This window comes from Cornus florida, unplaced genomic scaffold (assembly GCF_030987335.1).
Source record: "Cornus florida cultivar Cherokee Brave unplaced genomic scaffold, ASM3098733v1 CherokeeBrave_3.0.0_Hap2_Chr05, whole genome shotgun sequence".
Lineage (NCBI taxonomy): Eukaryota > Viridiplantae > Streptophyta > Magnoliopsida > Cornales > Cornaceae > Cornus > Cornus florida.
In genome coordinates this window covers 113537184-113609272 of record NW_026775575.1, presented here as the reverse complement: position 1 = coordinate 113609272, position 72089 = coordinate 113537184, and the positions used below count along the sequence as shown (strand labels likewise).

The 72089-nt window shown below is 35.4% G+C and overlaps 6 protein-coding genes across 12 annotated transcripts; 3 read left to right on the top strand and 3 right to left on the bottom strand.

Annotated features, from left to right (window-relative positions):
- Nucleotides 1-2372: 2372 nt before the first annotated feature.
- Nucleotides 2373-17709, top strand: LOC132308715 (histidine kinase 2). 4 transcript variants are annotated; one of them, XM_059806899.1, is made up of 15 exons: nt 2373-3114; nt 3199-3537; nt 5493-5765; nt 6775-7263; nt 7439-7714; nt 9025-9194; nt 9322-9534; nt 9649-9835; nt 10043-10094; nt 10185-10414; nt 10544-10642; nt 13576-14240; nt 15070-15576; nt 16082-16516; nt 17319-17709. In XM_059806899.1, exons 2-14 carry the CDS (start codon nt 3256-3258, stop codon nt 16329-16331), a joined length of 3693 nt encoding a protein of 1230 aa, XP_059662882.1. In that variant the 5' UTR covers nt 2373-3114; nt 3199-3255; the 3' UTR covers nt 16332-16516; nt 17319-17709. The 4 variants fall into 4 exon arrangements, with proteins under 4 accessions (XP_059662882.1, XP_059662883.1, XP_059662884.1 ...); XM_059806900.1 differs by having other exon boundaries at nt 17271-17709; XM_059806901.1 differs by having other exon boundaries at nt 2374-3114; nt 5568-5765.
- Nucleotides 17710-19573: 1864 nt separating this feature from the next.
- On the bottom strand, nt 19574-23295 carry LOC132310492 (desmethyl-deoxy-podophyllotoxin synthase-like). Its single transcript, XM_059808663.1, has 2 exons — nt 22157-23295; nt 19574-20228 (listed from the first exon to the last, which is right to left on the bottom strand). The coding sequence occupies exons 1-2, from the start codon at nt 23048-23050 to the stop codon at nt 19578-19580; spliced, it is 1545 nt and encodes a 514-aa protein (XP_059664646.1). The 5' UTR covers nt 23051-23295; the 3' UTR covers nt 19574-19577.
- A 14462-nt stretch (nt 23296-37757) lies between these two features.
- Nucleotides 37758-46497, top strand: LOC132308714 (pentatricopeptide repeat-containing protein At4g26680, mitochondrial). Of its 4 annotated transcripts, none has more exons than XM_059806897.1 (6): nt 37758-39984; nt 40640-40728; nt 41904-42510; nt 43306-43792; nt 44234-44698; nt 45841-46497. In XM_059806897.1, the coding sequence occupies exons 1-2, from the start codon at nt 38366-38368 to the stop codon at nt 40641-40643; spliced, it is 1623 nt and encodes a 540-aa protein (XP_059662880.1). In that variant the 5' UTR covers nt 37758-38365; the 3' UTR covers nt 40644-40728; nt 41904-42510; nt 43306-43792; nt 44234-44698; nt 45841-46497. The 4 variants fall into 4 exon arrangements, with proteins under 4 accessions (XP_059662880.1, XP_059662878.1, XP_059662879.1 ...); XM_059806895.1 differs by having other exon boundaries at nt 37760-39989; XM_059806896.1 differs by having other exon boundaries at nt 37760-39989; nt 45826-46497.
- A 1081-nt stretch (nt 46498-47578) lies between these two features.
- On the top strand, nt 47579-49279 carry LOC132308712 (F-box protein At3g07870). The gene has a single exon (XM_059806892.1). The coding sequence runs from the start codon at nt 47799-47801 to the stop codon at nt 49053-49055; it is 1257 nt and encodes a 418-aa protein (XP_059662875.1). The 5' UTR covers nt 47579-47798; the 3' UTR covers nt 49056-49279.
- Nucleotides 49280-49675: 396 nt separating this feature from the next.
- On the bottom strand, nt 49676-53264 carry LOC132308713 (uncharacterized). Its single transcript, XM_059806893.1, has 5 exons — nt 53041-53264; nt 52827-52897; nt 52578-52658; nt 52247-52290; nt 49676-50114 (listed from the first exon to the last, which is right to left on the bottom strand). The coding sequence occupies exons 1-5, from the start codon at nt 53078-53080 to the stop codon at nt 50015-50017; spliced, it is 336 nt and encodes a 111-aa protein (XP_059662876.1). The 5' UTR covers nt 53081-53264; the 3' UTR covers nt 49676-50014.
- Nucleotides 53265-54094: 830 nt separating this feature from the next.
- Nucleotides 54095-57826, bottom strand: LOC132308711 (uncharacterized). The gene is made up of 2 exons (XM_059806891.1): nt 57435-57826; nt 54095-56756 (listed from the first exon to the last, which is right to left on the bottom strand). Exon 2 carries the CDS (start codon nt 56650-56652, stop codon nt 54466-54468), a length of 2187 nt encoding a protein of 728 aa, XP_059662874.1. The 5' UTR covers nt 56653-56756; nt 57435-57826; the 3' UTR covers nt 54095-54465.
- Between the last annotated feature and the right edge of the window lie 14263 nt (nt 57827-72089).

Genomic DNA, 72089 nt, shown 5'->3' with positions numbered 1-72089 from the left:
TGTCTCTATCTATCTCAAGGAATAGTTTATATATAAAGATTTAAAACCATAGCGTGAGAATCTAAATCTCTTACCATTGCTGCGTGATAATTAATGAAGTAGTACTTTTGTTTGATTATAAGCTGACATGGTTATATTTGTTTTTCATTCTTGAAATTTAGAATGAAGTTAAAGCTAACATCATGAAACAAACATAGATCATTTGCATATCCATAGTCATAGGTTTTTATATTATTTCCCATCGATTTCCAAAATTAAATAATGATTTAATATTAGATTTTTGCCCTTTCTCGACATCCAAAAACTATGATTATAAATATATTTAACGTGCATGTTGATCCACCATAAGAAATCTTCTTTGGGAGAAGATCGAATAACACTATAGTGGTGGGTCTAAGTCCATTAAGATCTTATAATTAATTAAGCCTAAGAATTGTTACCCAAGAAGCTCCATACAATGAGACACTTGTTACACTTACACTAAATACTAGTTAGTTCCTTATGGCTTAAAATGACAAAAATGGCTCTCGAAATATATATATATATATATATAATGGCTTGGAAAGGTGATGGCCCCACAATCTCAACTATGGGAACAAAACATGATAGATAATGTCACATTAATTAGTTTGACTTATGATGTAGTTAAGGTGGAGGATACTTAGGTGAACATAATAAAGCAACCACCATAATCCTAGTGTGTCATGTAGGTTGTTATTAGTTGTTAGAAAATGGGGGTGGATGATGTTACCCACATTTTATAGTAGTGATACAAATAGCATATCGAACTGAACCTTTATTGTTTGTTTGCTTTTTTGTTTTTTTTTTTTTTGGCTAGTAATTTTACTTTCCCCGTTATGACTAACTAAATTCAATCTTTAAATAAAGATGAGAATAAAAATCAGTCCATTTAAATGGCAAATGTTTATGTGATAATAAACAAATAAATAGAGAATCAAAGGGAAACTTTATATGATTGTGGTTAAACATTTGTGTTGTATGGAGTAACATGTTACGTCCTAAAAAATGAATAATAGTACGGTCTTAAATTGTTTGGATATCTAATAGTATCAGTCAAATGAAGATAACTAAAGAAATAACATGGAATGAAAAATAACATTATTAACATAAAAGGTAAGAGAACCACAAAAAATAACACGGGATGAAAAACTGATTTAAAAAAATTGCAGTAGGCAAAACGACAAGTAATGGGAAGAATTCACTAAAGAGAATTCACGCGGTTGAATTTATTCATTGGATTAAGGCAATAGTGATGAAGATGATGAAAATATTTAGAGCATAGTCATTGCGAATGAATATTATTTAGAGTCATAATTTATAAATTGAAAAGGTTAAAAATTTAAATTTTCACAAGAATAAAGTGGGTGTGTTGTGTGAGTTATTCTTTGTCCGAAAAAATATATATATATTTAAAAAAATAATAACTAACTTGTTAAATTGAATTGGATCAACTTGAATTGCCACCTTCATCATCATTGTTGCTTAAATACATTTCACTTTTGGCATATAGTAATTTTTAAGTAACACAAATATAATGTGGGGTTTTACTTTGATCATACTCGATTAAACTACTTTTACCCCAAAAAAAAAAACATATACTCGATTAAACTAAACTAAAAATTGAATTGTTGGTTTTACTTTACCTTTATTTATTATCTAGACAAGTAGTCATGATTACAAAATATTACAACCTACCAATTGATGTTTCATCTTCATGAAAAACTCCTGATCTATACATGCTACCATATTGGTTTAATGTGTGTTTGTTAAACACTTAAGGATGCCTCAATGAATAAATTACCTTAAAAATCATGGTCAAACTAATGATAACTTTGATTTTGGTGGTTAGTTTAATGCCCACTTTAATTTTAAATTGGTAAATAATTAGACCATCCCGTTTAGCTTTTTTTAATTCTTTTATACAATGGTGGGTATGGTATATAGCCGACATACATGGCCAGAAATTACCTGAATCATCAATATCTTTCAAGAATAATAATGTGTAGATTAAGAACATCAAACGCAGGGCGCATGTTAGCAACCAGCCCTCTTTTCGATTAATATTTTTTTAACCTATTTCTCTCTCTCTCTAATTTAACACACACACTCACTCACTCTCTCTCTCTCTCTCTAAAGTCTAAACACACACATCCGTATTTCTGCACAGTGGCAGAAAACAAATACCCCCAACCTTTAAACAGAACGGTGCAGTCTCTTTCAACGGTCTCAAAACCAAAGAAGCAAAGAAATGAAGAAGTAAAGAAAAAGGGAGATAATTATATGGAACAAACAAAATTATATGGATTTATTTTAATACGGGTGATTTTGGTTTTTTTTGTTTGTTCGTTTTTTCTTAACATTTCCCACTAGATGATGAGATAATGATGTACCCAACCAAAGTTGAGAGAGAGAGAGAGAGAGAGAGAGAGAGAGAAGGTTAAAGAAGAAAAGAAAAGCACCTCTTTTTATCCCACATTCTGATCATTGATTCCAGTTGGGTTTCCAGTGAAACCAACTGGGTTTCATCCGATTTATCTTGATGATAAGTGCTCTTCGAAAAGTTCTTATCTTTATGATTCTTTAGGCACACAGAGTTGTGTGAGATGAAAAACTAGATACAGGGAAAAAAAAAAAAAAGAGAGACCATTTTTATTTTTTCTTCATTGATGATTCCATCGCAGCTTTCCAAAATTGCAACTGGGTATCAACCAGCTTGTTATTATTTGGCATGATATCTTTCCTTTGTGTTACCCGAAAGAGGTATGGTTTTGATGGGTATTATTGCTTATGGAGTAAGAAGACGCAACACAGTATTGAGCCGTAATATAGAGAACAGAGAAGAAACTACGAAGTGGGTGTGCTATACTTGCGTTTTGTGGGGGAATATGGAGCTCGGTTGCTGAAGAATCAACTTGATTTCATGCAATTTCATCTTTTGGTTCTCTTGAAGGTCTGATTTTGACGAGTTTCTGAGTTGGGTCTGTTAAATTTTCAAGCTAGTTTCACCGTCTAGGTGAATCTTTCTAGCGTATCTATGCTAAAGGTTTGATTTTGACGAGTATTGAGAGCTGGGCTTGCTGAAAGAATCAACTGGTACGTTTTAATTCCAGTTATATGTTTTGAGTCTTCATAGTAGGTTTAGGTCTATTTTTGATGTGTTTTTTCTGCTCTGTTTAGGGTTTCTTTCAACCTTCCAGGTTCTTTTTGAAGATATATAGGTGGGTTTTGGTTAAAATGTCGTTTAATGGTAAATTATCAGCTAATTTCAAGCTGAAGAAGGCAAAGGAACCATTGCATGGATCTAATTGTGTCTGGAAATGGAGGAGACATCTTTTGTTTCTGGGGCTCTTAGGTATTGTCATTTGGTTCTTCTCTGGCTTGAATGATGGGGTTTTCAGGAGGAAGGAGGAGATACCAAGCTTGTTTAAAGACAAAGCTAGAATTTTGCTTGAACATTTCAATGTCAGCAAGGACCAACTTCGTGCCTTGGCTTCTTTATTCTCTGAATCAGATCAGGTTCTGTGTTTATATCTCTTAGATTTGTATATTTAATATTCTAGAATTTTGCTAGACTTTTCAGTTTTTTAATTAAATTGTTCCATTTTCAGCCTGAAGTATTTTCTGTTGGTACAACTGTTTATATTAACAAATGCTTGTTTTGGTTAAGAATTTGAGTGAACATGAAGAATGGCACAAACTACAGAATATGATATAGTTTGTCTTACTATACCTGTTACTAACAAACGTTCTTTGTTGTTATTTTATTGTGGATTGGAATTTATGTTACATAATGCTTAGAATTGAAATGTGGACTGTAATGAAGTACAGCAGGATTCATGTTCATATTGGTCATAACAAAAGTTTTATGCTACCTGTCAAGCTACCTAATGCAACCCTCCTCCTTTATCTGGGCTTCAGACCGGCTGTGTAAAGATGACACAGGCGAAGTTACTATAATGAAGTAACAAACTTTTTAAAATTTGAAAAATATAGAGTAGAAACTCTGGTGTTCTGCCCATTTTTGGGTCAGAGCATAGTGAAAAAAGTTGGAAATGAAATTTGCATGATAATGCAGATGAACTCAATAAGTTAAGCTGCAAATGGTTTTGAATGAAGTAACTAGGTTCTCTCAAGTTAAAGCTCTTGAGATGGAATTAGGTAATTACATACTCTGTTTCCTATCCTCCTCCAAGTCAGATTTGTTCCACCCTGTATTTGTGTATCTGAAGTAATAATATATCAGATGTTTGATAGACTAATTGCAACTGGACGAGTACTGTTGATTTTTAACCCCTTGTTTTTGATGTTCTGGTTTCAGTAATATTCAACATCAGGGGTTGACAGTGTTGAATCTTTTTCATCTTCAGAAATAAAATTCAAAATTGCAAGGTCATGATGGGAGAAGGACCAAAAGTCAATACAGGCATATGTGTCATTGATTATCCAAGTTGTTAAATAAATAGCAATGTCTGCTTCTTGTCACCATATGGAGCAAAACATTAAGCTGGTATCAAACACATTTATTTCTCCTTGTTTCATTTTATTTATTTATTTATTTTCCCTAGTTGGTACTCACACACACTTGTCTCTTCCGAGACTTGAACCCCTGACCTCCCTTTGGAAAGTAGGAGGCTGATACCGTTAGGCCACTGGCCCGTTGGTTCTCCTTGTTTCTTTTCCAAATATGTTTATCACAACTTTTTATGTTTGGATGTTGACCCAACATTACCAGGCACTACCATTTCTGATATTGGAAAAAAAATCAAACCTGGTAGGTGAAGTCGAAATATAATCTGTTCCACAAGAGTAAATATTGTTTTAACACATTAGCCACTAAGTGTAATTCTAAAATAATTGTTGATGGCAGTTGTTTCTCTCTCTCCTTTTCAGAACTGAGCATCTGGATATTCTACTCTGAATATTATTAAAGCATAGGATTCTTAATGTAGAATGCATTGTACTGGCAAGTGGGTGGTGATTTAGGTCATGGCAGACATTTTTGCATTCAATCTGGAACCACAATTCTACACACTTCAGAGTCCATCTTGTCAAGTACTTTACAACAAATGTCTGCCCAGACTGGAACTTCTTATATTTCCACATAAATCCTATGGGACTTTCATAAACAGATCTCTTGGTGACAAATCGGGAGTTTCTTATACTTGAGCACAATCTGAAGTGGACCTTGTTTAGCCCACTGTTTCTCTCATTTGTTGGTCGCAGTTTATGTTATTATACAAATTTTTTCTTGACTAAACATTGGGATATACTTTTCCTTCTGATTGAAATTTACCACATAATTTCTCCTGGATTTGATGCAATGGCTTTTGCCAAAAGTGCCTGAGCATTACTGTCCTAAAGTAAGGATATCAAGAAGAAAGAATTGCAACTGTTACAAGAATATAAATGATGCACTGGATTATTTTACATGTTATTCTTTTATGCCCACTCACCTAGAATATGTCTTGCAGATAACATCCTTGAAATGTACCAAAAAAGTAGGCTATAAAATGCCACCTAGTAACGGTATTGCCTGTGCTCTGAAGGTGCTAGGCCCAGAGAAGCAAGAATTCAGAAAGCAGCACGGAATGGGTGTAGATGTAGTACCTGATGACCAATGTCCTGTTCAAGATGAGAATAATCCCAGGAAGCTTGGCCTGTGGTTGTTGGAGGATAAATCCCTATCATTTGTTTCGCAATCAACGTCTCCATCTTCTTCACCAAATCATCAGAATGATGAAGAGGTAAGAGTGGTTTTGCTAATTCTAGATAAGGCTTTTTTTGTGTTTTCTTTTACTTAGAGCAGTTGATTTTCGATATGTCATGCTTGGAATTCTATGAATGCAAATTGTTTCTTCACAATGTTCATAGGATGACTATGAAATGAAATATTTAGATTATAACACCAGAAAAAAGGAAAAAATGTCTTAGGGTACAACATGCAGAAACAAACGGACGTCGCATATACTTTCGGGCAAATTGTCTGTGGAGTATCACTTACACTGTAGAAACCATTGTACATGGAGTACCATTCTATCACTTACACTCTAGAAGCTTCTCGTGACAGAAAATGCATTTCCTTCATTACGGGTTTTGTGGGATACAGAGTCAGAATTCTTATGGAACTGGGATAACTGCCTTGCTAAGAAAGCATTTTTTTTTTTATAAGAAAAAGGCCACAATCTAGTGTAGTACCTATTAATTGAGGGTGCTGAGAGGGGTAGCCTAAAATATAGATCTAACATTTGGCATTATATTCACAAAGCGACTGCTGTCACACTCGAATCTTCAATCTCATGGTTGGCAGCCTGAGCTTTTAGCATTGCACGAAGCAATGGTCCCAAAATACCAACTTTTGATGCTCAAGTTTTATTTCGAAAATGGTGAGGGAAGAATGGAAAGGAGAAGAGGGCACAAATCCTCATGTAAGTTTTCATTAGTGGTATCAATGTAACTGCATCCTTGTCTGTTGGCAGCTTAAAGAGTTTCAAATAGGAAGTTGGTGACTCAATGGAATAAATTTTTTTTTTCTCGGTTGTATTTCCAACTTTGTGATCAGGAACTTGAATCTATTAGTACTTATAATATCTGGAATCATGAGTTATATGTGATGATATGAAGAGTGGCTTCCTCATGCTCTTTGGAACTCTTATGAAAATTCTATATTTTTCAATCACAGTACAAACATTTCTTTGTTTCATGGTTCTGAAAATTGCTAATTGTTTTGTTTTTTGGTATATGGACTTTGATCAGAATGCACTGCAAAGAAGGGCTCCTGGGTCCGGTGAAGAGTGCTGTGGGAGTTGTTCCTTTTGTTTTGTGAATGTATGCTGGTGGATCATTCTTGGAGTGGTAGTGAGCTGCAAAATGCCTAGTTTACATGAAAAATTGCAAAGTCAAAATCAGAAGCCAGTTCAGCTGCAGCCACTAGCTCAGCAGCAGCAGCAACTGCTGCTGCAGAAGCAGCAAAACATTGCTCAGAATTCTTCTAAAAGTGCTGGGAAGTGGAGGAAGAAGCTGCTAATTATGTTCGTCTTAGCTGGGGTGACTGGATCCATTTGGTTATTTTGGCACTTGAAACAGGATATTGTTGTAAGGAGGAGAGAAACACTTGCAAACATGTGTGATGAACGAGCCCGAATGTTGCAGGATCAGTTTAATGTGAGCATGAACCATGTTCATGCATTGGCTATTCTAATCTCCATGTTTCACCATGGAAAACAACCTTCTGCTATTGACCAGGTAACCCCATCACTGTACCTTTTCAGTTTTCAATTATACTTGGGAGCTAGGAGTTTGTTATCTATTTATAAATTTATATTATGATAAATCTTGGTAGCGCTATATATGCTTACGGTACATTGCTTTGCTGTCACAATGATTTTGAACTTGGCAATTTTTTTATTGTAATCCACAGAAAACATTTGGAGAATATACCCAGAGAACAGCTTTTGAGAGGCCACTTACTAGTGGTGTTGCCTATGCTTTGAAAGTTCCTCATTCAGAGAGAAGGGAATTTGAGAAGCAGCACGGATGGAAAATAAAGAAAATGGAAACTGAGGATCAAACACTAGTCCAAGATTGTCTCCCAGAAAATTTGGATCCTTCACCCATTCAAGATGAATATGCACCCGTTATACTTACACAAGAAACTGTCTCCCATATTGTATCTATCGATATGATGTCTGGAAAGGTGCGCTTTTTTACTTTTCAAGGCTTAGGGAACTTTCTTATTCTTTTTATTCCTATTGAACAAATATCACTTCCATTAAGCTAATGGTTTCGGTTTTACTACTAGTTTTACCTGTATATAATCATATATAGTCAATTTTCTGTCTACTTGTTCATGAAATATGGTTCCTTCATCTCCCTTTGCCAAAAACCCAAAAACATAAAAATGAAAATAAATGAAAGAAAGAAAGAAACAAGGAAGAGGAAAGAACAGACACAATTTATGGAGTCGTCATGATTCGTGCTCGATATGGAGTTCTGTTGACAGGTAAAATTGGGGTGGGGGTGGGGATTTGTGGACAGTTTGACAAGTTCACTTTGTCAATAGGATACAGAACAACTGATAATTTCCACGTATAAGAACAATCAGTAAAGGATTTGACCAAACCAAACATATATTATTTATTAATCATCTTGTAAGATGATGAAGTTTGAACCTTTTACTAGATTCCTAGTGGAGTGGTAAAAGGAAACTTTTCTTATTTCATGAATTTATATATATGTATGTATATAATGATTCTACAAAAACAATTTTAACTATAGATGTGAATTTAAGTTCAAATAATAATAATATTATAAAGAAAAACCATAATTTTGGAGTAAGTGTAAAAATTCCTTTCAGTTCTTGGTTTGGGGGAACTGGGCATGGTGATTGGGATGCAGGGTTAGTGTATTTGACTATTTTCTGTGGAATCTAATATTTTATATGCTCAATGAACTAAAATCGGCCTCACATTTTACTGGTTAAATTTGAAATTTTATATCGTATTCAACTTAGTAAAATCTGTTGATCATAAAACTGAAAGAACTGCTTATTGATTTTGCATTCATTTTAATGTGGAGAAAAGAACTGTTTATTGGGGATTGTTATATAAAAATACAATGGCCCAGGAATTTGGCTGGTTGACCACATTGGGTTGTAATTCCAACTTCTAAGCTGTGTGTACTTGTGTTGAAACAGTCACATCTGGGCACCCCTATAACATGCATAATCAAGATTAATTCATTTTATGGTTATTGGAGGATATTTAGCCATAAACAATAATAACCTACACTACAACTCCATCTCCAGTCTTTCACATGTATCACTCTAAAAGACTCCCTTCTCGCTGTCGGTGGTCTACCAACCCATAAACCACATTTCTACAGGTCGTGTGAGGTAATGTAGTCGAGACCTCACACATCCAATTATTCTGTCATGAGGTTACTTTTCAGAAGGCTTAATGTTCATAATACCAAAATTGCTCTTTATTATTTTTCATTTTTGTATAGGAAGATCGTGAGAACATCTTGAGAGCAAGGGCATCTGGCAAAGGAGTCCTAACATCTCCTTTTAAGTTATTGAAATCCAACCACCTGGGCGTTGTACTTACTTTCGCTGTTTATAATTCTCATCTCCCTCCAAACGCTACGCCAGAGCAACGTATTAATGCTACCGTGGGGTAAATTTATTTCCTTGAATTTTGATTTCTAGTACAAAGACTTAGACTTCATAGCCATGTGATCTATATTATATTCTCTGACGTGGATTACTGACTTCTTTAATACTGGGTCTTGCTTCTTAAAAAGGTACCTTGGTGCATCTTATGATGTCCCATCACTAGTGGAGAAGCTTCTGCACCAGCTTGCTAGCAAACAGACGATTGTTGTGAATGTTTATGATACAACCAACAAATCTGCAACCATTAAAATGTATGGTACTGATGCCCCTGATACGGGTCTACTGCACAATAGCAGCCTTGACTTTGGTGATCCAGCTCGGAAGCACGAGATGCATTGCAGGTTGGTTGTAAGTGTACATACTAGCAAGAAATATGGGAGAAAAGATACTCAGAGTTCGGGTTGTTCATTTTCTATTTCCTTATTGGTGAGATAAGTTGTTTACCCCATTTACAGCTTCAAGCAGAAACCACCTCCACCTTGGACAGCAATAACAGCATCAGTAGGAGTTCTTGTTATCACTTTGCTTCTGGGTCATATCTTCCATGCAGCCATAAACCGAATTGCAAAAGTGGAGCGTGACTGTCAGACAATGTTGGAGCTTAAACAACTTGCTGAAGCTGCAGATGTAGCAAAATCTCAGGTGCATTTCGTTTATGGTCAAAATGAATTGATAAATCTGCAATGTCATCCTTGCAACTGGGTTACATTTCTCTTTTTCCCCATAAAACATGATTTATGAGAGTTGCATTTCAATTCTCTCTTTAGTATTTTTCATCTTATACTCCTCTTCTTGAATATGTGTGATTCCTGCAAATGCCTTTAACAAATGTGTTCTTCTCTTTTGTAGTTTCTTGCAACGGTTTCCCATGAAATCAGGACTCCGATGAATGGTGTTTTAGGTGAATTAGAAAGTATTCTAGATTCACAGTTTCTATTATGCATATCCGGGAACAGTAATTAACAGAATACAACTTCAAATTTAAATTTAGGTATGCTGCAAATGCTGATGGACACTGATCTTGATGCAAACCAACTAGATTATGTCCAGACTGCTCATGCTAGTGGGAAAGATCTAATATCATTGATTAATGAGGTTCTTGATCAAGCTAAGATAGAATCGGGCAGGCTTGAGCTTGAGGCTGTACCTTTTGATCTGCGTGCTGTTCTTGATAATGTTTTATCACTTTTCTCAGTCAAATTTCATGAAAAAGGAATTGAGGTAATAATCGGGTCTCTGCCTTCGTTGCTTCATCTGTTTATTTGTAGGTACTAAGTCATTGTTGTTGCTAGTACTTGGTATCGTTTCTTACAAAAACTCTGTGGTTTGTGTTCTTCTGGGTGAGAGAAGCTGGCTATTTACATCTCTGATCAGGTTCCTGAAGTTGTCATTGGAGACCCTGGACGGTTCCGGCAGATAATTACAAATCTTGTTGGAAATTCAATCAAGGTTGGTTATGTTTCTTGGATCTAATTTGGTCTTTATGAGACATGGAAGGGCTAGAAGAATCCCTTTTGTGTTGTGTGCGTATGTGGATTCTGAAAAAAAGGTGGTGCTGCTATGCATAATACTAACACGTAGATGGGCGGGGGAGGAGTGTAAACCTATTATTTGATAGAGTACAACGTTTGGTCTTATAGGCTCCTTTTCGTGTCTAAGAAAAGTCAATCCTGAAAAGGTGATCGTCCTTGATTTAGTATTTTAGTTTTCTGCTTGAAGCATGAGAAGATATTATTATTTTAATAATTATTATACATTTGTTAATGATAATGGAAGGTAGCTTTCTCTTTATTTTCAATGTCACCTTCCAAAAAATAGGCTGTATGCTGCCGCTGGACACCTCATTGCATCTAGGGGTGCAAGTTGAGCGGGTTAGCCTAGCCCAACCCGAGATTTTTTGGATTGGGCTTGCCCATCCAACCCAAATTTGATTTTTTAACTTTTTCTTTATATATATTTTTTATTTTAATTTTTTCCCCATAAAACCATAACTACCTGCACCAAAAAAAAATCCTTCTGCTCAAAGAAGAAGCCACCACTACGTGCCGCTGCCTACCTCCTCTGCCGCCGCTGTCTTCCTCCTCCACCTCTGCCTCCACTGCCATTGTTTCATCTTCAATTTGGGTTGTTTGGCTGATGGTGTGGTTGGGAATGGTGGAAAAAAAAAAGATGTAGACAATGGGTGTTGTTTGGCTGTGATTTTATTTATTTATTTATTTTTTAACACTGTCTCTAAATTGATTGATGGCGAAAGAGTATTGAATGATGCAGATAAGCGGTTGTGTTGTTTGGCTTTGATTGTGTGTTTGGGGGTGGGTGGTTAAAAATATATATATATATATATTTGGTCAACTATTTTTGAAACTCAAATTGAAGATTTCAAATCTTTTTATTTTTCTTGTTTGGAAGAGAAGAAAGGGGGGCTGAATGTTTTTAGGGTTTGATGAGATCCTTTAGGTGCAAGAATGGACGGTTAAGATTAAGCTATAATTTTTTTTTTTTTAAAGGATCAATTGTGATTTTTTTTTCTTATTATGTTTTTATAAGATTTCAATGGTAAGTAATACACTGCCTCTTCAATACCAAAAAATATCAGTAAATCAGTAATACATACATATTCTGCCTTTGCAATGAAATTTTTTTTTTATAAATTTAAAATTAAATTCAAATAGTGAAAAAGAGGGGGAAAAAAAAAATAGGACTACTCATGGTTGTTTTGCGGGAAAAAGAAGAGAAGAAGGGGGGGGGGGGGGGGGACCCGTATACCCGCCCGACCCGTTAATATTCGGATTGGGTCTTGCGGGTTGAAGCCCAGGTTTGGATTACATCGGGTTGGCCCAACCCGAAGTCAGGTTGAGTTTGGGTTGGGCCAGGCTGGGCAGGCCCAAGTTGCACCCCTAATTTGCATCAAAGAAATTTCTTGCATAACATCACTTACTAAGTTACTAGTAAAGTAATCTTGATTGCTGATTAAATTGAGCAACATAATGCATTCTTCCTTTGTTTTCCATTAAGGCAATATAGAGCCCAGCTGAAAGCTGGAACATCAAAATTAGGAACTCTGTTGACTAGACCAATATTACTGAAATTCACAAGCAACATTGCTTAGAATTTGGGACATGTTAAGGGAATTACATTCTGTCATGTTGAGGTCATTATAGCGCAACTTCTCTATTACGTGAGTAAAGAGAGCTTATTTTCTTCTAATGACATTGAGCCCTTCTTGTGGTATGGCATCTGCCTTTGTTACTAAAACTGTTGCTTTAATAAAATCTCTTTGTTATATTACTTCTTCTCTTGTAAAGAAAAAAAAAAAAAAAAATCAATATTCAAATAAATTAGATCCCATGTGTAATATCCTGGAATGAAATCTACTACATTCAGACATACAAATTGGTATGATTATATATATCTTTTCTTATAATGCAGTGCATGGCCTTGTAAAGGTAGTGTTCCCAGTGTACTAAAGGGGAAAAAAAAGGTCTGTCAGTTTTTAGATGGTGTAATTGCTATGCTCATGATAAACTAAAGGCATAATCTACCACCACACCCAAGTTACTTGAACTTAGGTACATGCACCGGGCGCAAGAGCATGTCTTAAGTGTTGGATTGCTTTGAATCCAAAATTTTAGGATACAGGATGGACTCGACTTGAAATGTGGCTAGAAGATGTATATTATATTGCTTCAATATATGGTGTTATTGTTCTTTAACGATAATTTAAATTATATAGCATGTGGTGGAGAAAGGAGTTTCCATCAATCTTTGAAGTAGAAAACCTTGCTTGGTATCTAATTTATGCATAACCTGATTGCTATGCTCATATAAACTAAATGCATAATCTACTGCCACATCCATGTTACATGGATTTGGGTACATGTACTTGGTGCCACTGTGCCAGTATGTCGAGTGTTGGATTCTCTGAATCCGAAAGCTAAAGAAACATGAAAGACTTGACTTCAAAAGTTGGGTATGGGTACATAGACACGTCACACATCCTAAATGTTTACTTACATTACTATGCATATAATACTGCAATCTATGATATTATTGTTCTTTAAGGATATACAATTAAAAGGAACCTGGTGAGGAGTTTCCATCTATCTTAGAAGTAGAAAGCCTCTCTTTGCTATCAAATTTATACTTAAGCATTACGGTTCGTGTCTCAAAAGCATATTATACACACATTTATGTCATGACATGTCAAGATTAATACATTGAGGGGAATACGAGAGATTGTGAAACATAGCTGCGTACAGCACAGTAATTGGGATGTGATTGTGCAACCATACCAGAATCAATTTGATCATTGATAGTGCGAAAGTCAGTTATTATTTGCATTTGTTTCTAAGTAACTGCTTTGTTGCTTGTTTAAATTGCAGTTCACACATGACAAGGGGCATATATTTGTCTCAGTGCATCTGGCAGAAGAAGTGAGGACCCCACTTTATGTTAGGGACGAAGTGCTAAAACAAAGCTTAACCTTAGTTCAAGACCGGTCAAACAATTCTTATAATACATTGAGTGGTTTTCCTGTGGTTGATAGATGGAAAAGCTGGGAGAATTTTAAAATGTTAAGTGGCACAGATTTGACAGAGGAAACGAAAATGATTAAATTATTAGTGACAGTAGAAGATACAGGAGTGGGAATTCCTCTTGAAGCACAAGGGCGCATTTTCACGCCTTTTATGCAGGCTGACAGTTCCACTTCACGAACATATGGTGGGACTGGAATTGGATTGAGCATTAGCAAGCGTTTGGTGGACCTAATGAATGGAGAGATTGGATTTGTCAGCAAACCTGGCACTGGCAGTACTTTTTCATTTACTGCAACTCTTGCTAAAGGAGAAACAAGTTCTCTGGAAACAAATAGGCAGCAGTACAATCCAACTGTTTCAGAGTTTCAGGGATTGAAAGCATTGGTGGTTGATAGTAGAAGCATCCGAGCTGAGGTCACAAGATATCATCTCCAAAGATTGGGGATGTCCACAGACATAGTCAGTCGCGATTTTGCATGCTCTTACCTGTCTAGTTACTCCAACACAAGGTAGATCCCTCATATTGAGCATATCTGTTCAAAAGACTGGCTGTGGTTTGATCTGGACACATTTATAGAAGTTTCAATGCCTTAATACGCTTCAGTTAATTAAGCTACTCAAATATATATGATGGGAAGACTGCCATTATTTAAGTTACCATTCTTCATACAATATGAAAGAGAGCTATAATAAAATTCAACCACAAACTAAAGATACTATTAGACTTATTAGTCAAGAAAAGTAAAAGGAGGATGGTTTTTTTTCTGTATCACAGATAACAATATTATACATCTAGTTAACAAAAGTAAAAAGATGATGGTTTATCTATATCAAAGGCCACACTCTAATACATCTGATTTAATTTCTAGGCAAATAAATTGAGCTTAGAATTACTGACATTCGACTAGTCGTTGTGAATGATTAAAGTTGTCCAGTGATTTCCAAAGAGAGTCGGTCTGAACCTCCCTCCCCTCTCCTTCCTTTTTTTGGTATTTGCTTTTATTTTATCAAGAGAGCGGGAGATTATGCTGCTCATGTTAAAGTTTCGTGGAGCTTTAAAGTTGGTATTCTATTTTATTTTTTTTTGGTTTTAACCTGGTCTCATATTTCCTTTTTTTCTGATTGAAAGAGCTGATCAACTGGGCTTGAGTGTCAACATATGGTCGTTATTTTCAAAGTATATCTACTTGACTGTTAGAAGAAAATATCTTAGTCTTATCTGAAATTAATGACAATAGAAGTTAATTATTAGTGTATAATATAACAAATAATGTTTACAATGGCATCACATACTTCATTTTGATTTTGCAAATGATTTGATAATCATCTTGTCAACAGTGCATCATCACATTTAAACATGATTCTTGTTGAAAAAGATGATTGGGACAAGGAGATTGGTCTACCATTACATCAACTGCTTAGGGAGCTCAGGCCAAATGGCTGCTCAGAAGTCCCAGAAATTCTGCCAAAGCTATTTCTTTTGGCAACTTCTATAAGCTCTACTGAGCGGAATGAGCTTAAATCAGCTGGTTTTGTGGATGACGTGCTAACAAAACCTCTCCGATTAAGCGTGTTGATTTCCTGCTTCCGTGAAGCCCTTGGAATTGGCAAGAAGAGGCAATTAAACAGAGGGAAACTATTAAATCTTGGAAGTCTACTCAGGGATAAGCGAATATTGGTGGTGGATGACAATGCTGTTAACAGAAGGGTGGCCGAAGGTGCTCTAAAAAAGTATGGAGCAACTGTTACTTGTGTAGAGAGTGGAAAGGCTGCTGTAGCAATGCTGAAGCCTCCACACAGCTTTGATGCTTGCTTCATGGATCTCCAGATGCCAGAAATGGATGGGTAATTAACTTGCTCATGTCTTTAATTGCTGATTTTCCATTGTTATGAATTAGCTATGTATGTGATGCAACCAATGTATGGGCAACTATTTTAAATTTTTTGCATGATCAACAGATAGAAAACCTTAAAGGGCTCCACTCAAGATTTCTTCCAATGATCCCAGCTATTAGTTTCAAACTGTGATTGGATTTTTACTGGCCGCTTGGTTGTGTAATTTTGCGCATTACATCTAGATGATATTTTTAATAAAGTGCTGCAACTAAATCGTCAATGAACAACTCTGGTTGGCTGGACTGGCCTGATAAGCAATCAGACTACTGTAGAGATAAAATTGAAGAAAAAAACAGTGACGTATGGTTAACACTTTAAAGTTATGGTGGCTTTTGTATCTCCCCCCACCACCACCAACAAAAGATTGCCTTAGCATCTCCTAGTACAAGTTTCTTACCTGATTATCCCTCTTAAGATGGGATACAAATTTGATATTTTGTCATTTATTTTGCAGGTTTGAAGCTACGCGACAAATCCGCTGTCTAGAGCACAATGTTAATGAAAAAATTGAATATGTTGAAGCATCTACCAATGTGTATGCAAATATGGCTCATTGGCACACACCAATATTAGCAATGACTGCCGATGTAATTCAAGCAACGAATGAGGAGTGTGTGAAGTGTGGGATGGATGATTATGTGTCAAAGCCATTTGAAGAAGAGCAGCTTTATTTAGCAGTGGCACGCTTCTTTGAATCTGGTTGAGAGAGGGAATGGGATTGACATGCAGTGGTTGTTCAGTGGTGGTCCAGCCAAGTGGTTGTTCTGACTGATTTTACGAGTATATAACCCAAAGCAATTTGGCTGTCCAACTACTGACATCCCTCACCGCTATGAGAAGGCATGATAGGCTCATCCCAATTGGCATTCTTCTAGCCATTCCCCATATGGTAATTTCTAAACATTACGCTAGTAGATATTTTAATGCGCACATGCTTGCGGGCGTCAAATATTGTGCCTGAAGCATGCATTTAACTGCCAAAAGACTGCTGCTTGTCTCCTATATCTTCTTGTTTCCAATGCCACCTTTTCAACACTAGTCTTTCTTTTATTGAATTACTTTTTCTTTTCTTTTTTTCAGTAAAATCTGATTTTCACTGTTTTGCATATTCTAATTCTCAAACATCACTTTTCCTCACTGGTGTAGCTATGGTCTTCACTGCACGTTGGTAAACCATGTTAATTGAGTTTCTATTGATTCCTCCCCAATTTGTGCTTGTTAAACCATATCAGAAATGTGTTAATTTTGATATTTGTATTCTGGTGAAACTTATTGTATAAACGTGTTGTTTCTTAACTGCACAATTAACTATCTCATAAAGTATGGTTGGTTTAATAGTTGCTTTATAAAATTTACTATTCAAATTTAGAGATATACATTGATCTGTAAATATGTCAGGAGCACTCCATTTAGCCTCTCTTATTTAATTCTACAGTAACACCATTTCCAATTTGCCCGTCCTTGTGAGTAATTGAGCAGCTTGAGCCTAGATAATGAAAAACATTCACCATCTCTTGACCTCGATCTTCATTGCATCTCTATTTGTGTTTCTAGCTTTTGCTAAATTTACCTTCAATATATTCAGTTTTAGCTTTACATATACTTGTGTATATGATACGAATGGTTAATTTTTTTGATTTCAGAATTCCAAATGCAGTGACAGATGTTAATTGGTGGTGATCTGTTTTCAGGAATGCTTAGATTGCCACCATGATTAATGGTTTGTAATGCATGGATAGCCACAGAAAGCAGTGAACAAGCTGTGAGCAGTTTGTCATTATCGATCCATTCTACATCATCTGCTCACTTAACAGGGGACACGACACGATAAGAGAAAAGGAATTATTTATTTATTTATTTATTTTGTATATACCTCCTTTAGTTAGATTTTATATGATTAGCATGATTTTTTAAATACTGGCATTCTTCCTTGAAGAAGGTATGAGGATCTTTAGAATACCCACATTAATCCTAATGAGATGAATGACTCATCTTTTTTTTTTTCCTCAATATTCATGTAGAGAAGAATGCAGATAAATAATAATCACATTGCGAGAAGAAGATGGATTGTTATTCTGACAATATATTTTTTAACTTCAATTCTACCTGTTTTGAGGGTGATTAAACAGGTTATGGAAAAAGAGGTAGTAGTCAACGAAAGAGTAAAATTGAAGAAAATTGTCAGAGAGAACCCTTCTGTGATGAAATTTGGTCATCATTGAGCTAGTGCACTTGAAATATGCTGTGTGGATTGTCTATGGAATGGAGCAACTTTTTCTGGTTTTCCTTTTCTTGGCCAAGTGAATTTGGTGTTGTATCCCTACTTTTTTTTATCTTTTAATTTGTAAACTGGGTGTTGTATCACTCGTCACTACTTTTAATTTACTGATGCTTGAAGACTCGAACCATAGCTATCCTTTAGAGAGAGAGATTTTTGTAGAGTGAGAGAGAGTGGAGACTGGAGAGAGATATTGCAGAGAGAGAGAATCTGAAGAGAGAGGAATTTTGGGGCAAACACTGTGCTAAAATATGTAGAATAGAAGTATTCAGAGGTATTGTGGTCAACAAAAAAAATAGTATTTTGGATTTTTCATATAATTATTTGGTGACAGTTGTCATGAGGGGGCCATTTGCTACAAATTTTCAAATGCAGGGTTTTTTTTTTTTTTTTTTTTTTTTTTTTTTTTCACACACTTTACCCTTTTGTTTTTGATTCAATTTCCTTTCCTCCCCTACTATTTCTTTTCCTTTATATATATTTTTTCCCTTTTTATTTTCCTTTTCTTTTATTTATTTATAATTCTTGAGAGCAAAAATTAAAGCAATTTTTTGTTTTTACAAACTAGAAAATTACTTCCAAACTGATAGTAGAAATATCCTTGCCTTATCAATAAATTTATTTCATTTGCAATTTCATAAAGTGTGTGTTTGGCTGTTTACTGGAATTGAAATTGGTGGAATTTGAAAAAAAATTAGTTCAATTTTCTTAGTTGTTTTTTTCTAATTTCACCAATTTCAATTCCAAGGTTTCAATCCCATGTAACCGACCACACCCTAAGCATTATATTGTAGTGAAGTTTCAGCTTTACAATAGATTCTTTATCCTGTTTAGGAATCTGTTTCCATTACTTATTTAAGAGGAGTTTCGGATTAACTCTTGCCTCCTTTCTTATAGAGTTATAGGGGAACACTTGGAAATCCTTTTGGATTATTTTCAACATGAGAATTCTTCACTTGTATCTTTGCCTCTTACACTTTCCCCTCGGAGAAATTATTCATTGCAATTGTTACAACGATGACGTGATGTAATGGACGGTTATAAATACTCCACTAAAGCAAAGTGGACTTACTATAGAACTAAAAAGTTGATATATGTGCTTTGATGGAGTGTTTGTAGCCGTACGTTATACCACGTTATTGTTGCAACGGTTATAATGAATAATTTCTCGTCTTCTCGGTGAGTCGAATGTGATTAATTTGATAGTTCTTGTACATATACAGACCTGATAGAAGTTTTACGTTGGCTGTCAAGCTACTTACCGCAACCATATTTCTTTTTATAGGCTTGGAATTGGTTTTGTAAAAGATAAGGCATTATGCTCGACATGGATGGAGTTGAAATGACCACATTTATGAGATGATTGAAGTAACCCCAATTGGAGATAAAATGAAATAAAACATAAATCTTGATCTTTCGTCCAATAGAGTGTCTTTGTGCTAATTTGTAAGTGAAGAACCTCCTTTCTCTCTATTCGGAATTGGCATAATCAGTTAGTTCTGAACTTGACACTTTACCATATCCCTGTTTCAAAATTCAGAAGTGAATATTGACAATGTATATTATTGATTTCCTTTTCATCATTAAAATATTTTAGGATGATCCGTTGTTACACCCATACAATCCAAACCGACACAAAGTTGTGCGGTAACTTAGAACTTAGTTGAATAATTTAACTATTTGTCCCAGCCATTTCACGGTTCTCCTGAATTGACGGAATATAAGGGGTGCCAACTAAGTGCAAGTCATTTATTCTCCGAGCAGTTGCTCCAAAGGTTTCCTTCATGTCAAATTCTTCTGGTTTGATTCCATTTGGGAGTTTCCAATCAAAGTGGTATAGAAGTTGAGCAAGTGGAAGTTCAATATTTGCAATTCCAAATGATATGCCTGGACATATCCTTCTCCCAGCCCCAAATGGGATATATTCAAAGTTTGTCCCTTTGAAATCAATAGAAGAACCACGAAACCTCTCCGGTTCAAAGCACTTGGCATTTGTCCAACTTTTTGGATCTCTCCCTATTGCCCACGCATTAACAATGACTTTGGTTTTAATGGGTACGTCATAACCATTAATTTCACATCTTTCCCTTGCTTCTCTAGGGACTAACAAGGGAGCAGGCGGGTGCAATCTTAGAGTTTCTTTGATAACCAATTTCAAGTAATGTAGTTCCCAAATGTCCATCTCCTCAATTTTGCTCTTTCCTTTAAGAACTTGTCTCACTTCAGCTTGTGCCTTCTCCATTATTCCTGGATTTCTCATCATTTCTGACAGTGTCCATATTGTGGCTGTTGATGAAGTCTCAGTACCTGCGGCGATCATGTCCTAATAAAGAAGAAAAATATTTCACATTAGTTACAACAGAATAATATTCTGGTACTGGAATTGTCTGAAATAGGCAAATTTTTGGGAGTAACCTTATTCCTATGACATCACAGATCAATTTATATGGTTTAAAGTTCTGTAATTCAAGCACTGCCTCACCAATATAGACGTACCTCATTTATGTTTTTTGTTGAAAGAGTTTGGCATTTAGGTAGGAGCAATACTGGAATACTCCTAATCAAGGTAAAATTTAAACCAAAATGGGATTTGTGGTGCATGAACTATTGTGATAAAAATATTATCCTTAGTAGTTTGGCGAAAATGAATCTGAAATGGTTCTTAAGATAGTTTCAATGAAAAAAATTAAGATCCATACACTGCCTCATTTTTTTCACAAATTAAAGATTAATGCAGAATTTCTTTATCAATGCAGAATTTAAATAGAAGCAAGGCCACAATGGGATTCTGGTGCATGATCCAGTGGTATAGAAACATTGGTTCCTGTGAATTTGGGAAATGGCCATATAGAAGGAAGGCATTGAGTTGATGAGGCATATTATTATTGTGAAGCATATTGTTACGTTCCGATTCCTAACGACGCCATGAGCATAGAAGACACGCACTGGTTGGCTAAGAACATTCATTGACTGGGAATGGTTCCAGGGAAGGGGCGTGCAGGACCACAAGATGGTACCTCTTCAGAGTTCAGGCAGGTCGACTCGGTTCAATTCGAGGTGCTTGTCGCTAGTCGTGTACTTGACTATGAAAAAGGGAGTTGGCCATCCCTGCACAAATTGGTCGAGAGCTGGAGCCGTTCCCCTGATAAAACCAAGGCAGGTCGAAACCAGTCAGCATGTATCCTTGGGAGGGCAGGTCGTGGTGGCTAACCAGGGCGCTTGTGCGAGCTGAAGCAACGCCTTGGTGCAGCACGGGGCCGTGCCGCTCCGCCAAATCTCTAGGCCCGTGACAAATGGTATCAAATCAGGACTTGGGGTAAAGCACAGAGGTGTGCCCCCTTGTCGATCCGGGGGTCTTGAGAATGAAGTGGGTGCACTAAAGCGTCGGTGGGCAATCAATGCTGTTGGAGGAGAGCAGGGCATCGAATGGCCGGAGGGCCGCGCGCACCAAAGTTCTTGCAAGTTCAAGAGGCGTGCAAACCGTTGTGAAGGGCGGGTATCAAGTAGCCGTAGGACCCTTGTTTGCTCGGGGTGTCGTGGAGGCAGCATAACGTGGGGTTGCGTCCTGAAGAAGTGAGCGTCCCTTTAGCTCGAAACCCTATCATTGGGCAAGTGCAGCCAGGGGTTGTACAAGGAAGCGATGGTGGGCAGACGAGCATACCACTTGGAGGAGAGAGACTTTGGAATGTTGGACGCAGCGGAGTCAGTGCCGCACTGCGACAAGGGAGTCGCAGGATTTGGGTGGGGGAGAATGTCACGTTCCAATTCCTAACGACGCCATAAGCATAGAAAACACGCATGCTGGTTGGTTAAGAACATTCATTGACTGGAAATGGTTCCCTTGATGAGACCAAGGCAGGTCGAAACCAGTCAGCATGTATCATTGGGAGGGCAGGTCGTAGTGGCTGACCAGGGCGCTTGCACGAGCTGAAGCAACGCCTTGGTGCCGCACAGGCCGTGCAGCTGCGTCAAATCTCTAGGCCCGTGACAATATGCTGTGTTGTTGAATTGTATGTTATATTATATTATACACACACACACACACACAAGCATATGTGGATTCCTGCAAAGTGGCTTTCCAAATGGTAAAAGAAGCCATTTTCCGTCCTTCAGGAGGATTAGAAAATTTGTTCAAGACATTGTGAGTTTTCTTAAAAATCACTTAGATATCATTTCGATTATTGACTGAATGCGTCTGTTATGTAGTCTTTGAGTTTAGATGAAGTATTGTAAATATCTACTGAGACATACCAGAATGACAGCTTTGATGTTGTCTGTTGTGATAGGAAATTCAAGGTCACCTCTCTCCTGAAGATTCAGAAGCACGTCGACTAGGTCTTCCTCACCATTGATGGTTGTGGTTTTCCTTCTCAGTTTGTGCTCATTGATGATATCATCAAAAATCTTGTCAAGCCTTTGGTGAAGTTTCTCCAGATTAGGCTTCCCTCCACAAATCAAATGAAGGAACTTGAGCGATGGGAATATATCATGCACATCAAACCCCGAGGACAACTTTATAACTTCCTCGACCACCGATATGAATTCATCCTGGTCTTTGCACTTCTTACCGATGGCCGCCCTTGCAATTATGTCATTGGTCATTGAGGAGATCTTCTGACTAAGATTGATGGGAATTCCTGGCGACGAGGAAATGGAATCAATAAGATTGTGTACTTCCTCTTCTCTTAGTGATCTAAATGACTGAACACGCTTTGCACTTAAGAGCTCCAATATGCAAATTTTTCGAATTTGTCTCCAGTACTGGCCATAGGGAGCAAAAACAATATTTTGATTGTCATATGACATAATCTTGCAAGCGAGAACATCTGGCCTGGTTGCGAAGGTGAGGTCATGGGTCTTCATCACCTCTTTGGCTGCTTCTGGCGATGAAATGACAAGAGCAGAAACCTCACCAAGTTGTAGGTGCATGATGGGTCCATATTTGTTTGCCAAATCTCTCAAGGAGTGATGAGGCAGTGAGCCAATTAACTGGTGCAAGTTACCGATGACAGGAAGTTTCCTTGGCCCTGGAGGCAATTTTTGGGTTGGACTTTTAGCTTTGGATTGCTTCCAATGCTTTACAAGCAGGGACAAGAAAAGGAGGAAGGTAAAGAATAGAGGAAGTGAGGGTAGCTGAAGCTCCATTAGGGGGAAGGAAAGAGATTTGATAGTTTGTTTCTAAATGCTCCTCTTATTTTCTCAACGCTTAATTTATAGGCACTATTATCTATCTGTAGCAGCTTTAGTCTTCGCTTAAAAATTACAAGAAGATATTGTATTTTTTATGTTGTGCTAAACTCAATTAATTGTAATTAATATTGACTTATAAGTTGTTTTTTTTTTTTTTTTTTTTTGGGAAGGTATATTGACTTATAAGTTATAATACAAGATCCATGAAATATATATATTTATATATATACACAAATATATAGTATTATATAGTATTATATAATAAAATATTTAATTAATGCTGTATTTAAAAAAGTGTGCTAGTAATGGTCCTCAAGATAGCACGGCCAAACAGGCTAATATAAATGCTATATATATATATATATTATACAAAACATAAAGACATTTAATGAATATTAAATTTAATTGATTTACATTGTGAATGATGAACAAAAGAGTATTTAAAGGAGGATAATAAATTCACTATGAAAACCAAGTAAGACAAGGAGATATAAGGCACATTTATTAGGGTGCTATTAATTTATTATTATTTTTATTCTGACCACTTCAAGATATCACGGCCAAACAGGTTGATATTAATGATATGTATGTATATATTTAATTATTTATATTGTAAATGATGAACAGGATTATTAAGAAAGAAGGATGCTAAATTCACTACCAAAGACAAACCAAGTAAGTACAAACGAGACATAAATAAGACACATTTATTAGTGTGCTAGAATGCTTCTCAAGAACCACGGTCAAATAGGTTACCATTAATGCTATACACACACACACACACACACACACACACACACACAAAACATGAAGACATTGAATGAATATCAATTTTAATGATTTACATCGTGAATGATGAACATAAGAATATAAAGAAAAAGTAATCTTATTAAGAGGTCCTTTCACCTTAAATATATATATAATGAGTTTTTTTATTGTTTAATTTAAAAGTACTTCTTATGTCCTAAAAAAATGTCTATTTTTTCTTTTTGAGTTGTCCTAAAAATATTATTCACTTTTCTTTTTCAAACAATATATTTTATATTTTTCCATATATGTCTGAGTTTAAAATTTCAAACTTTAATATTCAAAACTTAAAATGAGAAGTTAATAATAAGATTACTTTTTAGGCAACAACACATGGCCCACATGTCCCTTAAAAATTTCTACTCCCCAAAAAGAAAAAGAAAGAATATAAATTTTTAAGGGAATATGTGGGCAATGTATTGTAAGACTGTCTCAAAAAGAATGTCTTTTTTGGAAAGTCTAAATTTTTAAGGGACATGTGAGCCATGTATTGTCCCTTGAAAAGTTACCAACTTGCCTTTTAAGTTTTGAATATTCAAGTTTGAAATTTTAAACTCTATATGAAAAGATATAAAATATATTACTTGAAAAAGGAAAGTGGACAATTATTTTGATACAACCAAAAAAAAAAATAAACATTCTTTTTGTGACAGAGTGAGTAATTGATTTGACTTTTCACATGTCTAAGAAATTGTGTCATTCAATATTTTTTTAATTTAGATGCATTAAATAATTTATTTGACTTTTCCCTCATCTAAAAAAAACTGTGTCATTTAATTATTAAATAGGAAAAGTTCACGACTCTTCTCATGACTTCTTAGAAGCATTACTTTACTAATAAACTCACTAGTCACTACCAAAGGAAAATTAAGTAAGAATAAGGGAGATATTGTAGTGGAAATTATTTTTTGTGTAAATATGTTTACTTATTTTATATAAATTCATTATATTATTAATTAATAGGTATTTTATATTATTATATACCATATTTATATTATATTACATGGAAATATCAAATTATAGTTAATTTATAAAATTATAATATAGTATATATTTTATTACATATAAGATAAATTATTAAACATTTTTATTTATTATAATATCCTGTAAAATAGATTATATATCATATAATAAATATGTATAATGGTGAGAATATTTTTGTTTTAACATATCTTATTTTGTACTTATGTGTTAGGTACTAGGGTTGAGTGCAAAAAAATCTCTGTAATATAGGTTTTGTTTACAAATAGTCCCTCTTTTTTTAAAATGTGCATTTCTGTGACGGCCCTGATTTTTCAAACCAGTGCGTCCTGTGATGAACCGAAGATTGACCCAATAACGGATCCAAATGTGGAAGCCAAAACTGAAAACAAGACTCTAAGAAGTTAATGTGACCTTTCATGAGGTCGTGGACCTCAATCAGAACTAACGCAGAAGCAAAAAATCGAAAATATGATAAATAAGCCCCCAAGGGCAAAATAGTCTTTTACATGGAAGTAACGTCTCTGAAAATGTACATCATTCCCAAGACACATCTGTGACTTCCCATGAAGTCGCGAAACTCATAAGAAAGCATAGCGGAAGAAATTAAAAAAAAAAAAAAAAAACGGGACAAGTTTAGCTCCAAGGGCAAAATAGTAATTTTCAACAAGATCTGGGTGCTACCGAGCATACCATTGGAAAGACAGTGAAAAATTAATCAAGTTAGACTCAAGAATCACTTGATTTGGAGTCCGAATTGAAGAGAAAAGTCAAAACAAAGTTTTGACGTCGCCGAGTCTGTGAATATTGTTTTGACAACAATGAATAGTAACCTGGGCAAAATGCTGAAGTTTGTGCGTCGTTTTGAGGTACTAAACGATATTTTCTGAAAAAATACGAAGAAAAAACCCCCCTTAAAATAATTTTTCCAAGCTGACCATATCAAAATAAAATTTTATTTTTGACGTGAAATCCCCAAAATGCCCTTACTACAGATTTTTTCAAATTGTGCAGGTGCGCACAGGAAATTAGATTTGACGATGGGTTTTCGGGTCCGAGATGACATTTTCTGGAAAAATGTTGTGAAGAAACCTCTCCTAAAATCACGTTTTCTATGTGACCATGTCAAGATCAGAATTTGTTTTTCAAAAAAAATTCCCAAAATGCCCCTAGATCAGTTTAGGTCAAGAGGATTAAAAAGCTGCTACATACATAGCAAAAAACTGAACTTTGTAAGGGATTTCCGGTACCAAGACGACATTTTCTAAAAAAAACACGAAGAAGAAACCCCCCTAAAATAACGTTTTCTACCAGACCATGTCAAAAGAAGAAAAAAAAAACACGCTTTAAAATGCCCAGAACGCCCCTGATCAGTTTAGGCCAAAAACAAGGAAAATGCAACTTTGCACCAAGTGTTCATTTGACCTTAAATGCATTTCTAGGCTAAAATGATTATGCATGCAAACGTATTTAGTGTTTTTAAGCACACGGGAATGGTCCGTGGCTCTAGAAAATGGACGATGCAAAATACGACCCCCCGACGGCCAAAAATAGCGAAAATAAACTCAAAATGGAAAATTTGAAATCAAAAAATATGAAATGGTTTCAAATTACCGTTTGGCCATTAGCCACACTTCATACATGATTAATGAGACTCTATGAAAGATTAAAAATAGAATTCCCACACCCGATGCAAATATGGTGAAGTAATGACTTGTCATTTTTCAATATTTTCATAATATATCTTGAAATCAAAAAGTTACATAGGATATAAAATAATAGTCATTGGCCTCCGGCCTCATCTTATACATGTCAAATACATCATAAAAGGTGTCTTTATGTACACATTACATATATGGAATCAAAGATACAAGTTTTGACATACAAAGTTACAAATAGGAGTTCATGCCAACATTTTCATGAAAATGATACTTCAAGTCTACGAAACTTCCATTGCTTAGTGTGCATCCCAAATCAAGGTCCATGTACCTGAAAAATGTTCCCACTACGTGGGTGAGTAACATAAAGCTACTCGTAGGAGATGAGCATGCGTCGACCTAGCATTTTATAATTATATTACCTTAAAGTGAAACATGTTAAAGGGGCTCATGTGATACCCCTCGGATCCGAGACACAGGTTGATTAGGCCCAGGCCCAAACCCGAGTGAAATATCAAACAATTAATATTTTAAAGCGAACACAGAATACAAATTGAATTAAGAAATAAATTTTAAGCTGAAATAAACTAAATATAAATCCTTTAAAATTAAATACTTAAAATCCCAGATAAATTAAAGAAAAACCAAACTGAACTGAAAATTAAAAGAAAAACCATAAAAATAGAGCTTTTATGTTGTCGGAAGAATGAGTGATCGCCTCTGCTCAGCACGAACAAGCTCGAGCCTGGAACTGACGTACACCTGAAAAATAGGAGTGGGTCAGGCCCACGAACAAGTTCTATCCTACTACAATCAAAGCAGAGACTCGATACCCATGTACACTTTAACCAACTCAACAATAACTATATAATCCGTGTCTATATATATATATATATATATCCATACTATGGACTCTCACTGGACTATGATACGGGTCTCAACCTAAGTAGAAGGTAACATGCAAAACACACCTGAGTGGGCATGACTACCTAAGCCTAACAGGTTACACCTCAACCAGTATAGCCAGTTACGCGTCCTATTGCATATACGCTCCTTAACCGTTGACTTTGAGACTCAAGCGCAAGTCACGGTACCATAATAATATATTTAAAATCCGTTCACATTCATCCATAAGAATTCTAGTAAGTCGTTCAGCTTATTCAACTGCACAGACTTAAGTCATTCAGCTTATTCAACCGTACAGACTTATACATAGGGAAGATTCTATTTTTGTGATCCATACCCTTATTCCAAAGTAGGTAGGACTTAACAATTTGAGCTAATCCAAACCTAGTATGTCACCGTCCCATACCGGTACATACAATCCAATCCATCCAACAGTTGATAGAATACATAATCAATGTACATATCAACTGAACCATAATAAGCATAAATAGAGATATAGACTAACATGCTTACTCCAGTAACTGATAAATCAAAATAATAAAACATATCAATTAATTCCATGATGAACACATATTAAATAGATAAGCATCATGTTCATCCCATAACTCCGTTACAAATTATCTTACTTGAGCATGCAGATAATTTATTCCTCTCGTCCATAAAACCATGACAAGTCTAATAGCAAAAAAAAAAACCATATTTATTATCATGCTTGTCCATTATTAATAACAACATATTAATAAAATTTCCACTCACAGAGAATTAATAAATTAAAGTTCAGTAATTTTAAAATTCCTCTGTACTGAATTAAAACAACTTCCGCCGAGACTTACCAATGTTCAAGCTATAAACACCTACTGGTTTCTTAAGCATTAATCCACTCTTACAAGTGTTAATTAAACTTAGAACATCTCAAAACACCTAAGTATAGCTTCCTACAGAATCTAAAAATCCCAAAATTTGAGTTCCGTAGCCAAACAGGTCGCAGAAAACATAAAATTAGAAGCCAAAAGAAAGAGCCTGCTCTTTCTTGCTTGGAGTCGGCTCTCCTAGACTTGGAGCCTGCTCTAAGTCCCCTAGAGCCTGCTTTTTGTTTCCAAAGAGCCTGCTCTTTGTAACTTTGAGCCGTTTCTTCTCTGTTCTTCATCCTTTTCACCTCCGGTGTGTTTCTGTTAATCTGACTTCCATTCCTAAGGTACTTAGATGTTTAAACTAGGTTCTAAGTTAATCCATAATCCACCAAATTCTTTGTTCAATTACCAAAATCAATTAAAGCATGGATTTTGCAACAAGGATTTAATACGAGCAGTTTATGCGTTCCCGGTCACCAACTGTTTTAACATATCAAACTTACAAACTAAATTAATTCCAGTAATTCCCAACATAGTATAGGACTTATTAAAATCGTTACTCATCAATTCCATGAATTAAACAGAAATTTTGCAATGAAGAATTTAAAACAAACTTTAATCATCTTAAAAATACATTCAGTTTTTGTTAGCATCTAAAACATGCAATTCAGTTCAATTTTAATCCTTATTAAATCCTGGAATTGTATTAGTCGTGCAAAGAACATGAGCCTAAAGGAAAAAGACAGGACTAGAACTTGCCTGTGAGACGGGGATCAGAAATCTCAGCGTCTTTCTCCTAAGCTTTCCCGGTGATCCTTTGGTTTTCCTTCTATGTTCTCTCCAAAACTCCTCCAGACTTCTCTCTGTTCTTTTTATGCTGTGAATAGGGTTCTCAAACCATAAACTGAACGTAATACTTACATTTATAGGTTTTTACAAGAAACCAAATTTTACTTCAAGCCCTAATCTGAATCCTAGCCGGCCCATAGACAACCCAAATTTACGTCGGCTTATCACTTAAATTAAACCTAAACAGAAGTAAAACCCTAACGATATTTTCATACTTAATAATTAATTAAACCATTTAATAATTACTTCAATTAAAGGAAATAATAAATTCCAATGTAACGTAAAACAGAAAATAAAAACAATTTTATAATTAAAACATAAAATAAAAATAATTTAATAATTAATTAATTCACAAAATCACCATTAAATAATAAGTCATCAATTATTGCAAATAAACACACCAATCAACAATTTAAACAATTTAAAATTCAATTAAAACAATAAATTAAATACCAGGACCATCCTTTTGAAATTAGGGGTATTGCAGCTCATACCATTTAACGTCTATGTCAAAGTGAGACTCAGGGATCATCATAAGCTACTCATGCAATTGAAATAAACAACGACATACATGCATACATGCTCAAGTACACTAAACCGTATTAAAACATGATACACGACATACAAACATACATATTCAAGTACCCTAAATCATGTTAAACAAGAAAAGCAATATCCAACATACATACATAAGTATTCGATATATATATAGCGTACTCATAAATCAAGTATACAAATACAAGTATACTAAGCTAAACAAAATACGCATAAGACAAGTATACACGGCACAAGTATACTAAACGAAATTTAAACTTATGGAGTAAGTATACAAGTTCAAGTATACTAAATAGGATTCAAATACCCAAATTAAGCATCAATTCTCAAGTTACAAGTAATCCATGATTAACAACTTGAAATTAAATACGAAATCAAATAGTGGCAAAACTAGGGCATGCGGTCGCTAGATGTGATACCCCTCAGATCCGAGACACGGGTTGATCAGGCCCAGGCCCAAACCCGAGGGATATCAAACAATTAATATGTAACCGAACACAGAATACAAGATAAAATAAAAATAATAAGCTGAAAGAATCTAGAAATACAATCCTTTATAATTAAATACTTAAAACCTGATAATCCAAAACTCCATAAGTTTACAACTCGGGAATCCATCCATTGGACCCCTTATTAAAATTCTCAAAAAGATACTGAAATAATAAAATAAAATCCAAAGCTAACATAGAGAAGATTCCTACATAATCGAAGGAATGAATAGCTATATCTGCTCTGCACGTCCAAACTCTAACCTTGGAACTGACGAGTACCTGAAAAATAAAGAAGTGGGTCAGGTCCACATGCAAGTCCTGATCTACTACAATCCAAAAAATAATCCGATACGCAGATACATCCTAGAAAGACTCAACAATATCTAGAGTAGTCCATATAAGTATATAGCACACACTATAGGACGCTCGCTAGTCTAGTAGGTCTGTCTCAGCTTGAATAGAAGGCAACATGCGAATACGCACCCTAAGGTGGGCATGAGTACCTAGACCTACCAGGGAATAACACCTATGTCCAGTTATCCACCCTAGGCAATATGTGCGTCCTAACTATGGTCATGAGACTCAAAATCATACCACGACACCATATAATATATATATAAAGTCCGTACTCCTCCTAATACAAAATACCATCCATCTGTGTAGTAGTCTGATATATGTATAACAAATTCATCCTGAAAACCATAGTAGGTCATTCAATTCTCAATTGATATGACACAAGTAGGTGATGGACTTAACCTATATGATTAATCCATACCTTAATCCAAGTTAGGTAGAACTTAATGTTTGAACAAGTCCATACCTAGTACGTCACCGTCCCATACCGGTACATACAATCCTCCAGTTAACGAAGTTGACAAAAACAGGAATAAGTATTTATCAACCATACTCCAGAATTAGCATAAATACAGTTTAACATGTATATAACCAACTTATGCATTCAATATAAGATTTAGAATCCCAATTACAGTCCGTTAAATTGATAAAGTAGAGTTACACAGTCTACCTCTCCAAACAGTATCATAACTGATGCAATGTAAAACAGATTTTAACACCAGTTGATCCCAACTAAACATACATATAACTATACCACAATATGCTTGTAATCATGCTTCCCAACATTTTTACAAGTCTTAAACATTAAATTACAACATCCAATAGCCTTTAAATAATTTTAGAAAATCCAATTTCAACCAAAAGTCCCTAAAACTTCAATTCTGTGCGTTTTAAGATAGAGCAGGCTCTAAAATTTGGAGCCTGCTCCATTTTTCTTTTGGAGCCGGCTCTAAACCACTTAGAGCTGACTCAAAGACACTTGGAGTCGCCTCCAAATAATTTTGGAGCCGGCTCTAAGGTATTTGAGAGCCTGTTCTCTTTTCCCCTAGCCGCCGTTGCCCGTTCCAGCTTCGTCTTCTCCAACTTCGGTGATTACAGAGCCTCTGTGGTATGTTCTAATTCTTATTCTAGGTTCAATCTTAGTCCTAAATAAGTTTAAACCACTGAGATCCAATCCTAACATGTGTAGGAACACAAGTTTTAAAGCAACAATCACAACTCCTCTGTTAACCAATTTTAAGCAAGCTGCGACAGATTTAATTCAGATTAATTTGATGCAATTAGATACTGTTCTAAGCACCTGTTCTATAGGTCAAACTTAGTCCTAGATTAATTACTAGGCAACCATATAAATCGTTGATCTCAATTAAACAAGAAAAATAAACATGTCACAGGAGAAACCAACTAACAGAAACCTAAAGAATTTTGGTATAACAGTTCTATTCAACGAAGTTAATTATCAGTTTAAACATGCAAAATAAATTGTTTAAGCATCAGTTTAATTCCTGGAGTCTTCCGAAACACGCACAGAACACAGATTAAAGAGATAGACAAGAACAAGACTTGCCTCTGAGAGTTTGAATCAAAAACTCTAACTGTCGTCTCTATAAATTCCGGCAACGTCAACTTGTTGTTATCAACCTCTGCCACTCCTATGCCCTCTCTGTAAATTACTCCCTCTCTGTTTCTCTGCCCTCACAACTCTCTGTAGTACTGTGTACGTGACTATGGTGAATAGGGTTTACAAAAACCCTTAGCAGATGTATACGTATGTATTTATAGGCGTTGAAACCCTAACCTTAATCCTAAACCACCTACAGGTCGGCTCAAACTAAAACACGATGAAATTAAACAAAACCCTAATAATTTAAAACAGTTAAGTTACCTTTAAAATAATTAAACCAATTACAAATAAATCAATTAAAAATCAACAAAATTAAATAAAACAATTAAAACAGTATTAACCATTAAACAGAAATAAATCCAGTCACAAAAATGTAACACTTAATGTAAGTTAAATCAGTCTAAGAATTCAACAATTTATTAAATCAAAGAAAACAAGTAAACCAAATAATTAATTCAAATAATACAAATAAGTCAAATAAGTAAAAAGTCAATTAAAACATAAATTAAATAGCAGGACTATCCTTTTGAAATTAGGGATATTATATTAGACTAAGCTAGTATTTTCGGGTAATTACGACCCACAAGGTACCACCTAGTGCACACTTAGGGCTTAGAGGACGCTTGTCCACGTACTAGAGCCAAACCCTAGCCATCACATAAATTATGTCCTCACAAGCTTTCCAAAATCAATAAGTTCAAAACTTATACAAAATCAAATGCAAGTTACCACATTCCATGCACAAGTAAGGTTGAGTCCACACAAACCATGTCCTACAATTCAAGTCTATATAGTATATGACATGTCATGTCCTCAATATGCAATTTATACCGAAAGTAAGAATATTTTACAACAATTAAACCAAATTACCATCTTAAACCACAAGTACTAAATAAGTTATAATTTAGTAACTAGTTTTCAAGATAAACAATTGTAATATTCTAACAAGCTATATACCTACACAAGATATATTTAAACAAGTCATGCAAGACAATGATATCCTATATCATGCTAAGTCCAATTCCTTGATTTAAACATAGAAACAATTTCAAAGACATAGTTAAATCCATGGAACAAGTAGATAGAATTCAATTAACTAAAATAATTAAATTCTCTAGATTTCAAATCAATCCCAAATTATCTCAAATTAATATATGTTAAGGGACATAACATAGTCTTCACATATATCACATCAAATATTGAATCAATGGATTAAAACACTTAAAATAAAATTAATTAAACTCATTAATTAATTTTCTCTAGATTTTCAAATAACTCTAAATGTCCTCAATTTTACATAGGTTGAAGAATATACCAAGACCTACCAAAATCCTAACTTGACCTCAAACCCGAACTCAAAATTTGACCAAAAACAGGTTCTAATAAAGGGAAAAGATGAGCGTCGTCAAGACAAACACAAAACGCAAAGGCCCTATGACTTTAGAACAAAGGGAAGGAGGTTTAATTGAGAGAAGAAAAGTGGCAGCCCCCTTTGATGTGCCTAAAGTGCCCCGAAAGGGCCCCGCAGGGTCCGGAAAAGTGGAATTTGAGCAGACGCGCTCAAATGACAAAACTCTGTGAACAAAAAAGAACCGAAACGAGAAAATATGAACAATGGAAGAAACGGCGTAAAAAATCGAGTCCCGAGCAGAAAGATATGCTCCGAACAAGTTCGGCGGCAACCGAAGCCAAAAACCCTGAAATTGGGGAAAAACGACCAGAAGGCAATTCTAAGAGTACATGACTCGACGACAAGTGAAAATGAATCTCGTACGAGGATCCAGGCTCAAAACGAGACATTTTTGTAATAACTTTCATTAATTGCACAATGGCCCCTCCAAAAAGTGAAAACTATACTAATGACCCAGAATGAAAATATCTTCCAAAAATATTTTCTTAAAAACTCATGAAATAAAATATCTCCAAAAGATATTTACAAAAAATACCCCAAGAAACAAAAATATTTTTGAATAACTTTGCATCCATACCCCTATGGATACCGAGAGCAACCAGAGTACTTTCCTACAAAAGCAAAGATACGTATTTCGTGAAAACCACTTAGAATGAAGATACATGAAGTCAAAAACCAACTCCGAACACAAAAAGTGAGGTTATGCCAACAAAGTGACAAATCGGGAAAAGACAAAATAGGGAGAAGGACGAAAAGTGAATAGTGTCGAAAAACGAAAAATGTGAAAATGACTCGGTCCTTAAAGGAAGTTGTCAATCCAAAGGAAAGACTCTCAGAAATCATTTCTGAGCACTCGAGATGACACTAAGTGACAAGATACCGAACTCAGAAAAGAAATTTCAACGAAAAAAAATTCATCCGTAAAATTCTGAGGAAAAAGGAAAGGAAGGAAATGACCGGGTCATTACAATTTCAGTTAATAAAATTCAAAAAAATGTGCAAATAAGTTATTTTGACCACTTTTTGGTCAAAATTGATATAAAGTAAATTTTAAAATCCTAATTTGCCATTTTTCTCTTCCTATTCTACCATTTTTATAAAGGATTGTTTCTCTTGTACGCCTTTTACCACAACCAGTGGTGTATCATAGCCATAACCACCATCCTCAACCCCACTACCACCACCGCTGCCGCTGCCCGCGACCCTGGTGGATAAGCAGACGCCACCAGATAAGTTACCGCCACCGGATACGTCACTGCCGGCGCAATAAATTTTCGCCTAACTTATAAGAGAATTTCAGATTGCCTTTGATTTTATCGGAGTGATTTCGTACCAGATACTCCACAGTGCGTTTAGCGGAGGTGTAAGTTGGCACCTCCGACGATGATTGTGCCGGCAGTGGATTTGTTGATTACTTGTAAACAAAGCAGACGAGATTATAGAGCTTCAACGACCATGGCTTATAAATCAGTTCAGGCTTTTTGTTGCCGACATTGAAGAAGATGGCGAAGGGAGTGCAACAGGTTATGGTTGACGACGGTGAAGGGTATTAGCCATCGGAGATCAGAGAGATGGGCGCGTGCAGTGCGTGTATACGTGTTAAATCTATGCATATAAATGTTAAGATTGGTTAGGTCAATGCAACGACAACCACGACGCCGTTTTGCCAAAAGATGAAGATGGTGACGCCGATAATGACTGAGATTTGTGAGAACCGAGCCGAAGAGAGATGATGGAAACGCGTGTTCCTAAAACGCAGATGACGGAGATGAAGCTGGTGAACAGGCTTCTTCAATGGTAAGGACGATCGTCGTCGAGATGAGGATGGTGGATATCTGTCACTGGTTGACTAGTTGGTGTGGTTGTTCGACGCGGTAGTGACGATCGGAGCACCTCCAATGAGACGATGGAGAGGTGGAGGAGATGCGACGGACAATAAAAAAGAGTGGGTTTGGAAATTGAGTGTTTTTTGCTATTTTTATGAAACCCATTTGGGATCATGGCTTAACAATCCATGGCTCTATAAGCCATGGTCGCCGAAGCTCTGTGGTTATGGCATTAGGCTCTGCTCTGGACATAGTGAATCAGAGGGAATTGTCTAAAATGGTAATTTTACATTGCCTGATTTTTTTTTTTTTTTTTTTTTTTAATATTATTTCATTTTATTGACAAGAAGGTATTAATGTCTTTTTATGCGAACAAGGGGTAATTGTACCAAATTGATAGTATAGGGAGGTTTTATATCACACAGGGACTTTTTTGCATTATATCGATAGTAGAGGGATTTTTTTGCACTTAATGATACTATTAGGATTTATGATTTTAAATTGGATATTGTCTTTTAATATCATGTATTGAGGGTATTATTAATATTCGTGAAATAATTAAATTATATATATATTTTAAGCTTTTTTTTATAATAGAAAATAAAATTTTAGATTTTAAAAAATTGTGTACATTTTATAGTTTTTCCTTTACTGTTGTCACAAATTTAAATATAAAAAATAATAATAATATTTAATAATACATATATGTCATTTTAACATTCTACTTCTGGGAACACCTATTTGAGAAGTCGGGGGTGTATTAAACAATTGGATAATATTTCTTTTATTTATTTTGAGAATACAAAAACAGCGCTATGGTACCCCTCGTTAGTGGTTGAACTTGTTATAGAGTATATATATTACTAGGGATGGCAATTTGATCCGCTCTCACGGTTACCTGCCCCACCTCGCCCCGTTTTTGACGATTTTGGGGGACCGTTTTGCTTATTTGGGTGGAGATGATTTGATGTAATAAAAATCCGCGCGAGTTTGGTGCGGGGCCGGGGGGAGGTCGCCCCGCACCACTCCGCCTCGTTTAGATAGACAAATTGCTTAAGTATTCTTATTTCATTAATATATATATATATATATTTCCCACTATATATTAATTACCTAGGGGTGGTAAAATGGGTCAGGAACCATCAACCCACCCATATCCGCCCGCCTTTTAATAGTTATGGGTGAACCATACTTAATTGAGAGTCAAAATGGGTTGGGTAATTTTAACCACTTAATTTTAGGGTCAAGATGGGTTAAATATGGTTAACCATATTCAACCCATATTTCACCCATCATATAATAAATACACAATACACTCTATTTTATATTGCGCTCAACTCATTTTTCTCTCTAAAATTCTCTCTCACAATCATCTCTCTCTAAATCTATCTCTTATCAATCCCCTCTCTCTAAGTTTCTCTCTCTAGAAATATCTTCTAAAAGATATAAATAATTAAAAAATAATTTTAAAAAATTTAAAACTTCAAAAAAATAATTAAAAAAAGTTTAAAAAAATTAAAAAATAAATAAATTTTTTTTTTAAAAAATAAAAAAGTAAAAATAAATAAATAAACTTTAAAAATATTACTTTTCCATCTGGGCTCTCTTATTGCAATGAATATATATATATATATATATATTTTATTTCTCCGAAATAAAGATAGGCAAGTAAAAAACAGAGAGTGCCAAATTTCTTAGTAGTACTCTTGGACCAGTGCCCAGATTTACCCACCTGGAGGAGCATTTAACAATCTAAAAATTTTAAAATCATGGCAACATGGGCTCAATGAACCAAGGATTAGGTAGTGACCCCCCTGTCCGAACACCATTTCAGTGGGGAGAGAATCAACAACACAATGCAAGCCACACCCACACCCACACCCAGACAGAGAGAGAGAGAGAGATAGAGTATAATTTGAGTGTTTTTTTTTTAGAGAGGGTATAATTTGAGAATTTTATTTTATTTTATTTATTTATTTTTTTAAGTATGGACTCATAAAAGGCGTAAGTGTTTATGCCCTCAGCCCTGTTGTCACTTGTGGATTAAACAATTTTTTTTTTTTTTTTCAAATAAGTCCCAGAGGCTCCACCTCCTCCATTAAATGAAAATTTACCTAAAAAATAATAAGTTAAAAGTTAAAAATTATATATATATATATATATATATATATAATTAAAAATAATAATTAATGGGTCTACGAGTTATAACGGGTTAACCCTGTCCATTTTCAACCCGCCCATTTTCAACCCGTTCTGAACGAGTTAAATATGAATCTTGACCCATCATAACTCATTCATTTTCAACCCAACCCAAATCTGACCCAACCCGTCCATTTGCCACCCCTATAATTACCCCATATAACAATATTAAAGTAACAAATAAATTTTATTAAAAGGAAAGTTACAATGGTGAAGAATTGAAGATGAAGGAATAAAAAAAAAAAAAAGTAAATTTATTTCAACAATAATTAAATTATGATCTTAAACGGGGCGGAGCGGAGTGGGTACCCGCGGAATAAAAATGTTAAAATGGTTACGGAAATAGGGTTTTCCCCTTTTTACATTTTTGGACAAAGATGGAGGCGGAGTTCTTAAACAGTTGCTGGATGGTTGCCATCCCCTATATATTACCCATATATGTAAATAACTGAACTATACACGGCTACACGGATATATATATATAGACGCGCGCGCGCGCACACACACCACAGGCCTAGATGAAGTGGCGAGTCACTCAGTCGAGGCTCTCCAGCAAGGTTAGCATCATTCCGTCCAAAAGAATTAATGTTGATTACAATTATATGTATCTATAGATCTGATTAACATCCCGGTCCATGTTGATTGTCAGTTTGATTTTGAGTTTATTAGAGAGAAAAATGAAACTATCTGATTACCCTGCTTGCTAATCGATTATAAACCAACAAAAGATTCAATTTCGGTGGTAGTTGGGGAAAATTATGAATTACTTGCCATTCCGTCGAATTTCAACTCTGCTTGATTCAGCAACAAAAAACCCTAATTCGACACCATTTACAATTCCTGGAAATCTAAAGATAAGGAATTGGAATCCAATTCCATTACCCCATAGAACAATTCCTGAACCCAAAGGCCAAGACCTTGATTATGTGAATGTAGCTTACAGCTACCTTGTGCACTCTGATTGGACTAAGCTTGATAAGTTGGTGTCTGGTCTGACACCGTTTAGAGTCAAGCACGTTCTGTTGAAGGTCCAAAAGGATCATGTTGTTTCCCTTGAATTCTTCAAATGGGTTGAACTCCGTAAACCCAATTCCCATACCCTTGAAATGCATTCCATTGTTCTGCATATTCTTACCAAGAATCGTAAGTTCAAATCTGCTGAATCCATTTTGAAGAAAATCCATGAATCCAGTTCGATAGAATTTCCTTCTAAGCTCTTTGAAACCATACTTTATTCGTACCGATTATGCGATTCTTCACCTTTTGTTTTTGACTGTCTCTTCAAAACTTATGCACATATGAAGAAATTCAGGAATGCCACTGACACTTTTTGTCGTATGAAGGATTATGGGTTTCTCCCAACTGTTGAGTCATGCAATGCATATATGAGCTCTTTAATTAATTTAAATCGGACAGATATTGCTTTGAGATTTTATAAGGAAATGCAGCGATCTCGGATTTCACCAAATGTTTATACTCTCAATATGGTTATTGATGCTCTTTGTAAATCAGGGAAACTAGAAAAGGCTTTTGAGGTTTTTAGGGAGATGGAAAATATGGGGTTTAATCCTACTGTTGTGTCTTATAACACATTGATTGCTGGAAATTGTAACCAGGGCCTTTTGAGCACTGCCATGAAGCTCAAGAACTTGATGGAGAAGAATGGGTGTCACCCGAATGATGTTACTTATAACATACTTATCCATGGGTTCTGCAGGGATGGGAAATTAATTGAAGCAAACAAGCTTTTCACCGAGATGAAAAACATGAATATGGCTCCTAATATCATAACATATAACACGTTGATAAATGGGTACAGCCAGGTAGGTAACAGTGAGATGGGCCGCCGGCTTCATGAGGAGATGTCTAGGAATGGAATTAAGGCTGATATCTTGACTTATAATGCGTTGATTTTGGGACTATGCAAGGAGGGGAGGACAAAGAAAGCTGCATATCTGGTTAAAGAATTTGATAAGGAGAACTTGATCCCAAACTCCTCAACCTTTTCTGCCCTTATAATGGGGCAGTGCGTAAGGAAGAAGTCTGAGCGAGCCTTTCAGCTATACAAAAGCATGATAAAAACCGGTTGTCATCCGAATGAGCATACTTTCAAGTTTTTGATGTCCACATTCTGCAAGAATGAGGACTTTGATGGAGCAGTCCAGGTCTTGAGAGAGATGTTAAAAAGATCTATTGCTCCTGATTCAGGCATCTTATCTGAGATTTGCTGTGGACTTCGCCTGTGTGGCCAAGCTGAGTTAGTATTGCAGTTGTGCAAAGAGATTGAAGCTAGACACCTTATGCCAGAAGGTTTTGAGAAAGCTAAAATCATTAGCTGTAAACCAGGAATAGAGAGCAAATCAAATGAAGACGACTTGTAAGGTCATATATTACTTGTAGTCTCTTTATAAACTTTAAATTACATAAATTATCTGCTTAACATTTTGATTTTGTTTTTGATTCATATTCCTCCCCTTTTCTTTGGTTCTTTATTTCTTTTCTTTTTTTCTTCTTTTTTGTCTTTTTTAAATTATTGAGAGCAAAAAATGAAGCAACCTTCTGGTTTTACAAGCTAGCAAAATACTTCCAAACTGATAATAGAAGATCCTTGCTTTATCGGTACATTTATTTCATTTGCAATTTCATTAAGCATAATGTTGCTATTGTTCTTTAAGGATACACTTATCAGTAAGTTACATTGACTTGGGTACATGCACTGGGTGCAAATGTATGTCTTAAGTGTTGGATCGCTTTGAATCCAAAATTTTAAGATACAGGATGGACTCGACTTGAAATGTGACCAGAAGATTTATATTATGCTTCAATGTTTGGTGTTATTATTCTTTAAGAATAAGGCGAATTGCAAAAATGCCCCTTACCTATTTATTGCTCCAATGTGCAAAGCGGCAAGTACTTTTTTACTTTTTTGCATTTTTGTTTACTCAATATCATTATGTATCTAATTTGTTTAAGTGAGTTATACTTTAAAATATAGGACCAATCAATCTTAATAAGACTGACTCTATGTACAGGTGATCTTCTTGATTACGGAAATGTTCACGAGGCCATTAATGGGTGTGATGGTGTTTTTCACACTGCATCACCAGTAATTGACGATCCAGTGAGTTTTCTTGATTTACCTTCTATCAACCCTTTGTTTGGTTGGCGAGAAAATGGCGGAACAGGGATCAATATTTGTACCAAATGCTCAAGATTCCCCATTCCTTTAGAAATTACACACACAAGCCTACGTATATGTATATATAATCACCTAAATTGTATCTAGATCATTGGTTCTTGCTAGTGGATGTGGGTCCTACAACTTTTTCTCTCTCTCTCTATATATATTTTGGTTCTTTTCCAATTGTGTTCTTTTTTCTTCTTTTTTTTTGAAAAATAAGTATCGGTTGACTCACTTGACTGACAGAAATTGAGTTTAACCCACTTGTAGTTAACGGGATAACATGATATGTAAATTTTGTAGGGGAAAAAAAAGAGCCTATAAAACAGAAATTTTATCCAGAATTCCTGACAATCAGACATATTTGAACTTAAACAGAATTTTGGTGTTCGCTTACTTTGAAGTGACAAGTGATAAATATGCCATGGTATGGACTTATATATATATATATTTATATATATGTATGTATGCATATGTTCTGTTTCAGCAACAACATCTTTGGAGTAGAAAGCCTTGCTTAGGAGCTAATTTATGCATAACCTAATTGCTATGATCATATATAATCTAAAAGCATAATCTACTGCCACACCAACGTTACATGGACTTGGTGCGAGTATGTCTGAGTGTTGATCTCTCTGAATCCCAAAGCTAAAGAAATGTGAAAGACTTGACTTGAAAAGTTGAGTATGGGTACATAGACACATCCTAAAAACGTTTACATAAATTACTACATATAATGCTGCAATATATGATATTATTGTTCTTTAAGGATATATATTTAAAATATAAATTAAATGGAATATGATGTGTAGTTTCCATCTATCTTAGGAGTAGAAAGCCTCTCTCTGCTATCGAATTTATGCATTTTCTTTGTCTTCATCAAAATGACCGGAGTGGGGGATTCCAGTTCGTGTCTCATAAGCATATCCTATACATATGTCTTGATGTGTATTAATACATTGAGGGGCATAGGAGAATCTGTGAAACACATCTGCATACAGCACAGTAATTGGGATGGGATTGTGCAACCGTACCAATTCAATTTGATCATTGATAGTGCCAAATCGGTAATTATTTGCATTTGTTTCTAAGTAACTGCTTTGTTTAAATTGCAGTTCACACATGATAAGGGGCATATATTTGTCTCAGTGTATCTGGCAGATGACGAGGAACCCACTTTATGTTAGGGACGGAGTGCTAAAACAAAGCTTAACCTGAGTTCAAGACTGGTCAAACAATTCTTATAATACATTGAGTGGGTCTCCTGTGATTGATAGATGGAAAAGCTGGGAGAATTTTAAAAAGTTAAGTGGCACAGAATGCGATAGAGGAAACTAAAATGATCAAATTCCTCTAGAAGCACAAGGCCGCATTTTCATGCCTTTTATGCAGGTTGACAGTTCCACTTCACAAACAAATGGTGGGACTGGAATTGGATTGAGCATTAGCAAGCATTTGGTGGACCTTATGAATGGAGAAATTGGATTCGTCAGTAAACCTGGCTGCAACTTTTGCAAAAGAAGAAACAAGTTCTCTGGAAACAAATTGGCTGCAGTACAATCTAACTATTTCAGAGTTCCAGGGATTGAGAGCATTGGTGGTTGATGGTAGAAGCATCCGAGCTGAGGTCGCAAGATATCATCTCCAGAGGTTGGGGATATCCACAGACTTAGTCAGTCATGATTTCACATGCTCTTACCTATCGAGTAACTCCAACACAAGGTAGAACCCTTATATTTAGCATATCTGTTCAAAAGATTGGCTGTGGCTTGAGCTGGACACAATAATATGCTTTAGTTAATTAAGCTACTCAAATATATATGATGGGAAGATTACCATTATTTACGTTACCATTCTTCATACAATATGAAAAAGAACTATAATAAAATTCAACCACAAACTAAAGATATTGTTAGTCAACAAAAGTAATAGGATGATGGTTTATCTATATCACGGGTAACATGATGATACAGTCAACAAAAGTAAAAAGATGATGGTTTATCTATATCAAAGGTAACACAATTAACATCTGATTCCATATCTAGGCAAACACCTTGAGCTTAGAATTACTGACATTCTACTGCTCATGGTGAAGGATTAAAGTTGTCCGGTGCTTTTCAAAGAGAGTTGGTCTGAACTTTTTTTTTAATTTTTTTTTATCAAGGGAGAGAGGGAGATTTTGTGCTTTTGTTGAACAATATAAGTTTCGTGGAGTTTTAAAGTTGGTATTCTAAAATTCATTTGTTTTAACCTGGTCTCATATTGCCTTTTTCCTTTTTCTTTCCCACTATTAAACTAGCTAATCAACTGGGCTTGAGTGTAGCCGCAACAGCATATAGTCTTTATTTTCAAAGTATATCTACTTGACTGTTAGAAGAAAATAAATGAGTCTTATCTGAACTTAATGACAATAGTAGTTAATTAATAATTGTGTATAAAATTACAAATTATGTTTACAATGGCATCATACAGTTCGTTTTGATTTTGAAAATGATTTGATAATCATCTTGTCAACAGTGCATCATCACATTCAAACATGATTCTTGTTGAAAAAGATGATTTGGACAAGGAGATTGGTCTAGCATTACATGAACTGCTTAGGGAGCTCAGGCCCAATGGCTGCTTAAATGTCCCAGAAATTCCGCTAAAGATATTTCTTCTGGCAACTTCTATAAGCTCCACTGAGTGGAATGAGCTTAAATCAGCTGGTTTAGTGGATGACGTGCTAACAAAACATCTTCGATTAAGTGTGTTGATTTCCTGCTTCTGAGAAGCCATTGGAATTGGCAAGAAGAGGCAATTAAACAGTGGGAAACTATTAAATCTTGGAAATCTTCTGAGAGAAGCGAATATTGGTGCTGGATGACAATGCTGTTAACAGAAGAGTGGCCAGAGGTGCTCTAAGAAAGTATGGGGCAACTGTTACTTGCGTTGAGAGTGGAGAGGCTGCTGTAGCAAGCTTTGATGCTTGCTTCATGTATCTCCAGATGCCAGAAATTGATGTGTAATTAACTTGCTCATGTCTTTAATTGCTGATTTTCCATTGTTATGAATTAGCTGTGTACACAATGCAACCAATGTATGGTTAACGATTTTAAAATTTTTGCATGACCAACAGATAAAAACCTTAAACGGACCCAGTCAATATTTCTTCCAACGATCTCAGCTATTTATTTCAAACTGTGATGGGATTTTTACTGGTCACTCGGTTGTTTAATTTTTCACATTACACCTAGATGATAATTTTTATTCAGTGCTGCAACTAAATTGGCAATGAACAACTCTGGTCGACTGGACTGGACTGGCCTGATCAGCAATCAGACTATTGTGACGTATTGTTAACACTTTAAATTGATGATGGCCTTAGTATCTCCTAAGACAAGTTTCTCATCTGATTTTACCTCCATGGGATACAATTTTGATATTTTTGTCATTAATTTTTCAGGTTTAAAGCTATGCGACAAAATCGCAGTCTAGAGCACAATGTTAATGAAAAAATTGAATCTGCTGACACATCTACCAATATGCCTGCAAATATGGCTCATTGGCACACACCAATAATATCAATGACTGCTGATGTAATTCAAGCAACAAATGAGGAGTGTGTGAAGTGTGGGATGGATGATTATGTGTCAAAGGCATTTGAAGAAGAGCAGCTTTATTCAGCAGTGGCACGCTTTTTTGAATCTGGTTGATAGAGAGGGAATGGGATTGACATGGCAGTGGTAATTCACAGGTGGTCCAGCCAAGTGATTGTTCTGACTTATTTATCACAGGTGGTCCAGCCAAGTGCTTGTTCTGAGTATATATTCCAAAGCAATTTGGCCTTCCAACTACTGACATCCCTCACCGCTATGAGATGGTATGATAGGCTCATTCCAATGGCATTCTTCTAGCCTTTCCTCATCTGGTAATTTCTTAGCACTATGCTTGTAGATGTTTTAATGCGCTCATGATTGTGGGCGTCAAATATTGTGGCTCAACCATGCATTTAACTGCCAAAAGAAAGATAAGTAAAGTTAAATGTATGGTTCAGCCACAATATTTGACAGAAAATTAGAATAAGTTAAATCTGATTTTCACTCTTTGTAGTTGCTCGTAAAAAATAAGTGAAGTTCTTAATTTCATTGATAACCATCCTAAAGTTTCTGTTTCTGTCATGCCTTCTTTCTTATGTTACTTGAGAAAAGCAATATAATTTTCATTGACATAAAATCTTTACCTTAGATATGCAAAGTATACAAATGAGAAAAGGATGTCATAGGTGTCAGTGTCTGCATGGATCTACTTTGTGATTGGAGTTATTGATGACTAGGTTGGCCTTTGACATGGGAAAAAAATTGTTAGTTATGAATGCTGTTTGAATGAACTTTAGTTTTATATTCATACGGCAAGGGGATCACATACATGATTCTTAAATCAATTTAAAAAAGCCTTTTTTCTTTCAACTATTGTGGTCGGCTACATAAATCATGCTTTTACCATTTTGCTCCAAGCTCATACCCATAGTTAACTTGTTCATATAAATGTCTTTTCTATCTCAATAAATGTTAGTTTTGGTGTTTCCCTTCTCGCATTACTGTCAATGAGGATCACATCACTCTTCCTCACTGTTGCAGCTAATGGTCTTCACTGCACATTGGTAAACCATATGATCGAGTTTCTTTCAATTCCGCCCCAATTTGTGCTATTTAAACCATCTCACAAATGTGTTAATTTCTAATTTTATCCTTTTTTATTTTGCCGCATATCCATAACATTGTTTGCATTTTGGTCGAAGTCATTGTAAAAATATATTGTTTCTTTACCGCACAATTAACTGTCTCATAAAGTATGGTTGGTTTAATAGTTGCTTTCTAAAATTTACTATTCAAATTTAGAGATATGCATCGATCACTCAATATGTTAGGAGTACTCCTCCATTTAGCCCCTCGTATTTAATTCTATGGTAACCCATGTCCAATTTTTATTTGCATCTCGATCTTCATTGCATCTCTATTTGTATATTTTATCGAATGGTTAATTTATTCTATTTAGGAATTCCAAATGCAGTGGCAGATGTCAATTGGTGGTGATCTGTTTCCAGGAATGCTGAGATTGCCACCATGATTAATGGTTTGTAATGCATGGATATCCACAGAAAGCAATGAACGAGCTGTGACCAGTTTGCCATTATCCATTCTACATCATCTGCTCACTTCACGAGGGACACGATAAGAGAAAAGGAACTTATTATTATTTTTATTGTTTATGCCCCTTTTAGTTAGATTAGATATGGTTGGCATGATTTTTGTAACATTGGCATTCTTCCTTGAAGAAGGTATAAGCATAAAATGTTTGCTTTAGAATACGCATATTAAATCCTAATGAGACGAATGACTCTTCTTCTTCTCAATAATTTTTGTAGGGAAGAATGCGGATAAATAGTAATCACATTGCGAGAAGTAGATGGATTGTTATTTTGACATTGTATTGTTTTAACTTCAATTCTACCTGTTTTGAAGGTGATTGAACAGGTCACTGGACAAGGAGGTAGTAGTTAGTGAAGAAGTAAAACTGAAGGAAATTCTCATAGAAAACCCTTTGGTGATGAAATTTGGTCATCAGTGAGCTAGTGCACTTGAGGATATGTTCTTTGTGAAAATATTTTGTATTCATCCTAATCTCTGTGGATTGTGTATGAAATAGAGCTCCTTTTTGTTTGTTTTTTGGTTCTAGGCAAGTGATTTTGGTGTTGTATCACTACTTTTTGCATCACTTGATTTGTGAATATGGTGGCGTTTGTTGGAAACTTATGTGGCTTCATGGTAAACTGAATTGTAACATACTATTGAATGTTAAATATAAATGATAATGAGCAGATTCTTCCTGATTCTGTTACCGGGAAAGAACATTCCTTTTTGTCAGTGTTAATGTTAATGTTATTATTTTATCTTTTGTTCTTTATGCCATTTCCTTCACAGCAAATTGACTGCAATTCATGTTTCATGCATTGACCAAAATATTTTTTGAACCAATTGGATGGTTAAAGGAAATGCAAATCATGCTACCTCCTGCCATTTTTCTTATCTACGCGACTATTGTCATTTATTCACTGGATGACACTAAATATGCTTTGGGTTAACTTGAAGGAAGTTGGAAATAGAATAGGGTATGAATCTTGAAATCATACATACATTCTAGCTGATATTTGGTTCATCTTCATCAAGCAATTGGCTCCAAAACTGGTGGTTCAACCAGCAGTAAATGTGGAGTAAGTTCTATTAGGATGGATGGATTGGCTGGCTCGAAAATCTACAGTAAACTTTGTTCAATGTAGAATTGAAGCTTTAACATGAGTGGGCTAACATGAGTGGGTTCTTAAAATATCTTGACTTGTGCTTTTGTTCAACCTTAAGAGCATAAAATCACACCACCATGTCTCAGATATTCTCTGCTCCACTTACGAAAAATGTTGCTGTTAGCCAGCTGACCATGAACAGGTATCTTTGAAAGTTTTTTCTCAGAATTATTTGCAGCAGATGATTGAATTGAATGAACATTTGGTGGACAATACAATGAATTTGTCTCCAGTAAAAGTTAAAGGAAAAAAGAAAAAAGAAAAAAATAAAAAGGGTACTTATCACAATTACTATTGTATTTGCAGAAATGGTAGAAAGCAGGGCAGTTTTGTTTTTATTAGATTCTTCATACGGCAGAGTCAGCATCAGTAGGGTCATTCATCCATTTATATATTACTCCGGAATTCATGCATCATACTATGTCATTTATGCTGAATTGGATGGTACAGATTTGTCTAGCCCATCACACTTTTTTCCGAGAAAAACTTTACATTATTTTCCCGGAAAGTTATTCAATGGTGGATCCCGCACAACATTATTTTCTTGTAGTTGCCGTCTCCTCCTTGTTTATCTGCCCTCAAAGTTGTTTCTTCATCCCTAAGCCTCCCTCAATTTTTTTTTTTTATTTTTTTTTTTTACTCTGTTTTTCTGATTCTCTCCACTGAAGCCATGGACTTGGGTGGAGAAAAACAGGTCCAGAAAAGAAGATTCAAGCTAGAAGAAGATCAATCAACAAGAAGAAATGGGATGGAGTCTCTGCCACGCGACATCGCCCTCGACATACTTTCAAGGCTGCCCATAACATCTGTCATTCAATCCAGGTTCGTATGCCGATCTTGGAACATGTTATCACATGATCCACATCTTGTTAATCTCCAATTCTCAGAGACAGCTAACAACACTCCATACCTCATTTTTCACTCCGATTATCCCATCCGAAACCAACTCTACTTCGTAGATTTTACTGATCAAGATGACACACACAAGATGAAGGAGAAGGTGAAAAAGATTAGAATCCCTTTTTGGTCCGACATGCCTGAGTTCTATGTTGTAGGCTCATGTAATGGCTTATTATGCTTGCTCGATTCCTTGTACAAGGATGCTCTACATGTGTATAACCCTTTTACTAGGGACTACAAAGAGCTTCCTAAATCTGTTAAATTTCAAGAACAGGAGGCTGTGTTTGGATTTGGGTTCCATCCGGTAACCGGAGAGTACAAGGTGGTCAAGGTAGTGTACTACAGGCATGGGAATTGTGGATCATTGGGTGCTCGGAGGTTCAGAATCCGTGACTATTCACAATCAGAGGTTCAGATTTATAGCCTGGGGAGCAATTCATGGAGAAGTATTGGGAAAGCACCCTACCAGTTCGAGAGGCGATCATCGGAAGCTCTGGTGAACGGAAGGCTTCATTGGGTGACTCGTCTGGGCAGATACCACGGAGCTCGTGGCAGAATCATAGTCTCATTTGACATAGCGGAAGAGCAGTTTCTGGAGGTCCCAAGACCTGAATGTGGTGGCCTAAATCGGTGTAACTATCGCCTAACAGTTCTTGGAGGGTGTCTCTCTGCAGTTGTTTATTGCAACTATGGGAAATTGGAGATATGGGTTATGAAAGATTACAGTGTGAAAGAGTCTTGGATCAAAGAATTCAACATTGCAGCTTATTCGCCGAAGCTGATGAATCAAGAATTGCAGCAATCATATGGGATTTGGAGGAACATTTTGAGTGGGAAAGGAGCTCGAGTTCTGTGCCTGTTGAAGAATGGCAATCTTTTGATAGAATATAAAGGTGGAGTTATAGTTTCTTATAATCCAGAGAGCAGAAAATTTAAGAATCTAACGTTTCAGGGGATGCCAAATTTGTTCCAAACGGTGGTTCATGTGGGCAGCCTTAATTGGATTGATAACCCCATTGGTATGTAGTAGTAACATACAACAAAAACAACGTAGCTTTTTTTTTCCTGTGCTTGTGTTTCTACTTTCTTGCTAGAACTATAATACCTGTGCTGTGTTCTTGTTTTTCTGCATCGTCTTTGTACCAGTTGTATGATTTGGAATTGTTGGTAGCTCTCATGAGTTGTGTAAATACACAAATACAGACTTTCATTGTTAGTTATAATGTTTGGAAATTTCACTCATTAGTGTAACCTCTGACCATTTGCAGAGAAATCTATTCATTGCAAGAAATTTATCCTTCGCAATGATGGTCATTACTTCAAAATCATACGGTTTCAAAATGATTCATTGTTTTTCTGAACGAGTGTGGTTCATTATGACCATTGTACCATGTGATGAATGATAAAACCCAAGGCATTAGGCAGGACTACTGTTCTAGTCTTCCTGCATAGAGGTGAAGTTGAAGAGAGGACTGAAAACAAACCTAATTTTTAGCATATTATTGCAACAATAAAAATAAATAAATACATAAATAAAAACTTTTACTATTACATCAAGCAATAACAATGATCTTATTAATACTAATATGATTTGAAAATTGCTCTTTCTTTTTTATCCACTTATGTAAACAACAGGAGTCATAATCATGCGTAAGGATATTCATATCACGATGATAGAACCCAAAGTTATTTTCTGTGGAAAACCATAAATTTGTTACAAGCAGCATAAGTTTAAAATTGAGTTATAACTCACACATCCATCTAAATCTTCCCAGAGGAGTATCACAAGAATCTTTTAGTCTCACACAGAAATTCATCAAAATATCTATAAGAAGCTAGTGCATTATTTATTGGTAAAGTTATGCACAAATTTGGATCACCAACTTTCCAAGCTTGAGAAGCTCGACTTCATTCTCCAGATTCACAAGAGGTTCTCCAAACTCAAAGCAACAAATATAACTTCTCTCTCTGAGAAAGCCGAAGTTCTTAAAAAAGCAAGCTCGCCCAAGCAGCAATAAACGCAAAGCCACCAAATGGAGCCAAGGATGAATACTTTCTGTCTTCAAGATATGCTACAGCATAACACCTGCAAAATCCCAGAATTCCTTTCATTTTTCACCTTTAATCACGTAAACTCAAACAAATGACTTAGTGGAAAATAACCTTTTCAAAATTAACAAATCAGTAAATGATTCTAAAATAACAGTAGGCCCTCCCTAATCAGCATACCCTCTATAAACCAACAAATTCAGTCTCCTTTCAAACACCAAGTACCGGAGTAATTTCTTGAAAAAACTTTTAAGACATAATGAAGATCCAATAGGAAGCCTCTCCATGCTCAATGTTTTCTTGAAATATGTTCAACTGTCGAACAATTCCAGTCAATGCTCAATTATCAGGATTATTCAACTAGGTTGTATATTTGTACGATCTCCATGTGCAAAATTGAGTGCACAAAAGAACTGTAATTTTCATCTTCTCATAAGCATATGTCATAGCAATTATCAACTAAATTCTACCAAATTTCACTTCTAAACTAATTTTTTAAGTTCAAAAGTAAGTACCAGCAACACATGACAGGTAGTGAAAAATAAAATTGGTAATAAGAACCTACTTATTTGCATAGAAATTTAGAGAAATAAATAGTTCTCTATAATAGTTCAAAGTTCAGTGACTCTACAACATCAGAAGTCTAGCATTTCTCCAACTAGTTTAAGGCATCATTGCCATGGTCTACAACATCAAAAGTCTAGCATTTAAAATTTTGAGTTATAAATTGCAATAATTACCATTGCCATGGTCATGGTAACCATTGCTGTCAAAATTTTCATAATGGACATGAGGATGTAGTGATTATTAGTAACAGATGCAGATATAGAAACCGTGTATTAGTCTTTTGGTCATACAACTCCCCTAAATACTTGTGAGGCGCATGTTTTAACTATAAAATAACACAATTTAGTTTTCTAATAAATTTTGAAGAAAAATGTAATGATGAAGAAAAAATGTCTGCTAAATTTTATATTTCATAAATTTCATGGCCATAAAAGCACTAAAAATGAAAAAATGATACTAAAATAAAGAATATTCAAACAACAATATTATCTCAATATCACATAAGTAGAAAATGACAGGGAGGGCGAATCTATAAAGATTTAGAACGAGAAAGCCAAAAATGAATTCACCAACAAAAGATCTAAGGTAGAGTTAACAAATCTAGCCTATGTCAATCTAGACTACCATTTTAAAGTGGAGTATTCAAAAGTCTTGATTAAGATCTAAGGTTAGATCTTATATTTTACTTACTCCGGAAGGAAGAACCATAGTTGAATTACTTTTTCAAAGCACACCAAACTAAAAAAATTTGGGGTGGGGACTAAATTGGCTTAAAAGTTCATGTCCTGACAAGACCCTTTTTGAGCTGTAATGGAATGTTACAAACTGTTGAGGCCATTAAAGCGCTATAACAACTGTTAAGCTTGTGATTTCCAACAGAATTGCTATACAAATTGGAGATTGGTTCAGTGATGACGACCCGATTATGTAATGGCCATTAGTTAATAAACAAAACAATTAATTGGTCGCTACAAAAGTGCATCAAATTGTGAAAATTTGAGGAATTTGCTGAACTTTAAAAGCAAAACACCAATTTATAAGAGATGTTAACGATGTAAGTATGATAAACTTTGTGCACAGGAAGCTGATGTAACACATAATGTTCCAAATTTTCTAAACCCTTGACGCCACCTCAGTCATCTCTCAAAACCACAACATACTCATAAACCAAATAAACAATTATACAGCTGTCAAAAAAATAATAGGTTATCAAAATTCTATAGCATCACACATATAAAATTGTATATTTATCACATTTTTTCAACTTGAGGATTCTATAGGCTTTCATTTTGGTATTACTTCTTAGAGTAGAAAATGATACATCACCCGCATACAGTTTCTTCACAATACGTATAAATTTATATTTAAAAATCAGTCTTCAAAATAATTAATATAACTTCCCTAAGGAAGTGAAAAGCAATTAAACAATATAAATGCTGATATGCTTCCATTTCTAAGTCGTATAAGAAGAGATCTTTCACCAAACGCATATACAAACTCTACTTCTAATATGGAAGCATTTACGAATTTAGAGAGGTTTACATGATTACAGAAATACAATTCAATATTAGCCATACAGAATGAAAAGATATTGGCACTTACGTCCCAGAGAAAGCCATGATTCCAGTAGTCAAAAGGCCTCCAAACTGCAACAAAATACAAGAACATTTACTAAAAAGTGATTGTAGAAATAGAAAACACACGCAAACACACAATGTGGACAGGTACATCACGGGATGAATTAATGAGGAAATACCATAACAAATTATATACTATATATAGGAGACATAACATTGATAAGAAAGGGTCTAAGAAGAGAATTCATGTTACCCACCTCATTCAATTGAAATAACACATGAATGATGAGATACATACACACACAAACAAATGATTAAGAAGGATGAAAAATGAAGTAAAAAGGGGGGTCACTCACAATATTGGGGTGCTTGGTGATGGGGGCAGCAACCAGGGCTGCTGTGTGAACCAAATGATAGAGAGATGCTGTGTGCCAAACCTTCCATTATATTTGCATATGAAACAAATTGAAGTTAGAAATTTTTTTTTTTTTTTTTTAAAAAAAAGAAAAAAGAAAAGAAAAGAAAAAAAACGCCCCTTCAAATTAAAGACGAAAAAAATAGATGAAAAGATTAAGAAATAAGAACATATAAAAATGAAAAAGTACCTCTTTGTAAGATGGGTTTTGGGGCTTGAAGCCATGGGCACCATAAGTCCCCAACCCAAGAGCTGCCATTCCTGATTTTCAGTTTAATCCACAAAAGGGCCAATTGATATTAGTAAATCAAAGGTACGAAACCTCAAAAGCAATTATATAATAGTGGTGTATTTATATGTTTATGTGTGTGTACATATATATAGAGAGAGAGATCGAAACACACCAGAGAGAGCAGCAACTTTGTGCCAGAGACGAGGATCCATTGTTCTTCTCACTGTCGTACTTTCCAAGTTTCAGTGATCGACTTCCGGCAGGGGCTATATTTGGATCACGACCGAGTCGAAAAGGGTCAATCACCAAATAAACGACGTAGTATTGTCTAGCCAAAAGGAAATGTCGTCTTTGGCTGCCGCCCCCCTCTCTCTCTCTGTCTCCGACAAATACGAGGGTATTAGCGAATTTTCATTTACTTTAATTTATATATATATATATATATAATTTAATTAAATTTATTACTTTTGATTTGATCACAGGTCCAGAAATATTCCATTAGTAGGTATAATATTAGTCACCAGAAAAGAAAAAAAAAATAAAAATAGCTAATATTCATGTTTAGAAAAATTATGAAGAAAAATAAATAAAATGATAATATTACTAAATTCGGAAAAATAAAGGAGAAAAAAAGATTTTGTTTTATTTATTTATTATCAATGTACTATTACTATCGTAATACCGAAAAGAAAATTTATAAGACATTTGAATCCCATGACATATATCTTCTTCTTTCCGCATTCATATTTTATAGTTTTTTCCTTTCATTTTGACTGAAGAATTAGAACATTGCTTAATAGGTTAGCAAAAGGACAACTAATTCTTAATTATTCTCCAGCCATGAGTCAAAAAAAGACCAATGAGATGAGCAGATAGAGGAAGCTCCGGCGGAGGAGACCTCAAAGATAACAACTAATAAGAATGAAATAACATGATTGTTGTTGGTCATGTTTTTTGGTTGTGACTTTGCTATATAACATATATACAATATACGCCTAATTTTTATTCCTTTGAAAACTCGGACCATCACTAACCACCACCTAATTTTTGTTCCTTTGGAAACTCAGACCATCACCTAAAATTTGTTCCTTAGAAAACTCGGACAGTCACCATCACCCAAAATTAGTTCCTTTGGACCACAAGGCACCTGGTGAAGATATTGTTCATTGGTTTTGTATGGTCCTCTATATCTTGAATAAAACAACACGTTCAGAAGAAGAAGAAAATAATAATAATAATAATAATAATAATAATGATTGTTGTGGCATAACGGATGTGTCAAATGTTATGGTTCGTTAATTACACAAGAGTGACTGCATTTTGTAACTTAAGCGTTCCACAACCATGCAGTCTCTTAGTTTTCCCAGCAGCCTAGAAAAGTGTCTTGAGTAAGTTGTTGCATGGATACAGGAGGTATGTCGAAGTTTAAATGTTGAACAATCAAAAACAATCTGGATTCAGTGCCATGGATCAGCTTGTGACCCTCCAGCTATCTGATTTTCTGAGATAGAGCACTACGTATTCAAATCTGTACAACTTGGAATATCAATACAGTCAGGGCTGCGGCGATAAGGGCCTTCCAAGCTTATACTTCTGCTCAACTAGGCTTTTCTTCCACCTTCATTTCAGTTACGACATGAAGAAGCTCGTCTGGAGTTGCAGCAGGGTCGAGATCCCAGCATTCATCTGGCAAGTTAAGTGATTCTCCTCTAAGTAACCATGATGGCACCTGGTGTGAAAACCGTAACATCTCTCTCCTAGGGATCCATCGAATGGCGCCTTTATTTGTGTTCTGCTGGTATACTGTCTTGAATCTGTCTAATTTAACCAAGGGAGTGACACAGACTCCAAGCTTTTCGGAGTAATCATCCAGAACTTCCACCATTTCATACTGGTGCCTCAGTTTGTCTGGAGTTGTTCTGTTCCAATCTGGTGACCAATTCCGATAAACTGCCCAAATGTCTCCACTTTTGGGATAGATACTCACACGACCTCCCCTGCCAGCCTTCTCTCTACTCAGAAGATGAGAGAAGATGTTGACTTGGTCAATAATTTCAGAGTTAAATGCTCTGAAATTTCCACAAGACTTGGTAAATCCAGAATCCACCCAATTCACGGATCCAAATTCGCTATCTGTTTTGGAGTTCAAATAACTGATATGAACCTTAAATGGTTTAACTGAGATGACCTCGCGGATCAAACAGTAGAGGCGAGGCATACCATCTTCTTCATCATATAGAGCCCATATTTGCTTAGGCTTGAAGTACTCCTCTGTTCTATCCATGTCAAAATCATGGAAGTCGGAGTCAGGGACTGTTATTGACATTGGCTCGGCTTTCTTCAGCTCTAATCGATGACTCGAACCAATCAAACCTGCAGTTGTAAGTGCCTCGCAGGATTTACCAACTTCAGTATGAACTTTTTCGTTCTTCTCAGCCACTGCCACCGCTGTTGCTGCAGTTGAAGCCAACCTAATTTCTTCGAGTTTCTTACGGATTTCTGTTCTTGCTTTGTCAATCAACAATTTTCTAGCATCAAATGCAGGGGCAGCTGAGCAACGTCTAATTGGAGTCTCACTTGAAGTGGAAAGCTTAGGATTACATTTAAGATTTCCATTTTCATTAACCATTATCACTTCTGAAGCAGTTTTTGAAGCCATTGCTTCACTACGATTTTGAGAAGTGCTTCCCACATCAACCTTCCTTCTCTTGGCAGGTCTACCTGCCTTAGAGGCTGAGGGTTGTCCAGCAAACACATTCGAACTCATATCAGCCACAGCTCTTTTTATTTGATTTTTTCTGGTGGCTCTTGTTTTGTTGATGTTCCCATTAAGCTGATGGGTTTCATGGGCAGATTTGGTGGCTAATCTATTAGGATCCACAACTTCAGCAGAAGCTCCATGGAACGAGCTCCACTGCAACGACACATTAGAAACATACTCAGACCCATGACCAGAATGCGACCCTGAGACGCCATTTCCTGTAAAATATATACCAGTGGTTGGGGCATATGTAACACCATTAGATCCATGACTTCCATGCCCGACACCATTTCCTGTAAAATATATTCCAGTGGTTGGGGCAAATGTAACCCCATTAGATCCATGACTTCCATGCCCATTATCTGGTACATGTGAACAAGGACCATAAGGGTAAGAAGCACTCACAGGGGCTGGTCCTGTTTCCACAGCAATGAATATACCCCTGCAGTTCTTACAGGAAAGTCTCTTGTTCTGGTATTTCCGCAGGTACTCATACTGAACTTGACAAGAGGTGCACACAGTCCAGAAAGTATCAAGTCTAGCATGAGAGACTGAAGAATTGGCACAGTTGTTAAAACCTGTTACACCACCAGTATGAACAGAAGACAAGTTTTTATGGACAGCCCCAGATGACAATTTCTTGTTTCTCTTGAGTTCTTTGTTACCATCACACAACAGTGTCCATGCCTCAGAGACAAGCTTGAATGCCCCATCAGCTCCCACAGTTTTGTTCTTATCAGGGTTGAGCAACACAGCCATCTTCTTATACTGTTTCTTTAGTGTAGCCTTGTTTGCAGCTGGCTCCAGTCCAAGAATCGAGTATAAATCAATTTTGCCATTAATTTTAACCAAAGAAGCAATATACACTTCAAATGTAGCCAACATGCAGGATATACCCTCCAGTTCTGGGTACAGCATTCGAGCCTTTAAAGCAAAATTCTTTGCGCCAACAAAGTCTCTCTTAGCAAATAACTTCTCAGCATTCTCTTTAGCTTGGAGAGCCTCCTCTTTGTTTGGTTCCATGAAGAAATTCAAAAGTTCAAAGCCAGATTCTTCAAATAAAATCCATGACAAGCCCAAAATTCTTAATCACTGAAGTCAAACTGTAATATCACCAAGCCACATATCTGCAAATGTTTGTTGAAAGTATCTAAGTTTGTTTCAGTTATAAGCTTCAAATGATTATTAATCAATATCAACATTAAAAGAATTTATATCCAAACTAAGTTAAGCTTCAATGGACAAAACCAAGTGTTTGTCAGTGACATCTCATTACCTACAATAAATGCATAAACCATCTTTAAGGAATTTAAATCGAATAACACAATTTCAATCACAACTTCATCAATAACCAGTTCATGAGAATACCAGACTATGAAAAAGCAACTAATTTTCTGATGGGAAATGAAACAATTACAATAATTTCGAATTTAAGCCAAACTAATTCAATCTCAACTTTTATTTGATCTCAACTTTGAATCAAAGCCAAATATTGAACCGAGATTAGAACTGAGCAATACCACAATAACTCACTAAAGCTTCTCAGATCAACAACAAGCACAATCTCAAGATATTTCAATCCAGATCAAAAAAAGATATCCAATTTAACTTTAAATTTAGAGCTAAACTAAAAAACCAGTTTAAGTGAATACCCATCTCCTCCATTTTCCAGATTTTCACTAAAATCCTAATTAATCAAAATCCACAGAACTCATAATTTGGTTGTCCAAACCCTAAAATGTCTATCATTCCATTAAATTTCTATGTAAACTAGCATTATAAAACACAAATTGAACTGAACTTACCGAGATTGATAATCATACAGAGAAATGAAGAAAACCCAGATCACCAAAAGCCTTCGTAAATCTTCAAATTTGCTTCAGATCTTTAGCAAATCAACAAACCAATTTGGTGCATCTGTAGAGTGAAACTACTACTACACATACAAAACTAAACTAGTTGTACAGAGAACAGAGACTGAAAATGGTAAGATTGGCTTGTTATAGAAAATCAGTGTACTGGGGTTTGTGGGGTCAGCTTTCTGGAGGTAACGGCGGCTAAGAATCGAAGATTTCCTAGATCGCCGATTCGATATATATGAATATATATAATGGTCGGCAAAAAAACAGATTATAATAAAATGATTATACCCATTCGATATCTATATGAAAATATATAATAGTCGGTAAAAAAAATATTATAATAAAATGATTTTTTAGTTTTGGGTAATTAAATTATAATAAAGTGATTACCCGGTGAAAACAAAGGTACTGAAAAATATGTTATTTTAGGGCATTTTTCAGTGACATTGGTAGAGCATACAGTGTGTTTCTGTGTTCGAGTTTCATGTCCTTAATTTGTCAATAAAAGAAAAAAAAAAAATTCTATTTTACAAAAAAAAGAAAAAATTACACTTGCTCTTAAGATTTAATGGTATTTCCTGAGAATTGAAAGCCAGTCATGTGAAAATAATTTTTAATTTTATGAATTATTGAAAATATTTTCTGAATCACAAACCAGACTGTGAAAATAAGGATGCCTACTATACTTGGTGTGAGGAAGCCAAAGGTGTTGGTAACACCATGAAGCTCTGGTAACTTATAAAAAGCTAGAGGGGAGCACAGTTTGCATTGGGCACCCGTGTGCAAGACTTTCTAAAATCAGTCATAGTTGAATGGGAAAAAGAATGTAATTCGGTACTCCCAAATGTACATTATATTTTCGTGTATACGTGCAAGAGGGACACTGAATTAGAGGTATACAAGTATAATGGGGGCTGAGACAACCAGCTTACAAGGAAAACGGCTGAGGAAGGGGACAACACTGAGAGCACAAATGTCAAGAAAATAAAAAGGTGTGTTATGAATTCTTGTCTTAGATCTTGAATTTATAAGGACTAATATATAGCATTACTTGCTAATTTAAGCTTGATAGTATGAAATGTGACCAAGTCACTTAGGTTAAGTCGCACATTTCCAATTCATCGCTACATGGAGGGGGTAGTGGCTTGCGGTGGTGGTGGCTGAGACAACCATTTTCAATCCTGCCCATATTTCATTCAATGTACTCTGTATTATTCAACGTCCAGCGCTGGTGGTTTTAAAAAAACAATTGACTAGTCTTTTATCAACCGGTCCACGTTTCCGGACAACTGCTGGTTGGGTTCCAATTGAGGTTAGAGAATTTCAAATTATTGGTTTATAATTAATTTAATAAAATAATTTAAATAAAATATCAATAACCAAAGTCTAACTAAAATAAAATACTAAAATACTAATAAACAAAGTCCAACTAAAAAAAAATACCAATAATTAAAATCCAACTAAAATTAAATAAGAATACCAATTAGCAAACTCCAATTTTTATTTATTTATTAATTACTGATATAAAAAGAATTTTTAAAAGAATTTTTATAGAATTCTAACACAAATTACCTATTAATATAAAAAGAGTTTTTAAGAGTGAATCTGTAAAACTCTAACACAAATTCCTTAATTATTATGAGTTTTTTTTATTTTTTTATTAATATTATTTTTATATAATAAATAATAATGCAAAATTTTTCTTTTATATATATAATTATTATTATTATTATTTTACTTTATAGTTATATATATATATATATATATATATATATAGAGAGAGAGAGAGAGAGAGAGAGATATGTGGAAACACACCATCACATGTAGGTCAATTATATTTTATCTATGAAATTAACCTGTAACGACCCACTCCACCACATAATATGATATTGTCCGCTTTGGGCCTGAACCCACACGGTTTTACTCTTGGGTTTTACCCTAAAAGGCCTCATACTAATTGGAGTAACACACCTACATATAAGCATTTCACATTTCCCTTTCCCAAGCGATATAGGATTGTGCACCCGTAACTCGCCAGTGTGATAGCCTGTCAGTGTCTTGCACCCACCTACGGCACACCCACCCACAGGGTCATCACAATCCACCCCCCCTCCCTTTGGAGGCCTGACGTCCTAGTTGACATACTTCCGGCTGGGTCAAGCTCTGATACCATTTATAACGACCCACTCCACCATATGGTATGACAGGGTATTAGGCCCAAAGCGAATAATATTATACCATGTGGTGAAGTGAGTCATTACAAATGGTATCAGAGTATTACCTAGCCGAAAGTGTGTCGACGGGCCTCCAAGGGGGGTGGATTGCGATGACCCTGTGGGCGTGTGTGCCATGGGCTGGTGCGAGACACTGACATACTACCATACTGGCGAGCTGCAGGTGCACAATCTCACGTCGCCTTGGAAAAGGAAAAATGAAGTACTTATATATAAGTGTGTCACTCCAATTAGTATAAAGCCTTTTGGGGTAAAGTTCAAGAGCAAAACCGTGCACGCTCAGGCCCAAAGTGGACAATATTATACCATGTGGTGGAGTGGGTCGTTACATAACCAACGCCTAAACCATTTTACTAATTTTTGCTTCTATACGGGACTGATATAGATAAGTGAAAAGTTTAAGCATCTCATAATTGTCTAAAGGACCTTCTTGGCAAGCTGCAACCGATTTATAAAGAATTTTCAAGTTGACAAAATCAAAACAAAATAAAAGTATCAGTTAACGGTTAATACAAGTAACCAATCAGGGTGATGATGAAAACCAAATTCAGCCCCTATAAAATGACAAGCATTGGTATGGCCTATGCATGCAATTTCTTCGACTCAAGCTAGCCCATAGGGATTGAAAGATGGCGAGAAATTTCATTACTTTTGGTGGTGCTAGTGCATTGGACGAAGCAAGCCTCTTGCTTCATGGTTCTAGGGTCATATTTTTGTTGTGCATGATTGTTATGTCTTTCTCAATTCTGTCCATAATATTCTTCGCTTGCGGTCAGTCTTCTGGAAAATCACGTTGGAATGACGGAGGTGAAGGTGGAAGTGGAGTTTCTTCTTGTGGTGGAGGTGGAGGTTCTGCTTGCGGCGGTGGCGGCCGTGGCGGTGGCGGGAGTAGAGGTTGTTAAGTAAATTGGTGCATGATAGTGGTTCTTCGTCTATCATCATAACTATTCTCGCCTTAATCCTATGTGAATGGGTCTCCACATGAATTCTTTGTCCCCAATCTTTGTTATTACATGTCATTCCACTTAATGTATTTAAGTTTTTAATTAAAGTCACATTCATGTTATTTTTTTGTCGCCCTCTCAGTCTGTTACCTTCTATGATAACTTTATAAATGGGATTTAAATAAATACACTGTTAAACTGGTTGGAAATTATATATACCGGTCGTATATGTATATATCATCTCTTTGTGCATCTCTGTAGAATTTGTTCATTTGTTTCAATAATAAATCCTTTGATGTATCCTAATATGGTGGACATTTTAGCCATCCAAACCAAATAATCAAATGGCGTTTTGAAATATCGGAACCAATAGGATTTTAAATATTTGTTTGACTTGTTACCATGTCATAGTGAGAAATCATTTTTCATTATTTGTGAATAAGGTTATAGAGTCACAACTTTCACGAGAAATTGAAAATTTATTATGTTTTATATAAGAAACATTTTGGGGAAAATTAACACCTTGCGGGAAACTTTCACATTCCTTCTAACCAAACCCATAAAAAATTGTAAAATTTTCTTTTTCTTTTCCTTTTCCTTTCATGCTATTTCTATCTAACCAAACGCACCCTAAAGGTAAAAGTACCAAAGTGAAGCTGGTACTCTAAAGAAGAAGAATAAGGCTAAAGGGATCTTCATAAGGGTGAACTTACCTTTTCTAAAATCTTCATTTCCCATCACAATCATCCTCTTAATCATGGTATTATGTGGATGATAATTATTAATTAATCTACAAGATATGTTCTCTTGGAGTGTTGGTAGCTCTAATTTATTTTTTTAGATTAACTTGAGATATTCGGGGCTTCACGCGCCCCAACTAATTCCTAAGGATCCATAAAGGGCGTCTCCCCACCACATGCCGGCCCTGTAAGGTAAATTGCGGAGTAAAGACTGCGGATGCATGACCCCAAGCAGGGATGGACCCAGAAAATTAGGGGTGGGTTAGTTATATTTTATGAGTATATAGTTGGAAAAACCAAATTAACAAGGGTATATTACTAATATATATATTAGAGGGGCAATTTATATGTAGGTCGTGTCTAACCCTAAGAAAATTGGTTACACTCAAATCAATAGTAGTTAAAACTCAAACCTGATCCCTAAGGAGGCGGGGTTAAGTGATCTTATCACTTGAGCCAAGCCATGGGGATTAAAGGTAACTCTAATTTAACATGACAAAATCACCCTTAAGAAAAATAAATTTCAGACCAAATGGTCAACTAGCCCAGCGGTATCAAGCCCTAACTTTTTAAACGAAGGTAATTCAATTCTCAATGAAGGCATGAATGTGTGTAATTGTTTTAATAGAATCATACCTACATATTGTCTTACCATTAATTTTAAACGTGGCCATATTAGATCAATGGCAAAGATCATATTGGATGGCAGTGTTCACCATTGGATTAGGAGATCGAGTGGATTAGGAGATCAAGTATCAAAGCAAAAAAAACACACAGTATAGATGGCATAGATCATATTGGAGGCATTGTGTTACTTTGTCAAGTATGCGATGCAATTTTCATCATAGCCTTCATAATATTTTCATGTGCAAAGCAGAAACATAATGAAGTCACCATACATTGTTTTGGCTGTGATGATTCTTGCTTGGAAGGGTGTGGTGGTGACTGAGACATGCACAACCATCCCCATCTAGTGTTGTGCTACTCATATTTCTTTTGATGTACGTGTACCCATTAATAAGCTTTTTATAATAATATTCACCAATTGTCTAGTAAAAATAGTTCAAACTTCAAACTTTAAATTAATTTTTCTTTAATTTTAATTAGGCAAAAGCGCAAAAAAACCTGAACTATCACCAAAAGTGAAAAATACCCCTTGAATTATATGGGGTTACAAATTGAACCATCATCTATACCAACATTGCAAAATGGATTCTCCCGATAACCGGACCACATTTTTCGGCGTCCAGATGGTCAAAATTACTAAAATACCCCCACTTATTAATCTATATAAAAATTGTAAAATAACATAAATGTACAATACTCATAATATCCTTCAAGGGCCATCTTGCAACTAAACAATAGTTCGGGGAGTTTTTTGCAATTATGCCTAATAATAATATTATTATTAATATTAATCGTATACTACTACTAATAATAATAATAATAGTAGTAATATTATTAATAATAATAATAATAATAATAATAGTTAAAAATCAAAAATAAATTGCTTAGTTGCAAAATATATGAATCTTTTTTAGCCCCTGCGAATTAACAATAAGAATAATAATAACTAATAATAATAATAATAGTACTAGTAGTGGTACTAGTAATAATAATAAAATTTTAAAATAATAACAAATATAAATGGTTTGATTAGTTGCTTGATGGATCTATATACCTATAAATAATTTTTGCAAGCTCATAAATTATCAAAATAAATAAATAAATAAATAATAACTAATAATAATAGTAGTAGTACAAATAATAATAATTATTATTAATATTATTTAAAATAATAGCAAAAAAATTGGTTAATAATAATAATTATTATTTAAAGTAATAACAAAAAAATTGGTTGATTAGTTTCTTGGTGGATCTATATACCTGCGAACAGTTTATGGAAGCTCATAAATTATCAAAAAAATAGTTTAAATAAAATAATAATAATAATAATAATAGTGGTGGTGGTAGTAATAATAATAATAATAATTTGAAATAATAGCAAAACTAAATTGTATAGTTTAGGGTTTGATTTGTAACCCGAGATAATTCAGGGGTTATTTTTCACTTTCTTGATAGTTCGGGGGGGGGGGGGGGGGGGGTTTGCACTTTTGTCTAGGGTATAATAGTTATTTAAAAGGGTAATTACGGTATTACTTAAAAATACACCGGCGCGTGAATGAACAAACGCCGAAAACTGTGGTCCGGTGATCGGAATGGTCCCTTTTGCAACATTGGTATATATGAGGGTTCGATTTACAACCCTAGATAGTTTAGGGAGGTATTTTTCACTTTTGGTGATTGTTTTTTTTTTTTTTACACTTTTGCCTTTCAATTATTATTATTATTATTTTTTTCAGTTACAAAACACCAATTTCATGCTGTGATACCCCTCGTTTCTAGAGTCATGGGTGATCAAGTCCGAGCACAGATCCGAGGGATACCAAACAATCAATATGTAAACAAGCAGAAATTAAAAAAATTGAATTAAAATTAAAATAACAAACCGCTGAAAGAATTCTAAAATAAAAATCCTCAACTTAAGATAATAAAATTAATAACATTTAAATCCGCCAAATCTGTATAACTCGGGAATCCACCTAGTGGACCCTTAATCCCAAATCCTTGAATAAAGTTACAGTATTAAAATCCAATACCAAAATAGAAAGGAAATCCTATGTAATAGGAAGAGTGAGTGTCCGTATCTACATTAACATGATCAATCTCTAAGCCTGTTACTAGAGAATACCTGAAAAATAAAAGAGTGGGTCAGGCCCACATGCAAGTCCTGATCTACTACGATCCAAACAGGAATTCGATACGCAGATACATCTTAGATAGACTCAACAATATCTAGAATAGTCCAAATATGTATATATTACACACTATAGGACGCTCACTAGTCCAATAGGTATGTCTCAGCCTGAGTAGAAATACCATGCAAATTGCACGTAATGTGGTCATGTGTACCTAGACCTACCAGGGAACAAAACCATTGTTCAGTTATCCATCCTAGGCGATATACGCACCCTAGCCATGGTCCTGAGACTCAAACTCATACCATGGCACCATAACATAAATATATAAAGTCCGTTCAAAGTGTGTCATTCAAAAAGCTTATTGACCTGACACAGAGTTATAAGTAGGACTTAACTTTTGTAGTTAATCCATCTTATTTCAGAATAGGTAGGTCTTAGTATTTTTTTTAAACTAAGTCATCCCTAATATGTCACCGTCCCATACCGGTGCATATACATCCATACAAGTAGAAATTAACTTTTATAGTTAATTCAACTTATTCCAAAATAGGTAAGAGTTAGTATTTTAACTAATCCGTCCCTAATATGCCACCGTCCCATACCGGTGCATACAACCCTCCAAATAGCATAGTTTACAAATAACACAATGTATTCAACAACCATTCTCCAAAATATGCATCATTATAATCTAAATACATATATATCAATATTAGGCATTCATTATAAGGCCTAACTATAACATTCCAATAATGTAAACTGCCAAAATAATCTAAGCATTCACATTCCTCAACTGGTACATAAATCGATGCGGTTCCGTAGCAAGGTGTATATAAATTTGGTCCAACATAAATATAGTTAAACATGGGTGTAACTAAGTCATGCCTCTACTGAAAGACTTAGAACCCAAGTTTCAGTCCATTAAATTGATATAACAGGTTTATGCAACTTCCCTCTCCAAACAGTACTATAATTGTGCATTTATGTACTGAATTAAGAATCAGACTATTCCAAAAACACATACACATAATTGAATAACAACCTGCTTATAACAGAGCTACCAACCATGCTTCAAAACCTAAGAACATGTAAAGAAATCAAATCTCTTCCAGACAGTGTTATAGCAAATGAGATATATAATAGATTTAAACTATCAGTCAATCCCAACCAAGCATACATGTATTTAAATAACATAATGTTCATAACTCAACTACAGATCATGATTTAAAACTTAAGACCATGCAAAGAAAACAAATTTCACATCAGTCTGCAACACAAGCCAGTTGCTCCCTTAACCACATTTAGACCTTTGATCAAACTAATGTTAATTCTGTCCCAGATTCAGAATGTAAGCTTGGTTCTTAATTATTTCATACATCATAAGTATTACCTCACTCAACAGCCTTTAAACCATTCCAGAAACCCAGACTCAGCCAAACAGAACATAAAATTTCAATTTTACGCACTATTAAGATAAAGAGAAGGCTCTAAGTTTCACAGAGCCTTCTCCACTTTAGGAGAGCCGGCTCCCCTTCCTTGGGAGCCGGCTCTAGATGGGTGGGAGCCGGCACTCACCCTTAGAGAGCCGGCTCTAGTGTTTTGGGAGCAGGCTCCCTCTATTTTTGGAGCCTGCTCTCACCCCTAAGAGCCCTGGCTTGTTCTGTATCTGTCATCTTCGACTTCGGCGGTTACAGTCTTTAAAAATAGTTTTATTACAGATTTTAAAGTCCTATTGTGATATCCCTCGGATCCGAGACACGGGTTGATCAGGCTCAGGCCCAAACCCGAGGGAATATCAAACAATTAAAGTATTTTAAAACGAACACAGATGACAAAACCAATAAAGATAGAATAAAACTGAAAGAAATAATAATAATAAAATCCTCCATGTGTAACTGAAAATTTAAAACTCCAATCCTCCAAAACTTCAAAGTTACAACTTGGGAATCCACTGATGGACCCCTAACTAAAGATTCAACTGAGACTGAAACTGAAAATAGATAAAACTAGAAACATCGGGGAAAGTCCTACGTAATCCGAAGAAAGTGAGATGTCCTCGACAAGCACGATCAAGCTCTAAGGCTGGAACCGTCCTGTACCTGAAAAGAATAATAAACGAGTGGGTTAGACCCACGAGCAAGTTCTAATCTAACTGCAATCCATACAGTGACCCGATACGCAGATACACCGTAGACACCTCACAATATCTATCTAGTCCATACGTATAAATATATCCACACTAAGGGACATTCACTAGTCTATAATAGGGGTCTCAACCTGAATAGAAGACAACATGCAAATACGCACCCAAAGGTGGGCATGAGTACCTAGACCTAACAGGGTACACCTCAACCTATTATAACCAGCTACGCATCCACTGCATATACGCACCCTAACCAACGAGTCTGAAACTCAAGCTCAACTCGTGGTACCATAAACATATATATAAAGTCCGTCCAAATCCAGGGTAAGCAGTTCAACTATTTATTAAACTGACCTACAATAAACCAACTAGTTAGTCACTCAACTTATTCAGTGGATATGACTTAACTACCATCCGTTAATCCAGGAAGTCATCCAACTTGGCTACAGCTGGTCTGACTTAGTCACAATTAGGATTCGATATCTTTCAATCCATTCCATTAATCCATTAGGTTAGGTTTATGCGTTTTGAGCTAAACCGTCCCTAATATGTCACCGTCCCATACCGGTACATACAATCCTCCATATCCATGTAAATTACAACATATATAACAGTTCAATAATTTACAGACCAAAAACCACCATCCAATAATTACAGAAGGAATCTTAACAATCTAGCAAATAAAACCCAATAGTAATCCATGTAATTGCATCGAAGAATAAACTATTCTAACAATTAACATCCAACACATGCATAGTTTAAATTTAATATGTCAGGGACTCCATCATGCATGTGAATAGGTTAAATAATCCTATTATTATCCAATAAATTGTTAAAACAATTTCAGAAGATTGTTTAATAATTCGGCAATTTAAATCCAAGCATTAACCATATAGTTCCAGGAAAACGATTTAATAACTCAGCAACTAACCTCCTAAACATGCATAGATCAAAATTAATAATTAAATGACCTTATCATGCACTTGAAATGCATTCTAACACAAGTTTTATAAACACATTATATTCCATCAAATTGCTGAAATTTAATTCAACAATTAATTCAACTTCCATTTGTTAACAACATAGGAAGTGCCTTAATTTTACCCTGTTTGTCCCGACAATTTAGAAGTAAACTTTAATTAATTTAGAGTCTTAATAACACTCAAACTTCATTCCTTAATCCCTCTGTAAAGTTCCAAATTCATTTCAATAGTCTCCATGCTCCAACAGTGCATATAATACGTAGAAAATTAAAAAAAAAAAACTTAAAATAAATCAAAAATAGAAAGGGAGCCTGCTCCAAAATTTGGAGCAGGCTCTATTTCCAGCCTAGAGCCGGCTCTAGGACTCCCTAAAGCCGGCTCTACTTTGTTGTGGGAGCAGGCTCCCACTTCTATGGAGCCGGCTCTCACCTCCTTTGAGAGCCTTCGTCCCCGGTGCGTTATTCCAGCTCTTGTGCTCCTTCTCCGGCTTATTCCTAACACTCTGTTAGTTTTTAAAACCAAACTTAGGTCTCATTTTGATACCCAGTAGTATCCTAATGGCTTGATAACAACAATTAAAATCAATTACGGAGATTAGATTTGCTACCGAACTAACCCGCGTTAGGAACAAAACTGAAACTATAATTCTATTCCAACCTCTCTGTTCTTCCTCCAATTTTAAATTTGAAGTCTTAAATTACATCTAGTATCCAATCAGACCTTGGTTGATTTCAGTAAGATTCAATTTAAAAATTAGATCAGTGAGACGTTACGCCAAAACAGAGTCAAGAAAACATACGTGCTATAATTGTTTTGTAGATAAATTTTTCACAGATAAAACGATCAAGTAAAACATATCTAAAACATGCATGGTTCAGTTTAAGGCCAATTAATCTCCTAGAGACTGTCTAGGTGCACAGAACACAAGCCAAAGGGAAGGAGGAAGATAAGAACTTGCCTGTACAGTTTTATAAACAGAACCTTGTCGCCGTTGTTCTAAGCTTTCCGGCAACCACTGACTACCTTCTAGCCTCCTCTGGTTCTGATCTAATCCACCAAACACCTCCCTTGGTCCTCTCTGTTATTCTCCTTGACAGACCGTTACGATGCTCTGTTCTATCAACTTCTCTCTTTACAGAACCAAGACTTGTTTTTCTCCAAAACCCTTAACCAACGAAATCACCATATTTATAGACGTACAACCGTAAACCCTAATCCTTGTTTAATTAGAGCCAAAGCCCTAATAGAAACCTTAGTCGGCCCATATACTAAACCTACGTCTAGAGTGCCGGCATTATAAACATACGTAAGTAAAAACCTAAAACTATCATTACAAAAATAAAATAAAACAGGGAATGCACAAGAACAAAATATCATTAACAATTCAATTTAAAATAATTTAATAACAGAAAACAAAACAATTTAATCAATTAATTAAAACAAAAATCAAATTTAAATAACCACGGAAGAAACACACAATTAAAATAATCAATTTATAGAATAACACGCAATTAAACAATTAAATAAATGCCAGGACTATCCTTTTAAAATTAGGGGTATTACACCTATCCTCATCCCAGATAAATCACCAGACAGAGTTATACCCCTTTTAGTTGAATAACAGATCAAAGTTTGAAACAACGGCAACCATACAAAAGACTGAACTTGTAGTCGACTGAGAAACAGATTCAATTCCATCATGCTAGAAACTTATTTAACATGTTTAATTTCAGTTTTTAAGATCCCACTCACATCCCAGAGTAACCACAAGACAGAGTTATACAAACAAGAACGGAACTAAACATCAATTTGTAAAGCATCGACAATAAGATTTTAAGCTGAACGTGTAAAACTATGAAAACAGATTATATTCAATGATGTTTAATACTGTTACAACATGTATAAACGATGTCATTAAGTCTTACTTTAATTCCTGGAGTGTAACTAAGCATGCACAGAACACAAATTCCTGGGAAAGAGAAGATCAGAAACTTGCCTTTGAATTTCAGATTTGAAATTCTAGTTCACCGTCTCTGTAATATATTTGGTTCCTAAACTGCAAGTCTGCTCCTCCAGTGCCTTGGTTCAAACCAAAAGCACCTCTCCTTCCTCCTTCTTGGTCCAAACTTAATCCAGACCAAAACCTAGACCTCCTCTCTTTATCTTCCTCTATGTCTCTCAATATCTCACTATATCTTTGTTATACAGAAAACCAACATTTTGTTTTGTGTTGTTTTAAACCCTAATCCACTGTAATATACATATATATAGGTTTAGACATTAAACCCTAATCTATATATAACCCGGCCTATATGTAAACCTAGGTTACAAATCAATGACGGCTGCCTATGAAAATTATAAACCCAATGAAAAGCTATATAACAGTCACGTTGAGAACAAACTAAATCAACTATCACAAAATTAATCCAATTAAAATAATTAAATAAAACAATCTCAATTAACATGTAAATTAAATATACACAAATATTAATTAAATCAATTAAGCAACCACAATTAATCACTTAAGAAAAACAAAACAACTAAGTCACATAATTAAATCAATTAATCAATGAAAAATAAAATTAAATTTCCAATCCTATCCTTTTGAAAAGTAGGGGTATTACACATGCTACCCATATATAATGGTTTTTAGTAATTTTTATTTACTTATACCTCCAAAAATTCTACTGATATGTAATTTTTCAAATAAAAGGGAAGGCTTATGTAATTATCACAAATTTTACTTATTTCTCATATCGTTCTCCCCCATAGGGCAACTAGTTGTGCTACCTTTGTGCAAACTCGTCACCACTACAAAGGATTTAAGCACTGACGGATCTAAGGGGGGGTTTTTAGCCCATACAATTCCTGGATTCACCTTGGATATAAGTATGGGTTAAGTGCAAAAAAAACCCCTCTATTATCGATAAAGTGCAAAATAGTCCATGTGTAAGTATAAAACACCCATATATTATTGATTAGGTGTAAATAGCCTCCTAAGCAATTAAAATGACGATAATACCATCATTTAAGTATAATAAATTAATAAGTATAAATACAAGCCATGTAAAATGACCATCTTGTCCAATTTGTGTAGGATTTTGTTTGTTAGGGATAAGAAAAAAAATAAATCTCGTTTTGTCCAGGAATGGGATAAACTAAACCAAATAACCCCAAAATTGGATATAGTAAAATCTAAACCAATCATTCCCACACTATATGTAATACACCCTTAACTTTTCTTTCCTTCCCACAAAAAAATATTTTAATAAAAAAATCATTAAAATATGTGTCAGTTTTACATCGCCTCCACCCACCTCCTCCCACCATAGCCACCGCCACTGCCACCACCTCCTACACTAGCGACTGCTATAACCATCTCTCTCTTCTCTCATACACATCAAAACCCATCAACAATATACCCAAATCAACTTGAAAAAGTCACAGAAAGAAAAATCGGAGAAGACGAAATGGATTCTCCATCATTGGTGAATCGGGCATCGATTGAACGGCGGCAAGCTGTGCTTCCACGTCCTTTCTAGACAAATTTGAAACATCATGTTTGAGACCTGTGACCAATCTTTTGACGTTGAGCTTTGTTGGGTCACCAGACTGAGCATTGAGTTTACAGGGAGGCAGTGTCGCGATTTCGGTGCTTGTTCGACGAGAAGAAACTAAACTTTGTGACTAAATCGGTGATGCATAACGACCGACAAGTAGTCCGGTGGCGATCCAACACACGTCAGGCTCTGATGACCATGGTTATATCAGATTCCGACGATGAATGATTCACAATTCCGATGACAAAAATCAACGATTTTGATAATAGCGAGGCTGTGATTATGTAATTTCGGTGGTAGGTGTGGTTTTTGTTCCTCAGATTGGGCATTAGGTTCTCTGTGATTATGTTGCAATGGCGGTTAGGGTGTTGATGGTGTGATATGTAATTTCGGTGACTCTTACGATTATTGGATTAGATTTGGTGAGAAGGGTTAGAGATTTTTGCTTGTTACAGATGCTGAAGGGGTGGTTTTGCTTTTTTTACGACAGTGTTGGTGGTTGTGGTGTCGAGGTTACAGTGGTGAGTGGAGAGAGAAGAAGGAAAGGGTAGGCAGTGGTGGTGACAGCAGCGGCGACAGTGGCTGATGGTGCGATTATGGTTGAATGGTGGGTTTGGGTTGTCATGGATTAGGGGCGGATGGTATAGACGGGGCGATTGGGGAAGAAAATGAGGGTGAGTATAATTTTTATTAAAAAATTAAAAATCAAGGGGCACAACCATGGTGATGGTGGTTGTGGTGGTATGCTGCCACAGTGGAGTTGGCAGCAACCCACTTTTTTTTCTTCCCATATTTCCCATTCTCTCTCTCTCTCTCTCTATATATATATATATATATATATATATATATATATATATATATATATAGTGGTTTAGTATACTTTGTGTAAAGTATTATTTAAAGGCAAAATGGGAACAAAAAGGGTAAAATCGAATTTTTATATTTATTTTTTGCTAAAAAGTAGTTAGAAGGGCTTATTTGTAATTTTTTTTTTTAATTTTATGGATTGGAATGCACATTTTAAAAAAGAAGAGACTATTTGTGCACAAAACCTATATTGCAGTGGTTTTTTTGCACGTAACCCATATAATATACACACACACACACACACACACACTATATGTTACTATTCACATATTGTGATACCTCCGGATTTTCGAATGCGGGTTGGCCAGACCCACGCCCGAATACCCGAGGATATCAAAAACAAAATCGGTAATAAACGAACACATAGT

What these genes read in the sequence shown, in the direction of transcription:
- LOC132308715 (XM_059806899.1), top strand. Translation starts at nt 3,256, where the DNA reads ATGTCGTTTAATGGTAAATTATCAGCTAATTTCAAGCTGAAGAAGGCA. An exon ending in TATTCTCTGAATCAGATCAG is followed by an intron (nt 3,538 to 5,492) that starts GTTCTGTGTTTA and finishes TATGTCTTGCAG; the next exon opens with ATAACATCCTTGAAATGTAC. An exon ending in CAGATGCCAGAAATGGATGG is followed by an intron (nt 15,577 to 16,081) that starts GTAATTAACTTG and finishes TTTATTTTGCAG; the next exon opens with GTTTGAAGCTACGCGACAAA.
- LOC132310492 (XM_059808663.1), bottom strand. Translation starts at nt 23,050, where the DNA reads ATGGAGCTTCAGCTACCCTCACTTCCTCTATTCTTTACCTTCCTCCTT. An exon ending in ACATCAAAGCTGTCATTCTG is followed by an intron (nt 20,229 to 22,156) that starts GTATGTCTCAGT and finishes CTTCTTTATTAG; the next exon opens with GACATGATCGCCGCAGGTAC.
- LOC132308714 (XM_059806897.1), top strand. Translation starts at nt 38,366, where the DNA reads ATGAATTACTTGCCATTCCGTCGAATTTCAACTCTGCTTGATTCAGCA.
- LOC132308712 (XM_059806892.1), top strand. Translation starts at nt 47,799, where the DNA reads ATGGACTTGGGTGGAGAAAAACAGGTCCAGAAAAGAAGATTCAAGCTA.
- LOC132308713 (XM_059806893.1), bottom strand. Translation starts at nt 53,080, where the DNA reads ATGGATCCTCGTCTCTGGCACAAAGTTGCTGCTCTCTCTG. An exon ending in AAAACCCATCTTACAAAGAG is followed by an intron (nt 52,659 to 52,826) that starts GTACTTTTTCAT and finishes ATATAATGGAAG; the next exon opens with GTTTGGCACACAGCATCTCT. An exon ending in ATCATGGCTTTCTCTGGGAC is followed by an intron (nt 50,115 to 52,246) that starts GTAAGTGCCAAT and finishes GGGATTTTGCAG; the next exon opens with GTGTTATGCTGTAGCATATC.
- LOC132308711 (XM_059806891.1), bottom strand. Translation starts at nt 56,652, where the DNA reads ATGGAACCAAACAAAGAGGAGGCTCTCCAAGCTAAAGAGAATGCTGAG.